The sequence below is a fragment of the Lontra canadensis genome, unplaced genomic scaffold (genome assembly GCF_010015895.1).
Source record: "Lontra canadensis isolate GAN:19392208 unplaced genomic scaffold, GSC_riverotter_1.0 scaffold47, whole genome shotgun sequence".
Classification (NCBI taxonomy): Eukaryota; Metazoa; Chordata; class Mammalia; order Carnivora; family Mustelidae; genus Lontra; species Lontra canadensis.
This window is the reverse complement of record NW_022631041.1, coordinates 13,763,568-13,835,656: the sequence shown is the minus strand read 5'-3', so window position 1 is coordinate 13,835,656 and position 72,089 is coordinate 13,763,568. Positions and strand designations below refer to the sequence as shown.

Sequence of the window (72,089 nt, the reverse complement as noted above, 5' to 3'; positions counted from 1 at the left end):
TAAGCTACTTAAAAAAATACTTAATACTGCTTGTAAACTCAGGGAGGAATAGTCTTAAGTAAAGATAGAGATTAAGAAAATTATTATGGAGTTTATAGAAGACAAACTTTATCTGCAGACTTAGCATAGTGCAATTTTTAACCATAGCATTTAATTTACTCAAGCCAACATTTCAACTTCAAAGCCTTCTCAGATACCAATTTACCCTAGAACCAAGGCCATTATAAAATATCTTACAGAAAATGCACCATCTTTATTTTTATACATTAAATTTTCAATAAGAAACTTGTGCTCTCTTGAACAAAACCATTGTGTACATGTGTAAAATTTTGTTCATTTACCTTAAAGAAGATATAATATAGTTGGAGAAGATCCAGGCAAGGCCAGCTAATCAAAAATATTAGATATTTTTCATATGAAGACAGAACAATAAGGCTGGAATTCTTCAATGAGGTAAGGGGAAGGTGGTAAAGTGTTGAGACTGCAGTCTTTAGCTTTCTGAGGGTTGTAGAAGCTATGAGCATCAGACTGATTATTGGATATTGGAATGATATAAATAAAAGTGTCTTCTTGAATCAAGAAAGAAGTAAGTTTATGATAGTGCATGCAGTTATTAAATAATGGTGCTCATTAATCTGAGAGATGGTAAAGGCAGAAAGAATAAATAAATTCTAGAGGGGTTTTGATCCATTCATTGATGATAATGACAGAATTGATGTGTTAAGGTAATCAAGCTAGAGGAATTTTTCAACTTATGAAGGTAAATAACAGAGAACAACATGTCATCCCACAGAGCATTTAATGAAGTCATTTCTTTATTTACGTAAGAAATATTTTTTTAGAACATACTATGTAGCAGAGTCTATGCTAGGCATTGGTAATGAATAAGGCAGCCAAGTTCTTTATTTAGTATATAAAGGAGACAACAGTAATATAGTAATAAAATGTGACTAGTAAAGAGAAATAAAATATAAGTAAGTAGAAAGAAATAAAGTGTGGTAAGGAAGCACATAAGAAGTTCCCCTTGTCAACACATGTATCCTCAGAGATTTCCTTTGAAGCTACATTTGTATGGCCTGCAGAAGTTTTTACCTGAAATTATGGGAAGTTTAAGAAACTGAAGGAAATTATGAATGTGGCCAAGTGACTCTATGATCACCTCCGATGATCCCTGCCACGTGGTTTATGAGCTTGTGTAATCCCTTTTCCTTAAGTGTGGGGAGGACCCATAGCTTGCTTCTAGCCAGTAGAATATCTCAAAGATAATGGGTTACCACTTTGTGATTCTGTTACATGAGATTCTGGCCTTCATCTTTTATCGGACTCTATCCTTTGTTGGTTCTGTTCCAACAAGCTGCCATGTTGTATGCTGCCTTACAGAGTGAATCCCATGCAAGGTATGGAGAGCAGCCACTGGCTGGCAGCTAGCAAGGATCTAAGGCTCTCCATCCAACAACTCAAAAGAAATCCTGCCAACAACTGCATGAGCTTGGAAATTGATCTTTCCCTCATCGAACTTTTCTGATGAAAAACTTTGATTTTAGTGCCATGAAAGACTCTGAAGCCTACAAGTCAGCTAAATCATACCTGATTTTGACTCATAGACCCTATGAGATAACAAACGTGTGTTGCTTTAAGCTGTGAAATAGGTGAGAATTTGTTATGCATCAATAGATAGCTAATACAATGAAGATGACAAAGTCCTTCCACAAAAAGCACCACAGTCAATCTTGTGCTACCATAGGTTGGAAAACATTTGGAATATTTTAGCTGAGAAATCATTGTAATCAAATAATGGTGGGGTTATCAAGAGAAGTAGATGTATTTGAGAGAAATGTAAGGGTAGAATTGGGGAGATGAATGAGGAAGTTGAGGGAAGGGAAATGTTTAAGGTAAAACTCAAGTTTGGCTTCAGACACTGGGCAAAACAATAGTGCCCCTCACTGCCAGAGAAGCAAGGCAAGGTCAGTAACCCGGTTTTGAATCAATGTATTCTCTCCTCTAGTGTAGTGGTCTCTATTTTAAATTTTCACGTTATGTATCAGGAATCGGATATAGTATGGCATTGCTTATATAAATCATATACAAAGTATTTATCAAATACAAATCACATTTGTGAGAATCAGTGAAAGGACTGTCACTGAGTTGGCAAATTCTGAGAGCTTAAAAAGTGAAACACAAGGTAATTGAAAGTGTCCAGAAACTGTGGAGGGCACAGTGGCCTTATCTGTAGAACACAGATAGTATCTTTGCATGCTTCCAGTCTTTATACCAAAATGTGGGAATGCACATAATGATTAGGGGAAGTACATATCAGAATTACATGTCATAACTTAATCTTTCTGTTGTTATTCTACAAAAATGTGATCTTCAAGGAGCTATGTGTCAACACCAGAAAGATAAGGTCACACAAAGGGAGAGATGACCAAGAAAATCTCAGTTGTTTACATCGTGGTAAATGAATACAGAGTAGTGTCATCTTCTGTTAAAAGATGAAACCCCAGGAATATGCTTTGTACATCAACACTCAGAGAACACTTAGAGCTCATTCTGCCAGTGTGTGAAAAGTATAGGCACTGACAAAGACCCATACTTATGTAGGTCTAAGCATCAGCCACCATCTTCATGTAGTTCAATATGTTATTAAAAGTTTTTTTTGTTGTTGTTGTTGTTTTGTTTGTTGTTTCCTTTTTGGTTTTTGTTTGTTTGTTTTTGCTTGATTGTCTTGCAGTGTGTATGGACAGAGACAACTAAACATCAGTGCTATACAACTGGCACAACACAAGAATAGGGTCAGAGGTTCTGTATTTTATAATTGCACTGTTGAAACTACTTTTAGGTTCTGCATTTATGATAGCAGTAGAGTCGTACCTTCAGGTAAAAAAGGGATATTGTTTTTCAAAACCTTTTCATAATAACCTTAAAATATTAAATCCTGAGTGACAAATCTGTTCATTCAGTAGGTCAATTTCTTTTCTTTAGCACATTCAATTGATAATGAAGCATAATTACTATGATTGGAGTGAAAATTTGGAGATCCTAAAATATAAGTTTTGCTTTTATGAAGCAGAATTATCCAATTTTTATACTTTTTTTTTAATTCAAGCATTCTCAGAACTGTCAGATATATTTATTTTTACAACTTGACACAGCTTCTGACTAAGGTTGACTTTTACTGGAAACTTCAGAGAGAATAAACAGTCTTAGATAAATAACAATCTGTATCACATGGAGTATATTCAAAATGATTTCAAGAGGATGATTATATTCTTTCAAGGGACATCATGTCAATATGTCTGCAAAGCAAAAAGACATCTGAAAATTCCATAGTCAGTTCACTATGTAGTCAACATTTGAACTCTGTAGAACTTTTCAATTTGTTTTTGTAGGGAACGGCTTTTGCCATAGCTTTCTGCCTCTGTTACAAACAAATTGGACTGGAAAATAAGGCTGGAAAATTCCAGCCTTAACTTTTTGTCCTCTAAATCGCAGGCCTATTTCTTCAAGGACTGTATGTTAGAGAATAGAATAGTCCTGTAGATATGTTGCATGCAAGGCAGTGTTTATCTAGCTTAGAAGGAGTGGTTCCAGTGAGCTAGGTATTCCTGAATGTTAAATTTTAGGTCGTCCATTTTAAACAATACAGAAACCAGAGTCTGTTTGCCTGTCTATCTATCTACCTATCTCTCTATCATGACCTACTCTACCTTCTGGTGATTTATCAGGAATGCCCTTCCCACCCTTGTTGGCTTGGCTCACTTCTGCTCACCCTTGAACTTTCAGGAGTCTCTAGTATTCCTTGAGCCCACAGACTCTGCTAAGTACTTTACTCTGTATGTCAGCAGCATCTTGGGCATAAGTTTGTCATGGTGCTTGTCCTATTGTAGGAATAGCAGCTGTTTGTGACTTGTCTCTCCAATTAGGCTACATTCCCTTGAGAATAAGGCAACCTGTCATCTCATTAGCATGTGCTAGGAACTAAGCATAGTTTGACACCCAGTCAGTAACTGTTTATTGATGAGATGAATTGAATAACATGATTTGTATATAACTAAATAGGTTGTAAGAAAAAAAAAAAAGTAACAGGCAGTGAGCAAGGCAAATCACTTGCTAGATATAAGAATCCCAGAGAGCTATTCAAGAATATCTGTCCCTGAGAGCTGCTCCCACTGCTTCCCATCAGCTGCTCTTTTTTATTGATTAATTGAACCTTTGTTGATAAAGCAAATGCTTTTTGCGAAGATTCGCTTATTTGGATACTCTGGTGAATACATGTGAATTTGTTTCTCAGATATCTTGTGCCAAAGGCAAAAACAAAACAAAATAAAATTTGATAGGAACGCCAAATTTTGAGGAAGGACATGGTTTGGCAGAGAGAGAAGTCTTGGGCTGGCCTCTGCAGTGAGCCAGGGGCGGTGTGGGGAAGGGGCTTTACGATGCGTGTTTATTCAAACTTGTCAGCACACAGAAGCTCCGATAAACCACTAGACTGAATTTATTTTTCCAGCCAGAGACTCTGAGCATCTGCCTCTCAGCAACAAAGCAGATCCCCTAGAGCAGTGCCTCTCTGAAATAGCGTGGATATTCACTGGCTCCTACACACAACCCTAATAGTATGGGTTACAGTGAACCATTCCACCTCCAAGCACAGTTGGTAAGAAACACGAAAGCTTGGGATGTAGAGACAAATGATGTTTGGACGTTTACCCTCTTCTTTCTCAGTGTGTCTTCTGCGCACAAGCCTGTCTTATGCGCAGAAGACATTCAGTGTTTTTTCACTCCCCACCAAAATAATCAGTGGCCACAATAAGTCGTGAACTAAAATGTCCACTTTTAGAGAAGAAAAGCGTAAGAGATGGAAATTTGACAGTGCTGTCGTATACCCTCTGAGGGATCTGCTCTCCAGTGTATGCAGTTCCAATCTGATGCAAAAATGCCGTGGTGCTCTGCTTTTCCATCTATTGTACAAGCAGAGTCCCTCCTCCTCTCTAAAGCAAACTTCCATGTGTTCACTGATTCACTTTTCACTGCTTGATGTATCAGTAATTCCTTCCTCTCTCATTATTATATTTTTATTTTTCTGCTAGATCTTTCTCATAAGTGCAAATATATTACTATTTCTTTCCTCTCAAAAATTTGCCTTCCCTTGTGCCCACTTCCTTAAACATTTGTATAACCTAATTTTCTCATCAGCTTCAAGCATTTGCTGGACTATCACCTTCTCAGAGAGGCTTTTCTTCATCACACTGTTTAAAGTTGCCACTTACTCCCATCATTCATCACATTTATTCTGTACCTGTTTTTTCTCATAGCATTTATAGTCCTATAAGGATGTGGCACACTCACTTATTTGGCTGTTTTGTTTTGTTTTGCTTGTATCCTCTTAAAGAAAGCTGCATGAATAAATAAGTAAACAACTTACTTCCTGATATTAGTAGGTGCTCAGTTAATGTAGAATGAACAAATTCATAAATGATGGCACATTCATTTCATATTTATTTGAGATAGAGGGCAGGAGCAGTTGGCTGAGGGAGAGGCAGAGAGAGAGGGAAAAGCAGACTTCCTGGTGAGCGCGAAGCTGGGTTCCTTCCCAGGAACATGAGATTATGATCTGAGCCCAAGTCAGAGACTTAGCCAACTGAACCACCCAGGTGCCCTCATTTCATTTTCTGAGAGACTCAGTCTTAAGGTTTTCACTATAAAAATAAAATTTCTTAACTAAGAATCATCCTATTGCTGTTTAAAAAAAGTTAATTCCATTGCTTATTTGCATTCGCCTTTGCTCCACAGAGCCCGACTCATTCTTGGTTCTAGAATTTCCATGTTTTCTGGATTGTGTGCTCTCCCAGGTATTTCTGGCAGAATATGAAAGGGGCTTCTAGATCCACAAAGTTGTCTACTCTGCATCTGCCTTATAAGGCAGAAGAAACAGTTCTTCGAGCACTTTTAAGAAGGATCTCTTTTGCACCCAGAAGCGCTCCTTCAGAGATTCCTCCTTTCCAGATGCTGTGTTCTCCTTTGGATTAGGCTTTGGTAGAGAACTTACTAAAAATTAACTGTTTGTGAAGCTGTCCGTCATGTTTAAAGGAAACTACCTCGTATGGTTTCTATTTGACCTGAGTCAAATTCTTGGTTAAACTGAATTCAGTGCACTAATGAATTTCATTCATTAGCTAACAGCGCAGAAATGCCGGAGATGGGACTAGAAAGAGTTGGTGAAGGACTTGGGGGAAGGTTATCTTAATGTGATGAAAAGCTCCATCTTTAGTAAATATTTTAAAATGGAATATGGGATTCAAATAGAAATATAAAGGTAATCTAAGTACACAATCACCATGTCCATAAACCTCCTGTTATTAAACCATGGTATTGCTTTTTAAAGACCTGTACTAACTCTCAATTGCATCTTTCCCCCTCTTACGCCAGAAACTGTGCTTTACTTCTGTTCCATGTATGCCTCCACCGGCTGGAGAGTTCTAAAAGTCCTCTTTTAACCCAGTATTACATGTGTGTAGGCCTGTGTGCTCTTGCTTATGCACATACATGAAAACTTGGTATTTTCACATATGGCCCTTTCCTCCTTTTGCCAGATTTAAAAGAGAGTTCTTAGAACTTGGAAAATAGCGAGGGGTTTCTGTTTTACAGATATTATAGAAAAAGAATAAATAATACTTTGTTTTGCCCAGACCCTGTTCTCAACACTGTTTTCACATTAAAACTATCAGAAAAAAATTTTTTTTGAATGCTAACTGACGGGCTTCATCTCAATCCAATTGAATCATAATCTTACAAAGCATAGGCACTAGTGCTTTTTAAATATCACAATTCCTGTTTAATAAATTCCTCTTATTAATGGACTATGTACTTCCCTACTGCTGAGTCTGATTTCTGTATCTCTGTCACTCACAACTTGCTGGAACATCTTGCTATCATATTGCTTCAACCGTAAATTTTAAAAATTTGCACACTTTCTCAAAGATAAAAGAATATCTTGAGGCATTTATTCTAACCATTTTCTTTATTATAATTTTCTTGGAAAAGCATGGTGGCAAACAAATGTTCCTTGAAATGATATTCAGAATCCTTTTGTGGTTATATTAAACTTGTGATGAGAGAGAAGTCCTGAATGCTGTAAGTTATTTATAAAAAGAAAAGAAAAAAAGGTTACATGCTTTCTGTCTTGTTTAAGTGGTTGGCTCATCCACTCTATATACCTACTTGCATTGCCAAGGTCAAATTTGAGAATAGATAATCTCTTAGGGTACCTACTAATTTCCATGCATCCATGCATTCTTTTGTTGTTGTTGGTTTTTTTTTTTTTTTTTTGAGTGAATAATCAAACTCTAAAACAGCATTTAGATTCTAGGAAGATAAGAATGGTAAATCATAAAGCAATGAAGTACTCAGAAGAAAAACTAGGCTTAAAAGTTTTATATTGTCTTTTTTTGAGCACATGATGTGATGAGCACTGGATGTTATACAGAACGGATGAATTATTAAACTCTACCTCTGAAATTAATGATGTAACTATATGTTGGCTAATTGAATTTAAATTAAAAAAATTAAGTTAATGATAAGCTACCAAGGGAGATAATACAAAGGTGTGGAAATGCTGTGAAGTTTAGAGGAAGATAAACAAGTTTGAATCTTGTGTCTTTTACTCACACCCACAGCCTGTGCATTGACAAGTCTGAGTGAGACCACTCTTCACCATCTCTGCAACAACATCAACCACCAAGATTCTTTCAACAGCTCTAGGCCCTCTCTCACCACAGAGTGGAAATCCTTTCATTATTTCGTCCCTTAAACCTTCTTTATGCAGTAGTCAAATCAAATCCTTTTTGTTGTTTTTTCAGCTATATTGAGGTATAACTGACAAATAGTAATTACACATATTTAAGGAGTACAACTTGATGATTTGGTGTATTTTATACATAGTGAAGTGATCATCACAATTAAGCTAGTTAACATATCCATCATTTCACATAGTTCCTCACTTTCTTTCTTTTTCTTTCCTTCTTTTCTTTTTTTCCCCCTTCCTCTCTCTCTCCCTCTCTCTCTCTTTTCTTTTCTTTACTTTTTTTTCTTTCTTTCCTGTGGGAAGAACCCTTAAGATCTACCCACTAAGCAAATTTCAAATATATAAACTACTATTGTTAATTATAGTCACCATGCTGAACATTATTAGATCTCCAGAATTTATTCATCTTGCATAATTGAAAATTTATACCCTTTGATGCTTCTTTTCATTTACCCCTCCCTGCTGTCCCCAGCAACCATCATTCTACACTCTGCTTCTGTGAATTTGACTATGTTAGATTCCACATATAAGTGAGATCATGCAGTATTCATCTTTCTGTGTTTGGCTTATTTCATTTAATATAATATCCTACAGATACATCCATGTGGTCATGAATTAAAGGTTTTCTTTCTTTTTTAAGGCTGAAATCTTTTTAAATCACAAGTCTGACTGCTTAAAAGCTACACTAGCTTCCTGTTATAATTAGAATAAATTCCATACTCTTTATTCTGGCTCTAAAGTTCTGATCCAGGCTTCCATCCTCTTCATACAGTTCAGTCACACAACAATAGGCTAGGCTAATTTTTATGGTCTTACACAGATAATTCTAGAGCAAGGTAGAGATAAGAGCAGGGGTTTATCTCATGCCCTCATCAGACAATGGCATATTTAATATTTTGCAAATCTGTTATTTCTTCTGCAAAACTTTTTTTTTTCTTTCATGAGATCATGGGAAAGTCACTGGAAGTGTCCAGAAATGATTGAGTTATACAAGCTAAGAGAGTGGAGCTATTCATTCTAAGCATTGAAAGACTATTAAATAATTGATAATCAAAGATAAGGTGATTGAATTCTTCATCACAACCAAGATTACAACCACTATCAAGCAAATACAATATGCCAGACACTGTATTGAATATTGTAGATGATAAAAAATGGATGAGGATAAAATAGCCTTTGCTCTTAATTGCTTAACATCTGGAAGAGAGGTTAAGGCAAGCACAATGATAGTGCTACTCTTAAGCAGAATCTGTGTCATGAATCAGATTTTAAGGGGCAGGGGTTTTACAAATGACAGTGTAACGGGTCTTACTCCCACTGTAAGCAACAGTGGCTTAACAGTTTGCACATCTGTTCCCAGTCTGTTAGAATTGCTTATCCTTAATTGAACTGAAATATAAGATTAGTTAGGTTTGGGGATCAAGAAACTAAAGAAAGCTTAATGAAGGGATTGGCATTTGAGCTGGACCTGGAAAGTGGGGAAGATAATAGAATATGTTTTTATTATCTCTTTCTTAATTTGGTCATAGTTTTCACCAAGAAAATACAATGAGCTTTGTGATTTTGCAGAATTATGCTTGCTGAATATTATTGGTCTAGTCTTCCAATATTTTTTAAGCAAAGTAGGACTCCAGTCTTGGGAATGAGAAGTAAACTGACCTCAGCCTTCCTTCCTTAGCCTGTAAAATGTCCAATTTGTATGATTGTTGTAAAGTTTAGAGGGAATAATGTGAAATATCTCACATATAGGTGCTTAATTAATGCTAGCTGTCACTTCTACTTTTTAATAAGTGAAGAAACTGTATATTACAGAAAGCAAGCAGAATTGTGGAATAGTTAAAAGTGTGTACTCTGTATTGATCAGATGGCTTTTGAATTCTGGCTCTGCCACCTCATTTGCTTTGTGGTCTTGAGTTAAGTAACTTAATCTTGCTCTGCCTCACTTCTTTCATCTGTGATTTGGGGGTTGTACTGTATCCTATTTCAGAAGGCTGTTGAGGGGATAGTACATCAGATAATTCATACAAAACGTCTGCTGTGCTCAATAAATATGTAATATTTTATAATAATTACTATTCATATCTTTGATATAGGGTTACTAATCTGATGATGTCTATGACCGGTCAACACATGCCAGGTGAATTATGTTTTGATAAACAGATTATTCTCAAATAAAAAAACTTCAGCTAATCAGATATATAGGCCCAGAATGTTATTTTGAAGCACTTCCATTTGGTATTCTCATTTTACTTGACCATGTTACCAGTGGTTTTTGTTGGTTGGTTGGTTGGTTGTTTTTTGGTTTTTGTTTTTTTTTCTTACTTACACATTTATGATTCACTGTTTATCACTGGTTTAAAAAAAATGGTGAGAGAGGGTAAATTCAGGAAATGATGGAAGGAGTAGTTGCTGATTTTATAACAGCTAAGAAAGATGAATACAAAGGAAAAAGTAATCTTGTTAGAAAAGAATGCCTTCAGGGGTCCTGGAGAATTAAGGCTAGAATTTTTCTGCTTCTAGCCAAGCAGAAATAAAGAAGTGAAGATTGGAAAGTAGAGAGATTGTTGCCCATGAGAGGAAATTCTTGGTTCACTGTTTCCTCTTAAACCTCATTATATAAGTTGATGGATTGCTTTCCCCAAACTCAAATTCAGGTCCTAAGTATAGAAGAACAATTCTCGTGAAACACTTCTATGTAAATCCTTTGGAGTAAAATATTTTATTTCTATGTGTTTATAATTATTATCTGAATACTGAGTACTCATTTCAGTACTGAAACTCATATTCCCTAAGTAACCATGAAAAAATATTTGGTCCACCTCAATAAGAAATGAGGTTTATTAGTTCAGTTTTCCCTCAGCCAGCCTGATGAGCAGAAAGAGTGTCACCAGCAGAATTCTGGAAGAGGAAGATATTGCAACTCTACCTAACTTTTTAGTGCATGTTTCATATGTAAATGCAACATGGCAAACATCTAGGGAAGGAAGAGCAGCATTGCTCACTTCAAAGACTTAGATAGGTTTTTTTGCTTATCTTACATGCCCTAAGTTCCCTCACTGTCCTTTTCATGTATTCTGCACTCCAGTCAAATTGAATAACTATCTTGTTGCCTCCATTATTTCCCAGGAGTTTTGAATTGGTATACACAGTCACCTCCCCCTGCAGCTACCACCCCTGTGTCCACACTCATCATCTAATCTCGGTTGACACGCAACTTGTCCTTTGAAGCCTTTCCTGTTTTCAATAAGAGATGATCCTATACTTTACCCAGGTCTCCTAGCTCTTCCTCAGGACTTCAAATACGGCATTTTAGTAACCATATTTATTGCATACCTACAATATGCCAAACGGTGTTAGGGACATATCAGTGGTTACAGCAGTCAGAAATCCTTGTAAGTTTAATAAACAAGTTAAAAATATGTGTTGGTGATTTATGCTAAAAAGTAGAAGAAGAGGAAAATAGGAACTGGAAAGACAGCAATTTTATGTGGTCAGAAGAGTCCTGAATGCAAAGGAGACACGAGAGTACAAGACTTGAAGCATGATGTGTAGACATACAGAAAGAGCATTCAAGCAGAGGGAAGGGCAAGCCTGAAGACTCTGCGTGGGAGTGGACCTCATGTGGGATGTGGTTGGGCTAGGAGTGGAGTGGCCAGGAGGGAAAGGAGTCAAGGAGTCTTAGAGGTGAGCAGTCGGAGTCCTAGAGGAGCATGAGGAAGAACAGGCAGATTGCAGAGGTCCTTACAAAGAGTGACTTTTTCTCAGGGTTGGATGATCAAACCTTAAAAACAATCTTCTATTTCTTCACCACCAAGGAATGAGGGAACTTGTATCTTAAGAGGAACAGCAATGCAGGAGTGAGAGCATGTGGATTCTGGAAAGATTCTTAAGAGAGAACCTATTGAATGTATTGAAAGCTTGACCATCAGGAGAAAAAGAGGAGCAAGTGAAACTCAAAGGCCTGAGACCTGAATAACTGAAAATAAGGAGCTTCCTTTAGCTGAAATGGAGGAAGCTATAAAAGGAAGAGGAAGGGGTGTCAGACATTCTGCTTTGAACATGTACAGTTTAAGATTACTGGCCTGTCTGTGGTCATTTGGATATATAAGTTGTAAATTTCAGGGAGCAATCAGGGACAATTAATGTCGATGATACCAATTTGGGAGTTACAAGTATTTATTTTGCTTCTTTTCATTTTTTTAGTTCTATGTTTATTCTTTTGAGAACTTTCCATACTGTTCCCACAGTGGTTGCACTGATTTACGTTCCCATCTGCAGTGCACAAGGCTTTTCCTTTCTCCACATTCTCACCTACACTTGTTATTTCTAGCGTTTTTGAGAACAGCCATTCTAACAGGTGTGAGATGGTATCTCATTGTGGTTTTGATTTGCATTTCCCTGGTTTTCAGTGATGTCCAGACCTGTTGACTTTTTATATGTCTATTCAGGAAAAATGTCTATTCAGGATTCTTGTTCATTTTTAAAATTGGTTATTTGGTTTTTTGCTATTGAGTTGTATGGGTCCCTTGTGTGTTATTGACATTAACCCTACTGAATATGTGCATTGCAAATATTTTCTCCCATTCCACAGGTTGCCTTTTCATTTTGTTGATGGTTTGTTTTGCTGTGCAGAAGCTTCTTAGTGTGATGTAGTCTTACTTATTATTTTGCTTTGGCTACATTTGCTTTTGGTGTCAAATCCAAAAATTAATTGCCAAGGTCAAGGTCAAGAAGCTTACTGCCTATCTTTTCTTCTTGGAGTTTTATAGTTTCAGGTCTTAAGTCCATTTGGAATTGATTTTTGTGTATAGGGTAAGATAGGGGCCCCATTTCATTCTTTTGTATGTTAGTGTCCAGTTTTTCCTACACCATCTATTGAAAAGACTATTCTTTCTTTATAGTATGTTACTGGCTCCTATGGTTGGAAATTAATTGACTTTGTATGCATGGGTAAATCTAAGCTCTTTTTTCTGTTCTGTTGATCTATGTGATTTCAGTATTTATGCCAATCCATCCTGTTTGATTACTATGACTTTGTAATGTAGTTTGAAATCAGAAGGCATGGTGCCTCCAGCATTGTTCTTTCTTAAGGTTTCATTGGCTATTCAGGATCTGTTTGGTTTCATACAAATTTTAGGGTTGATTTTTCTATTTCTGTGAAAAAAATGCCAATTTTTTGGCATTTGGTATGGGATTGCATTGATTGCATTGCAATAGCATTGCAATTTGGTAGGGATTGCATTGAATCTGTAGATTGCTTTGAGTTGTATGGATATTTTAATCATATTAATTTTTCAAGTCTATAAATATGGAATAGCTTTCCATTAATTTGTTTCTTCTTCAATTTATCACTGCCTTAAAATTTTCAGTGCAGACTGCTTACCTATTTAAGTTGATTCCTAAATATTTTTTGATGCAGTTGTAAATGGGATTGTTTTCTTAATTCCTCTTTCTGATAGTTCTGTCAAGCTCTGTTAGTGAATAAAAATAAAACTGATTTTTATGTGTTGATTTTATATCTTGCAACTTTTCTGAATTCATTTATTAGTTCTAACAATTTTTGTTGGAGTCTGAGTTTTCTTTATAGATTGTGACATCTGTAAACAGACAATTTTACTTCCTCCTTTCCAGTTTGGATGACTTTTCCCTCTTTTTTTGCCCAGTTTTTCAGGCAAGGACTTCCTTACTATGTTGAATGAAAATGGAGAATGGGCATCTCATCTTAGAGGAAGTACTTTCAGCTTTTTACCATTAAGTATGATTTTAGCTGTGAGCTTGTCCTGTATGGCCTTGGTTATGTTGAGGGCCTCTATGTCCACTGTGTTGAGTTTTTATCATGAATGGATGCTGAATTTTCTTAGATGACTTTTCTGCATCTATTGAGATGATCATATGATTTTTATCCTTCATTTTGTTTATGTGGTGTATCACAATTATAGGTTTGCATATGTTGAACTATCCTTGCATCCCTAGAATAAATCCCACTTGATAATGGTGTATGATGCTTTTAATGTAGTGTTGAATTTGGTTTGCTGATAATTTTTTTAAAGTTTTTATTTATTTGACAAACAGAGAGATCACAAGTAGGCAAAGAGGCAGGCAGTGGGGAGGGGGGAAGCAGGCTCCCGGCTGAGCAGAGAGCCCGATGTGGGGCTCGATCCCAGGTCCCTGATGTCATGACTTGAGCCGAATGCAGAGGCTTAACCCACTGAGCCACCCAGGCGCCACTGGTTTACTAATATTTTTTGAGGGTTTCTCCATCTATGTTTGTGATTAGCTTGTGATTTTCTTCTAGTGTCCTTATCTGGTTTTGGTGTCAGGGTATTGCTGGCCTCCTAAAATGAATTGGGAAGTATTCCCTCATCTTCTATTTTTTAGAAGAGTTTGAAAAGGATTAGTGTTAATTGTTTTTTTTTAACATTTGCTAGAATTTACCAATGAAGCCTTCTGGCCCTAGACTTTTGTTTGTTGGAAAGGTTTTGATAACTGATTCAGTCTTCTAGTAATTTGTTTAGATTTTCTATTTCTCCATGTTTTAGTCCTGGTAGGGTATATGTTTCTTGGAATTTATCCATTTCTTCAAGGTTATCCATATTGTTGGTATATAATTATTCAGAATAGTTTCTCATGTTCCTTAGTATTGCTGTGAAACAGTAATAATGCTCTTCTTTCATTATGATTTTGAGTCTTCTCCCTTTTTTTCTTAATGTAGCTGAAGTTTGTCAATTTATCTTTTCAAAAAACAAGCTCTTAGTTGTTTGTTATTTTTTCAATCTTTTCTATTATCACTTAGTCTCCATTTCATTTATTTCTATTCTGATCTTTCTAATTTCTCTCCTTCTACTGACTCTGGGATTATTTTGTTCTTCTTTTTCTAGTTCCTTGAGGAGTAATAGATTGCTTACTTAAGATCTTTTGTCTTAATGTGGGTATTTATTCCTATAAACTAACTTCTTAGAACTGCTTTTTCTTTACCCGTAAGTTTTGATATGTTGTATTATCATTTAATTTGTCTCAAGATGTTTTGGGATTTTTCTTTTGATTTCTTCTTTGACTCACTGATTCTTCAGGAGCATTTTATTTAAGCTCCACATATTTGTGAATTTTCTATTTTTCTTGTAATTTATTTAATTTATTTTTTTAAAAGATTTTATTTATTTATTTGACAGACAGAGGTCACAAGTAGGCAGAGAAGCAGGCAGAGAGAAAGGAGGAAGCAGACTGCCCACTGAGCTGAGAGCCGGATGCAGGGCTCGATCGCAGGACCCTGAGACCATGAAGACCATGACCTGAGCCAAACGCAGAGGCTTTAACCCACTGAGCCACCCAAATGCCCCTTGTAATTAATTTATGCTTGCATACCATTGTAGTTGAAAAAGATGTGTGATATGGTTTCAATTTCTTAAGTTTTGTTAATACTGTTTTGTTGCCTAACATATGATCTATCCTAGAGAATGTTCCATGTGCTCTTGAAAAGAATATGTATTCTGCTGCTATTTGATGGAATGTTCTGTTTGTGTCTGTTAGGTCTATCTGGTCTAATGTGAAGTGTAAGTCCATCATTTGCTTATTGATTTTTCTGTGGATATCTAGCCATTGATGAAAGTCTAGTATTGAAGTCCCTCACTATTATTGTATTGTGGTTTATTTCTTCCTTTAGATCTGTTTTTATTTGCTTAATATATTTAGGTGCTCTAGTGTTGGGTGCATAAATATTTGTAATTGTTATATCTTTGATGAATTGACCCCCTTATCTTTATATAATAACATTTTTGCCTCATAATTTTTGGCTTATGGTCTGTTTTGTCTCATATGAGTATACCTACCCAGCTTTCTTTTGGTTTACATTTACATGGGATATCTTTTTCCACCCTTCATTTTCACTCTGTGTCCTTAAAGCTGAAGTGAGTTTCTTGTAGGCAGCATATAGTTGGTTCTTGTTTTTATCCATTCAATCAGTCTGTCTTTTGATTGTAGAATTTAGTTCATTTACATTTAAAGTAACTAGTGATACCTGTGGACTTACTGTTGTCATTTTGTTCATTGTTTTCTGGTTGTTTTCTTGTCCCTTTGTTCCTTTCTTCCTTTCTTGCTCTCTTTCTTTGAGATTTGATGATTTTGCCTGGTACTATGCTGATTTCCTGCTCTTCATCTTTTGTGTATCTAGTATAGGTATTTGGTTTGTGATTATCATGAGGTTTATGTAAACAAATCTCAAGATTGTAAACAGGCCATTTTAAACTGAAAACAACTCCAGGATCAGCCCCACACCTGGCTTTCTGCTTAGCAGGGAGCCTGCTTCCCACTCTCTCTCTACCTCTCTGACTACTTGTGATCTCTCTCTCTCTGTCAAATAAATAAAATTAAAAAAAATGATTTAGGGCCACCTGGGTGGCTCAGTGGGTTAAAGCCTCTGCCTTCAGCTCAGGTCATGATCCCAGGGTCCTGGGATCGAGCCCCACATCGGGCTCTCTGCTCGGCGGGGAGCCTGCTTCCTCTTCTGTCTATCTCTCTCTGCCTGCCTCTCTGTCTACTTGTGATCTCTGTCAAATAAATAAATAAAATCTTAGGAAAAAAATGATTTAAACTGAAAATAACTTCAAATGCATATGAAAATTCTACATTTTTACATTTTTACACTTCCTCCCGGGACTCCATAGGAGGAGGGAAATTCAGGGGCCTCCTATGTTTTCATCTTGGTCTGGAGTTAAGATATATGCTAACAAGTTTTTTTTGTTTTAATGACTTAGACCATTTATGTAGAAGTTATTAATAAAAGACAACTGCTACATTGAAATACCAAATCTCGAATTATACTCTGAACATAAAATTATGTCATATCTTTGAACAATTCTTTGTAGTTCTAAAGAGCTCATGACATCATCAGTTCATCTAGCAGTATATACAAAGTGAGTTCATTAAATTTGGCTTAGTGCTGAGAAGGCACATTTAGCTATTTTTCCATATCTATTTTATCTTTTACAAGACTATGAGGGTTATATTGTGCTCCAAATTAATGTACTTAATTTTGTAATATAATACTTCAGTGTCATTAATATATTTTAATACATTTTATATTAATTTTAATATTTAAATCATATTTTCTTTAAAAGGGCAAACTTCTCACAAGGATACATGAAATCATATAATAATTACACAAAATAATTTAGTTTCTTATGCAATACTATATTTAAAAAGAGTGTAAACTATTTGAACATTTAGCATTATATGACTTTTCTCTTTGGTTTAAAATCAGAACATTTACACCAAGTTATTTTTTAGTTTATGATGCTACAAGTGTAAAAAGATAAAAGAAAAAATGAATTTATTTTATGTATTATGGAAATAATGGCTGAAGATGGAGGGATTATGACTTTTCTAGAACATGCATTCTCATAGATTATTTGAAATTAGATTAATAAAATTATACAGCTAAATCTATACACTAACACTATTGAGTACATTTTACCTTCATATTTCTAAAGAAGTAGCTTATTTGATTCAGTCATTGAATTAAAAAACTTTGATTTTTGGATCTAAATGATTCTTCAATTATCTCTTTGTCAGACAATTTGAATTTTATAGTTGGATATAAAACAGCATTCCTGACAGAGAATCTCTTGTGCAAAGCCTTGCGGCAAGAAGTTCTGAGGTACTTTTGGGAAAAACTTTTAAAGAAGTCCTAATGACAAGAGTCTTTAAGTGCTGTGGAAATGTGATCATAATATATGGTTACGTGACAGGCTAAAGTTATGAAACATATGTATAATATTGTTTGTTTGTTTGTTTGTTTTTAACACCCATATCTAAGTGACTTAGTATAACAGTGGGAAGTGTTGACTCTAAAGTCACACTACTTGGGCTTACATCCCTGCTCTGCCATGTATTGGCTCTGTTACCTTGCACAAGTTACTAAACTAGTATGTACCTGCATTTTCTAATCTTTCAAATGGTTATATTAATCATATACCTTTCATAGTGCATTTAGGACAATTATATATGATTATATGATTAAAGTATTCAGAACTGTGCTGCTATAGCACTGAGTATTCAATAAGTGTTAACTATTATCATACTATTTGTAGGATCTTCTAATAGTAAAGACATATAAACATGTTAATGTTATTTTTATGCATTGCAAAATTAAGAAGTGAATCTTAATTTTATACCCTTTACTTACATGTACTTTATAAAATGTCCACCATGAATTGTGTGCTGTAGTGTTCTACCATGAATTCTACCTATGTTTAGAGAATAGATTACTAAAGTAGGTTGTAAGTGTTTAAGTAAATTAGTAGGCATTAACTTTTTATAATTTCAATCTGGGAGAAACATTTGAACTATTCTTTTGTGAGTAGCAATATTGCTCTTAGCAGATTAAAATGCAAGTATGAAAAGGGTACATTTATTGAATAAATATGGTCAAAATATTTATGGGTAGATATAATTGATTTTATAATTGTAGAGAAGAAATAAATGTTTGTTAAAAAACCCATATGAGAAGTTTGTCACTATTTGTTTTTCTAGCAATTTGTTGTTTAATTCTCAGTGGGTCTTTCTGTGTGTTCATGGGTGAGTTGGCAGTGTAGAGCAAGACTTCAGATGGGGGTTATAAAACTGAATATTCTATGTGGTACTTCAAAGTTTTGTTAAGCTGTGTGACCTTGAGCAAGTTACTTAATATCCCTGTATCACCAATTCCTCTTGTAAAAACTGAATAAGTACCTGATCTGCCTTGGTTTGCTGTTGTGAGGATCACAGCAGTGCTACGTATAAGAAGGACCTTGAAAGTTTTAAGTCACTAGACAGATGGGAACGCTCAACCTTACAAGCTTTTAAAGTATAAAACTTTGCTTCTATTATAAATATAATTGGGTATTTCCCAAGGACTTTAATATTAAGATAAAAGAATACAGACTTGAATTCTGCGATAAAAAGTATGCATTCCTTAACTTCAGTGTCGAGCAAAGGCAGATCAGATTTTTCAGGCCCATCATCCTGATTGGGACAAAGAGAAACTCTGAAAAAATATTATATTTAAAACATTCTGCTTGAAAGCATTGGAGAACCAATAATGCAGTGAAGAGTTATATGGCTAAGATCATTTAGAAGAAAGAAAGAGAGAGAAGGAAACTTGGCATTTGGGTCTGCTTTCACCCTTATTGTCTGTTAATTTCATGTGGGGCGGAAAGCCACCTTTTTTTCCCCCATGGAAGCTGAGAAGCTAAACAGAGCTTTTGGTTGTTTTGCAGGTCTAATGGGACCAAAAAAAAAAAAAAAAAAAAAAAAAAAGTAAATGAATATCTATAAAGACAAAAATGTAAAGTTTTCATGCTTTGTTCTGAAATCATAAGAGGGATAGGAAAAAAGAGTAAAGAGGAAATGAGATGACTCTTAGAAGTTGAAAACTTACATCCTCACAAAACCCCTCACACAATTGTTTATAGCTGCTTTATTCATAATTGTTACAGCTTGAAGCAACCAAGATGCCCTTCAGTAGGTGAACAGATAAATGAAGTGCGGAGCATCCAGACCTTGGAATATAATTCAGCATTAAAAAGAAATGAGCTATCAAGCCATGAAAATACATAGAAGAAAATTGAATGTGCATGACTAAGTAAGATATGCCTAATCTGAAGCGTCACTTACTGTATGATTCCAACTATATGATGTTCTGGAAAAGGCAAAACTGTGAAGATGGTAAAAAAAAAGTCAGTGATTGCCAGGAATCAGAGGAAGAGAGAAATGAATAAGAGAAGCACAGACAGTTTTTAGGGCAGTGGAAATATTCTATGTGATATTATAATGATGGATACATGTCATTATACATTTGTCCAAACCCATAGAATGTACCACACCAAGAGGAAATGGTTTCTCAGAGTCCATAGTCTCTCATGGTTCATTTCCCCCTCCAGTTCCACCCACCTTCATTTTTCCCTTCCTTCTCCTATGGACTCAGAAACAAACAGAGAATTTTAGAGGGGAGGGCAGTAGGGGGATGTGTTAGCCCAGTGATAGGTACTAAGGAGGGCATGATCATGGAATGTTACATCAAAAACTAATGATGTACTGTATAGTGACTAACATAACATAATAAAAAAAAAAAAGAGGGAATGGTAATGTTAAAATAGAGACCTTGGGTGATGATGATGTGTCAGTAGATTCATCAGTGGTAACAAATGTATCACTCTGGTGGGGGATGTTGATAATGGAGAAGGCTATGCACACGTCGGCACAGGGACTATTTGGGTAATCTCTGTACTTTCCTCTCATTTTTGTGGCAAACCCAAAACTAATCCAAAAAATAGTCTTTTTAAAGAAATGGGTAGCTGTGGGGCACCTCAGTGGGTTAGTCGGTTAAGGTTAAGCAGTTAAGTGTCTGCCTTGGGCTCAGGTCATGATGCCAGGTTCCTGGAATTGAGTCCTGAATAGGGCTTCTTGCTCAGCAGGGAGACTGCTTCTCCCTCTGCTTCTGTCCCTTCCTCTTTTTCTCCTTCTGCTTGTGCCCTTCCTCTGCTTGCGCTCTCTCTCCAATGAATAAATAAAAAAAAGAAAAATTTCTATCCAAGATTATGAAATCGGGAAAAGTTGTAGTAACTGATGTTTATGCAAAAAATCGTAGAATTTAAGGGTTGAAAGGACATCAGAGGGCTCCTGGGTGGCTCAGTGTGTTAAGCCTCTGCTTTAGGCTCAGAGCATGATCTCAGGGTCCTGGGATGGAAGCCTGCTTCCCCCCTCTCTTTGCCTGCCTCTCTGCCTACTTGTAACCGCTCTCTCTCTGTCAAATAAATAAAATCTTAAAAAAAAAAAAAAAGGACCTTAGATACTATCTTTCTATCTGAATATTTTCCATCAAATGGTAATTATTCTTCCTTTTGAGCCCAGCTTCAGCAATTTTATGGTGAAAAGAACCAGGAATTAAAATTTGGTGTGTTTTATTCTTGACCACAGAGATTATATACTTTGTTTTTATGAATCTTAAGCTCTTTTTCAAAATTGCTCTACAAAGTGTTCATTTATTGAGTCTCTTCAAAATGTTAGTAAACACAATAATCTGTAATGTAAATAAATAAAAAATTTCAACTACACAAAATGGTTAATAAGATCAACATCAACAGGTCTGGGAAATAATTGACCCAGTAAGCCAACATCTCATTTATAGAAACATAAGGGTGTGGTTTTATCACAAATTTGTGGGCTGGTCACAAGCATTGTCACTAAAGCCCACTTGTGGGCTTTAGTGACTATCATCCACATGCAGGATAGGGAGCAGAACTTATCTTGTAGTTTGCTAAAGGAGTCATTTAACATAATTTCTTTTGTACCACTTTCTCTGTGGCACTTGCTGTTTTGCTCTGAATGCCATCTCACCAAACATCCACTCAAAGCAATAATCTAGTAATATTACAGTGATAAAATCATTCACATTTCTCACAGATGCTAGCATTTTTTCAAATGAATATTGCTTGCGTTGGCGAGTCACTTGCTACTTTTTCACTGTTCTATCAAAGATAGTGTTTGCGTATACAAGATAAGATGATTAAGTGGAACCCCAAATTTGCATATGTTTAGTCTTTTTTGAGGACATCAGAATAGATTATACCACACCATTAATAAAGTAACCAGATGAGACCGGGCATGTTCAAGGTGGTATGGCCGTATATATTAATAGAGTAACCAAAACATCATTCTGCATCCCTTCAGTTCCAATCATAGGCTACAGAACCTTGCGCTTCTCATTTCTGACACACTGGATTATAGTCTCTTTCAACTTATTTTCTGTTCGTATTCATCTTTGGAAGTTTTGCTTCAGGATCATCTCGTTGAACTGCACAAATTCTGACAGAAGGCAACACACGCAGAATTTCAAATGCATCTCCATTCTTTAGCTTGAAATGGCCAGTCCACAGCCATTCACTAGAACCTCCTCTTGGAGAGTTGTGTACTGGATACAGGCAGTGGGAAGGAAAGAGTCTCTGACCTCCAGGATCTTACACATTCGTTTGTGAGGATAAAATACACTCTAAGAAGCAACCATTTACCAAGCCTAAATTTTAAACTAAGCCTTGACTCATTGCTTTTTCTCACTTAACATCCAATTAATCGTAAATTCTCGTATTTTGATTTCTCACACCCACAGCTACAAGTTTTATCATCATTCCAGTAGCGTTCTCACTTGTTCTGCTGGCTGGGGTTTGTATATCTCCCTCCAATCCACTCTCACTGAGAGAAGTTCCCTCCACTCTTCACCTTAGTTTGAACACTTAAAGCAAAATGTGTTGGTGAGCGAATTGTCACATATGGGTAAAATTAAACACAGGTAAGGTGATGACTCTGTCCACATGCACATAACCCATCTGTGGATCAGTCAGTACACTATCCTGCCTCCTTTCTCCATGTTCTTATGGAACATACTTATTCTGCCCTCCAAAAGAGACCGAATGCCCAGGGTTGAAATCTGATGATGTCATCCACATTCTCAGCTTAAAAGCTTTCAGTATGCCCTCAATACTCTTAAAGTCGACACCCTCTAATACTGACTCTTGAAATTTGTGATGTGGTGTTGCCTTGCTCTCTGGGTCTATCTCTAATCATTACTCTCCTCATGTGCTGAAGGCTGCCATTTTAAACTATTTGTCGTTACCCACCCTTTACGCCTTCTCTTGCCCGTAGGCTTTTGTACCTGCTGCTTCTTTCCTGGAAATAATATCCCTTTCACTTTTCTTGTAAATTTCTCCTTTTCTTCCATGGCCCCAGTCTAAGAACTAAGGTTATCTCTCTTAAATGCTCCCATAAAAATCTGTACCTCTTTTATCATAACCCTAATAGAATTGGATTGTTATTTCCAATTTATCTGTTCAGACTCCCATGGAAACTCAAAGTCCTTGAACACAGATACTATCTGTTTTTGTCCTTTTCTGTTAGCTGGCTAGTACAGTATTTAACATGTAACAAATATACAATAATTATTTGTTGAATAGAAATTCATAAAGAAACAATGTATAGTATAGATTAAATGTATTTGTGTCAGATTAAGAAAAAAAAATGTTACTCTTTGTTAAATATTTACTCTATGCCAGACATTGGTGATAACATGGTGAACATGATAAAATGCCTGTCATCCTAGAACTCTAGTTTAGTTCCTTTTTCTTTTTTTCTCCATAAATCTTATTTAACTACCACATTTGTTATTATCACCTTTTAAGAAAATACTTGGGAGAACCCCAAATTTCAATACAGTCCTACTCTACAAATAACAAAGTTACAGAAGACTGGAATTTATTATTGAAATAAAATTTCCATGAATCTAGTAGAAGGAAATTGATTGACCTTTCAAAAGAGATACATAGCATAGGAGGGAATGCAGAAAGACTTATTTCAGAAAAAAAATGACCGAGTAGCTTGGCTGGAATAAAGGTAATCTGAGGGGTACGTACAAAATAGGAGGTCTGAGGATTGCAAATGAGATCTGAGTCACGGAAAGGGATTTGGGGAAATGAAGACCTGAATGATTAAGCTTTGCCTAAGTAGGAGTTACATTATCCTAGTAGATTGACGTACAACATGGGTGTCAGAGAAGCTAAATGGGTGAAGGGTATTAAGGAAGGCACTTGTGATGAGCACTGGGTGTTATATACAAGTGATGAATCACTAAATTCTACTCCTGAAACCAATATTACACTATATGTTAACTAACTAGAATTTAAATAAAAACTTCTAAAAAAAGATTGACATACAGCAATAATATAATAGATGATTTACAAGTAAGATATGTAATGAACATTTTTTAAACATCTGGGTTATATAGAAATATAAAATAAGAAGCTTTAAATTATAGTGAAAATTTGGAAATGTATTAAAACATCTTTGACAATCTCTAATGAAGACAACTTTTCAGAGCCTAGAAATTTTAGTCCTTAAAATATTAGATAAATGCCCATGCCGGCATGAATAACTTTGGCCTTTAATAGTTTTGTTTAAAAGCTTCAAAAGTTATCACAGTCTAGAACTTTGTGAGATTGCTATATTTTGAACATGAGAAAATTTTAAGATATACATCAGAAGAGTTCTCTTTAGAGGCACCTGGGTGGCTCAGTCAGTTAAGCATTCAACTCTTGATCTCAGCTCAGGTCTTGATCTCAAGGTCCTGAGTTCAAGCCCTGCATGGGGCTCCATGCTGGGTGTGGAGCATACTTTAAAAAAAAATGTGTTGTCTTTATATATTTGAAAGCTATCTGAAGAGGATGATAACCTCCTAATCTATATCTTCAGTGAAAAGAGAATGAAAAGAAATGTGCTTCTCCTGTGTGAAAATGAAGAAAAGAAACCTCACTTAAAATGCAGTTAGCAGGCTCTGATAGAGGAGCTGTCACACACTTGTTAACAGCTTGCATAGTTCAGCACAAAGAAGGAAGATTTCCTCCCAGCCCAGCAACAGCAAGGTGTCCTTGCCTGTAGCCAGTGAGAAGCTGCCCCACTTGGAAATCTCATTTTTCCTCCACTGGACTTCTGAGAAACCTGTCCCAACTCCCCCTTTTTTCTTTTTCTTTTTTTTTCCCTTTGTTTTCTAAACTTGCTTATAGTTCACCATAGTTTGCTCATGGTTGTTAAGAGTGATAGATAGTCTGCTTTGTGTGAATGGAGGTCTAGAACCTTGGATTCCCCACCAAAAGATTTATATGAGGATCTGGCCTCAGAATAAAGGCAGCCAGAGGGAAAGTAGTAAGCACAAAGCAGTTTATTAAAGCAAAAGTATACTCTCAAAGTGGGAGAGAGGGTAGGTGCCCCTAGGTTGCTTTGGGATTGGATATTCCTGGGTCTTTGTGGGCTGGGAGGATCTGTGATGTACAGTGGGGTAATCTGTAATGGAGGCTGTTTCCAATCATTTGTGGGACTCCTCCCACAGGTGGGTTGGGGAATTTTGACCTTGCAAGGTTTCTGTCAGAACCCTTATGGCAGCCTTTCTCCATCAGGTGGCTGTTCCTGCAATACAAATGCACTACAATGAATGTAGGGATTACCTTGGGGCAGAGGTGGAAAAGAAGAATGCATGCTCTGCACCTGTGGCTCTTGGTCTGTCAGGACCAAGATCTTAGAAGCCCCAAAGTAAGGATGCTGAGCTCCTGGGTTTTCAATATGTAGTTCTGTTTTGTTTTGGTCACTGTCCTTGCCTCCAACTCATGTCTTTTCCATTCCCCTTCAAGGACTTGGGACTCTGCCTTTGGGCGTTCCTCCTGCTGCTCCTGTCTAGCCTCTACCTAACATCCTGAACTGCAGTTACTCTGCCATTCTTGAATAAACTCATTTTGCTAACATAATAACTGGTTATTTTATTTTTTAAGGTTGATAACTGAAACAGGAGCTTTGGGATGGATACAAGAAAAACTCTTACACACATTAGAGATTGATAAATACATTTACTTGGACTCTCAAAGAGGAAGTTTTTAAAAATCAATATAAATGTTCCAATATATAGTTAAAAATGCTACTCCTATTGATACTGGGTCATCGAGCCCAACAGTCAAGAAAGAATTCTTGAGATGCTTTAAGGTGCAAAAAGGTGATTTTATTATAGCAGGGGGACAGGACCTGTGAGCAGAAAGAGCTGCACTGGGATTGTGAGAAGTGACAGGTCATATACTTTTTAGTTAGTGGGGGTTAGGGAAGAGCCTAAGTCTAAGGAACTTGGAGGCAAGGCTTTCAGGACTTTGAGGGGCTAGCTGCTTATGTTAAGGCTCCTTTCAGTCTTTGAATATTTATTCATTTATTTTATTAAGAGAAAGAGTGTGCGTGTGCACAGGAGGAAGCAGGATGGGCAGAGGGAGAGGGAGAGTAAAACTCAAGCAGAGTCTGCACTGAGCATGGAGCCAGATGTGGGTCTTGATCTCACCACCCTGAGATCATGACTTGAACCAAAAGTCAGACACCCAACCAACTGTACTGTCCAGATGCCCCAGGTTACTTTTAATCTTTAATAAAACATAAACACTGGGGCACCTGGGTGACTCAGTCAGTTAAGCGTCTGCCTTTGGCTCAGGTCATGATCCCGGGGTCCTGGGATTGAGCCCTGCATAGAGCTCCCGGCTCAGTGAAGAGCCTGCTTCTCCCTCTCCTTGCCATGCCCCTTCTCCCCGCTGCTTGTGCTTTCCCTGACAAATAAATGAATAAATCTTTAAAAAATAAAATATAAGCATTAAGGCACTAAGGCAGCCATGAGTTCCCTAAGGAACGTAACACTCTGAATGTTTCAGGTATCTGTCAGTGGGCTGCAAGCTGTAAGATTTAATTTAAGCTACATTTCTCTTGCAGTTGTTTTCCTCACCACTACCATTTGCAAGAGAGAATAGTACAAGCAACTATCATTTTTCAGGAAAAATCATTTAATGTTTATTTCATTTGTGAGTTCATGCTAGCTCCCTCCAAGAAAACTGAAAATTCTTGAGGTTTGATTAGTAAAGAAATAGATGATTCACTAAAGAGTCATCTTTGAATGTTAGCTGTATACAGAACAGCACTTTATTTTTTTATTATTTTTTTAAATTTAAATTCCAGTTAGTTAACATACAGTGCAATATTGGTTTCTGGAGTAGAATTCGGTGACTCATCACTCACATATAACACCCAGTGCTCATCACAAGTGCCCTTGTTAGTACCCATCACCCATCTATCCCATCCCCCACCTGCCTCCCTCCATCAACCCTGTTTGTTCTCAATCATTAAGAGTCTAATGGATTCTTTCCCTCTCTCCTTTTTTCTTTTTCTCTTTCCATATGTTTATCTGTTTTCTTTCTTCAATTTCACATATGAATGAGGTAATATGTTATTTGTCTTTCTCTGACTGACTTGTTTAATTTAGCATAATATACTCTAGCTCTATCCACGTTGTTGCAAATGGGAAGATTTCCTTTCTTGATGACTGAGTGATATTGCACTGTGTGTGTATATATACACCGCATCTTCTTTATCCGTTCATCAGTTGCTGGATACTTGGGTTCTCTCCATACTTTGGATATTGTTGATAATGCTGTTGTAACCACTGGGGTACATGGATACCTTCGAATCTATATTTTTGTATCTTTTGGGTAAATACCTAATAGTGCAATTACTGGGTCATAGGGTAGTTCTATTTTTAACTTTTTGAGGAACCTCAATAATGTTGTCCAGAGTGACTGCTCCAGTTTGCATTCCCACCAAGGGACAAAACCGTTCCCCTTTCTCTGCATCCTCACCAACACATGTTGTTTCTTGTGTTGTTAATTTTAGCCATTCTGACAGGTGTGAGGTGGTATCTCATCCTGGTTTTGATTTGCATTTCCCTGATGATGAGTGATTTTGAGCATCTTTTCATGTGCCTGTTAGCCATCTGTATATCTTCTTTGGATGTCTTCTACCCATTTCTTAAATAGATTACTTGGGGGTTTTTTGGGTGTTGAGTTTGATAAATTCTTGACAGATTTTGGATACTAACCTTTTATCAGATATGTCGTTTGCAAATATCTTCTCCCATTCCGTAAGCTGCTTTAGTTTCGTTGGTTGTTTCCTTCACTGTGCAGAAGCTTTTTCTCTTGATGAAGTCCCACTAGTTCATTTTTGCTTTTATTTTCCTTGCTTCTGGCGACATATCTAGTAGGAAATAGAGCACCAAAAAGAGTACATACCAGCTTTAAGTAGCTGGTGATAATTTTCTTTTAAGAAGGGTATTTAAAATAAACTCCCAGATTCTTGGAAATTTTTACTTTGAGACATACATTTTAATTATTCGACTGAGAATCTTTCTAAGGAGGATAGGTCAAAGGAAAAAAGAGTAGAAATTGTTGGGTCCCCAATGTTGGGTCCCCCAATAATGGGTTCATGATTAAAGGAGCGAGACTGATACAAAGAGAAGGTCAAGCAAAGCTTTATTTCGCGCCAAGTATCGAGAATCAAACCAACCCGCTGGGGCCATGCCTCTTACAGAGACCGTGACCCCTCCCTGCCTCACAGACTAACTTTTACAGAGCAAAGGCCATGCGGTTGAGCTTGGCTACACACAGGTGGCCAATGAGATTGCAACACACAGAGAAAGCTACACAGTCATGCTAGGTCACACATGGGTGGCCGGTTGAACTACAATTCACCCCATAGTAGCTATTTGAACTAGCCTATCACCTTAGTCAGAATGGGCACCCAAAAGGCACCCCAAGGGCGGGGCCCATACTCCTTGGTAGCTAGGAGACTGTATGTGCCTCCACTGATTGAATGTCTCCACCTGACCTAACCCACCCTTGTATTTGGGCTTTGTTACCTGGGACTGGTTTCCCGGACTTGCTTTTAAGTAAGTTCCCCTGGGGGGTGGGGGGGTCGGGCAGGCTCAATTTAAGTTTTACTGCATAAACAACAAAATGGCAGTTCAGCTGGGGTGGGGCCGCTCTGGCGGAATAGGCCCTTAAAAAATGAGAAAGTCAGAGAATGAAGAAAGAAAGAAGAGCATCAGGGAGGGGGTCAAAGTAATAGAGGCAAAAATAAGGTAACACAAATGTGAAGAGACAGAGGATTTGAAGGAAGACAAAATGTATGCTGTGTACCTGTTACCCTGAGACGGGCTAGTGTGACTGACAAGCTATTGTGACTGATATGAAATCTCAGATTTCTTTGAGAAACCCACGTCTGCATGAGTAGTTTTCAAAAAGATCTCCATAGGTGAAGCATCAGTAGCACCTGGGAGCTTGTTAGACTTGCAAATTCTTGGGTCCCCGCCCAGAATGCCTGAATCAGAATTCAGGGGGTGCAGCACAGCAGGCTGTATTTTAACAAGCCCCCGGGGGGGGGGGGCGCGACACACCCTCAAATTTAATAGTGCTTCTATTTCTTGCTCTTGTAACTGTTTCTTGAAGATATGCAGCAGGTGACCTTCAAGAGTTCAAGACTCAGACTTAATAGGATCCTTTGGTTCTACCTGCCTCTACATCTGCACAGTCCTTCTAATCAGCTCTGATTAGACCCTGATTCTGCTTTTCTGGGAGGCACTCCCTTATCTGGTGTTCTGAGAGCAACTTTCATGTTCATTCTCCTCCTTGGCCAAATCTCACGTAAGTAATGGGAATTATGCTTTGTCTGTTTCATGGTTTTATAGCTTTAACAGCACAATCTGTTCATGCCATGTGGGGGGTCCTGAATGTTATTTAAATATCCACATAGCCAAATTTTGTTTGATTGTTTTTATCCAGGCTTATGGTTTCATGGGCAATATAATTCCATCAAAAATTCCTTACATAGTCGGATTAGATATTTGTAGACTTCTAAACTCTTCTATGTGCTGTTGTGCCAGTAACTAGAAACTATACTCAACATTCGTTATTAAGCATAGTTCTTAAGACTGGTTACTTTTTTTTTTTTTTTTAACCTTTCACATATGTTTCTCTCTCTCTAGTTAATGGTGGCTACTTCAGGGCTCTATCTGATTCAGTATGTTTAGGTAGAAAAGCATTAGTCTGAATTTTGCTACGTGGCTGATTCTTTATGTGGTTTTGTTGCTAAAACCTTTCTTAGTCTTATTTTATGCTGTCTGAGGTATAAAAACTGTGTGTGTGTTTGTTTGTTTAACTCTGTGAGATCTCAGATTTCTGGATTCTTTCTTTCCTTCTTTTTTTTCTTTTTTAACTTGCAGATTGGCTCCCTGTTTGCCTGGGGTTATCTCTTCCTTCTGTATTGCTAACACTAGCCAGTAGAAAACCTAGCAGTTTGTTTTCCAGCCTCTTTTCTCTAGAGTTCCAGGCCTAAGGTTTTCTATCATGTTAATGCAGTTGGCATTTTTGCCCCATGTTTATCACAGCATAGTGTGGCTCTCCGGGTTTCCCGCGTCCACAGCCACATGATCACTAAGGTGGTACAACCATAGCGTCTCGGTTCAAGGTACCGATTTGTGCACAAATTAAAGTAATGCGAGTTTATGTAAAAGTAATTCCTCTTCTCGGAGGCTTGATATAAAAGATCTCTATTTTGATTACATACAGTTCAATGCTGGTATCACAGAGTGTTGGAGGACTCAGGCACCTCTCGTCTATGGTTTTGAGTTTGCCCTCCTTGTCCTCTGGGTCCTGTCCGTTCAGCCAGTGAGTGGAAAAAGAGAGCAGACGATGTCATCAAGGCATCTGGGGGTCAGATCTGGAAGGAGTGTCTTTTACCTCTGCCTACCTTCCATGTCTGCACCTAACTCCCAGGGGGCCTGAGAGGTGTAGTTGAGTTGTGAGCTCAACGGGAAATGGGAAAGAGTTTTGTTTTGTGGTCGAAGATCTTTCAGGCTCTGCCACATCAAAGAGAAATGACAAGCAATAGTAAAGCAGAGTGTGGAAGAACAATGAGGAGGAAGACAAGATGTTGACAGATGAATAGAAGACATAAAGGGAAAGGGCACTTTGGAATGAGAATTTGTCATTTCATCTTTAGGATTATGAACTATATGTACTCTATGTCTGTATTTCCTTTCTTTATAGATTAAAACAAAACCAAAACAAAAACAAAACTGAGGTTTCAAGAGCCTCATAACTTACCTAATTTCACACTACCAAGAATGCTCATTCTTAAATTCAGATCCAAAGATATCCAAAAAGAATGTCATGCTCTTTCCACTTGAAGGAAGATACACACATACACCCACACCCATTAATATCCAATAGAGGGTTATACCCCCTGGAGCCAAATGAGTTTAACTTTATACTCAGAACTTCATTATTCTTCTGGCAGTTTTTCTTTATGAGAGATGTATCAGGCATAATATGCTTAATAGTTGTTACTAATTTGATTAGTTAAGAAAATCTGGTTAACTAATTTAACCTGAGTATAAATTGGTGACAGTACATCACCCAGAAGACTTTCATTAGAAATGTAAAATAATAAAAAACCTTTAAAATGAAGAGATTTAGTCTTTGAATCTACATGTGTAAATGTTCTTGCATTGCTCATTCAGTAAAACACATAGCAGTTTATTTAATTACTATCATTTGTCTCCAAATGCAAATATTTACAAACTACATGAATTCCTCCAACACTCCATAGCTTTTAATCTGAACTGAGAAAGCAAGCTTCAAACTGATGGTTTTTGTTTAAAAGATCCAAATGTATGAATAAATATAAATGATTAATTTTTATTATTGTACTAGAACAGAAATAAATGAATTCTCTTTATGCAAACAACCATTTTTCTCTAAAACCTTTATCTGAGAGCCATGGGAGATATGTCTGTGAAGCAAGCTATTTTTGTTTGGTCCTTTAAAGAACAAAAATGTTTCTAAGCCACCATGTAAATAAGGCTTTTATATCAGTTGTGTAATTATCCTATTTAAAATTGTAAGTCTCTTAATAGGCCATTTATTTTTCCATATAAGCAAAAATACAGACTTATATTGACATACTCAGGTCTTTGGAGAGAAACTTCACTCTTGGGTGTAGTCCACTCAGACTGCACTCTTTTTGTGTGTGGCGGGGGAGCTTACATCAGTCTTCTCATTCTGGAAAACAGAAGCTTACTGTAGTTCTAAGATAGGTCCCACCTCTTTATGTGCATTGTTCTGAAAATAACCGAAAGGTTCTAGTTTAACTTTGGGAGACATTGAAGCATTAAAAGATAAACCAAGGCATGTTAAAAATTTAAGTTTATTTGAGCGAATATCGATCCGAATTGTGCAATGACAAACCAGAACTGTTTTAGGAGTGTTTGCTCCCAGGAGCTAGAGGGAAAGATGTATGGAGAATGTTCAAAAGCAAGGAAAGGGAATTATTTGATTGGCCTCAACTTAAAGCCCAATTAGCTGTTTGTGATTGGTTGCCCCTACTGTCTTGATTTTGTAAACTTGAGGCATTTATAGGCTTAGATTTTGGTTTGCTTACATAGGCTGTCTGGCATTAGAGCCACCTCAGTCTGATGGCTTCCTTGTTTAAGTGCAATGAAAAATATTTAGTTGAGGGGCGCCTGGGTTAAGCATCTGATTCTTAACTTTGGCTCAGGTCATGATCTCACGGTTGTGAGATTGAGCCCCAGGTCTGGCTCTGTGTGGAGTCTGCTTGTCCCTCTCCCTCTGTTCCTTCCCCTGAATAAATGAATAAAATCTTAAAAAAAAAAAAAAAGTTTAGTTGAGGGACACCTGGGTGGCTTAGTCAGTTAAGAGTCTGCCTTCCACTGAGGTCATGATCCCAGGGTCCTGGAATCGAATCCCACAGCAGGCTCCTTGCTCAGTGGGGAGCTTGCTTCTCCCTCTTCTTCTGCTCTTTCTTTCTGACAAACAAATAAATAAATAAAATCTTTTTTAAAAAGTTCAGTTGAGAAGGTTAATGGTATGATTATTATTTATAGATGAATAAGATTAAATGTATATATATTGTAGACCATGAGTACTGTTTATGTAAATATACACTCTGAGTGTGGTCCTGTCAGTTCCCATGCGCCCGTAAGATTAAATTACCTATGTGTGAATTCATTGTTAGAAGACTAGAATCTACATAGCCCATAGGCTCCCTGCAGAAACCCATCTAGATTGACCACATTGCGCAGAAAGAAACACTAGAATTGTCGCTTGTCTTAGCTTTTGTATCCTAAAAGCAGAGAATTCTTATTTGCTCTTTCTGCATATGACCAACCCCCCTGATACAGAATGAGTCTTCATTATTTTTCTATAGTCTTTTCTGTTTCATTTTCTATTAGCTATGACACAGACTGTGTAATGTGTAAACCTAAAGAAGCAGAAACTTCACTATGATGGTATGTTTTTCAAATTGCTGCAAAAGTTGCTAGTGTATCCGTCTATAGATTCTTCTCCCTTATGATCATGTCAGTGAGAGGATTTATTAAAATTACTTGGTGAATGGAAAGACTTCTAGAACTCTTCTTAGTCTTCACCCACTATTCAACAAAATATTACTTTGTATTCATTTTCTGTTACATTGATGTTCTTCTCTGTTGAGACAAATTTTTGCCATTTAAGACTTTCTCAGATAGCTGGGGGTTGTTTAAAGATAAACTGAGGCATATTAAAAATGTAAGGGTTTCTGCCATTGCACTACTGGGTATTTACCCCAAAGATACAGATGTAGTGAAAAGAAGGGCCGTCTGTACCTCAGTGTTCATAGCAGCAATGATCACAGTCACCAAACTGTGGAAAGAGCCAAGATGCCCTTCAACAGATGAATGGATAAAGAAGATATGGTCCATATATACAATGGAATATTATGCCTCCATCAGAAAGGATGAATACCCAACTTTTGTATCAGCATGGAGGGGACTGGAGGAGATTATGCTGAGTGAAATAAGTCAAGCAAAGAGAGTCAATTATCATATGGTTTTACTTAATTGTGGAGCATAAGGAATAACATGGAAGACACTGGATGAAGGAGAGGAGAAGGGAGTTGGGGGAAATCAGAGGGGGAGATGAACCATGGAGACTGTGGACTCTGAGAAACAGAGGGTTTTGGAGGGGAGGGGTGGGGGTTGGGTGAGCCTGGTGGTGGGTATTATGGAGGGCACGTATTGCATGGAGCACTGGGTGTGGTGCATAAACAATGAATTTTGGAATGCTGAAAAAAATTAATTTCAAAAAAAGGAAATAAAAAATGTAAGGGTTTATCTGAGAAAAAAATTAATTTGAATTGGACAACACCAAACTAGAAGTGATTAGGAGCATTCCTTCACAGAGACATTTATAGAGAGAAGATGGATGCAAAGTAAGGAGATTATTAGTTAGCTCAACTTTAAAGTCTAGTTAGCTGTGTATGATTGGTTGTCCTTACAGCACTTTGGTTTCATAACCCTGAGGCAATTACAGGATTAGATTTTGGTTTGCTTATGTAGGCCACCATGGCGTCAGAGACACATCAGTCTAATGGCCTCCTTATTTAATTAACTTAACAGTGTATTGTTAACCTTAAAAATAAAATAGCCAGTTATTTTATCAGCAAAATGGATTATTTGGAAATAACAAAAAAATTGCAATTCAGGAAATGCAAACTGGCAAAACTGTAGCAAGTCTGGAGAACAGAGGAGAAGAATGTTCTTTTATAGAGGAAAGGGAGGAGTTGGGAGGGGCTGTTACAAATTCATTGGAGTAAATTGAGAATTCAAAATGTGTAGTGGCTTTTCATTGGCTGAGTTGTGACAGTGTGTCATCAGATGGGCTGTTCCTGGGTGAGGAAGAAATCTAACTCCTTGCTGGAGCAAGTTTAGGCTTTTTGTTGGGAATGCAAGGCATCTCTCTTCCTTTAGGGTCTGGGACTGATGATGAATGGTAGTGTGTGAGAGCTCCCACTTCTGGTCTTCTTATTTTAAAAATTTTTATTTTTTATTAACATATAATGTATTATTAGACCTGGGGTACAGGTCTGTGAATCACCAGGTTTACACACTTCACAGCACTCACCATAGCACATACCTTCCCCAGTGTCCATAACCCATGAGTTTTCCTTTATCCAATTTCACAGTATAGTTAAAGATAAATTTAAAGGGACCTCAAAGACTTTCTTGTTCACTATCCTTGTGTGGAAGAAGAAATAAAAATATCAGAATCATGTGGCTTTCCCAAGACTAATTCACTCTTGAAAGTCAAAGGCGGCCCTGGCACAGAGACTTGTGGTTCTAATTTCCTAATCTCCTCCCCCCCGCCCCATAATTCTTACTGACTGTCCTCTCTTAGATGGGTAAATGGAGATATTTGAATGTTTTTTCTCCACATGCTTGATTCTACGTAAGTGAATTCAAGGTACACATAGGATAGTTAAAAGGGCATTTTATAGCTTTCACATTTAAACATAGATACCCAATTCCAAAATTTGGAGGTCCCAAATAGATGGCTAACAATTATTAAATAATCTGTAGAACAGTCACATTTCGTTTCTGGCCGTGCTAATTCTTGCTAGCTATGATACTAAACATCAGGTAATGTAATATAACTGATAATATAATTTTCAAATATCCAGCTTTGTGGATACAGTCAGTAGGGTCAATCTGTGCAATTCATAGGTATATTTGGTAGTTTGTAGGCAGCTTCTGAAAGAAAGATTGGTATTTATGTTATAGGATTCATGACTGAAGAAGGCAGTTGAAACAGATAAACACAAGGCACTAAGTGAATTTACAGCAACACATATTATCAGGTGCTTAGAATTAGGTTCTTATTGCATTAGAACAAAGAAAATTAGTGGAAAGAGTTAAAAACATATTCTAGAAATACTCTGTTTTAAAAATACAGAATATAACATAACTCAAATGAGATAAAATGTTTGTAATATTTTAAAAGAAGGTAGCTATAAAGTTTTCCTACCAAAAGGAAAATAAATACATTTTTCTTAAAGATGTTACTGTGGGGCACCTGGGTGGCTCAGTCGGTTAAACTCAGGTCATGATCCCAGGGTCAAAAAAATCAAATAAAAAAAAATTTTTTTTTAAAGATTTTATTTATTTATTTGACAGAGAGCAATCACAAGTAGGCAGAGAGGCAGGCAGAGAGAGTGAGAGGGAAGCAGGCTCCCCACTGAGCAGAGAGCCCGATGTGGGACTCAATCCCAGGACCCTGAGATCATGACCTGAGCCGAAGGCAGCGGCTTAACCCACTGAGCCACCCAGGCACCCTCAAATAAATATTTTTAAAAAATAAAAATAAAAAAATAAAAGATTTTTATTTGAGACTGCAAGCAAGAGTAAGAGAGAGAGAGAGAGCATGAGTTGGGGGGTGGGCAGAGAGAGAGAGAGAGGGAGAAGCAGGCTCAGGTCAGCTCAGGTCATGATCCCAGGGTCAAAAAATCAAATAAATAAAATATTTTTTAAAATAAATAAAAAGAAAAAAGAAAAAAAATGTTTATTTATTTGAGACTGCAAGCAAGAGCAAGAGGGAGAGAGCATGAGTTGGGGGGGGGTGGGCAGAAAGAGAGAGAGAGAGAGAGAGAGAGGGAGAAGCAGGCTCTCTGTTGGGCAGGGAGCCAGCCTTGGGGGCTCGAGTTCCAAAATGATGATCAGAGCCAAAGGCAGCTCCTTAACTGACTGAGCCACCCAGATGCCCTTAAATACATTTTAAAGTAAGAACAAAAGAATATGATTAGCTTTTCTCCAAGTGTGAGGAAAAATGAGAAGAAAATCTTCACTATAGTGTATTAAATAATAGTTCTCAATTTTTAAAAATGGAATTAGTCAATAGAAAAGATAATTTCCTTGAGGTTTTTAATGTAACTCAGAACTTTATAGACTCTTTATAGAAAAAAAGTGGCTTTTCGTTGACGGTTAATTATTAAAGTACCAATTTATAAAAGTGTTTTTTCTATTGATTTTGAAAGGAACAGGAATATCAGTGTAATGGGTTATTAGTCAATCACTGGTATTAAGAATTAGCTGTTAATTGTGAAGTAGATGGTAAACATATTATTCAAATAGTTCTCACAATAGAATTTTCATTTTGGGTTCCCAAATGAGGTAACTTTATGTGAGTGTCTCAGTACCGACTTAATTGTTTTTTCTCAGGAAATAGTGTCTTATGTCTATATATCTTAGACTGAATAATACACTTTAGGGAATATTCCAGTGAATATTGCTAACTATGTTATAATATCAAATTCAGTTCAGTATTCAGTGATTCTTTTAATTCATAATCAAAAAACACAAAATCTAAGGTAAAAGTAAATTGGAAAGTTAGAAAGGAAACTGGAGGAGAGGTATTTATCACTGTTGAAATATTAGCTAATTATAACCAAATATAGAGTGAGAAAATGAAGTAGTTATGGTATGAATTAGAAAATAGATACTTCTGTGAAAAGACAAAACCACAACTCTTATCAGAAGAGCTGAGTTTCTATGCAAAAAATGGTAAAGGGGAAGGAATTTTTACATGTTGGGTAAGTAAACAAGATTGAAAACTAAATTTTTTGAGTGGTAGAGAAATATATTTAATTATTCAACAACCTGAAGTTACCACTTGTGAGTAAAGCACCAAATAAATGTTATTCCTTATAGTTGTATGTACAAAGGTAGGAAAAAAAGGGGGGGGGATTTCCAAAATATTTCAATGATCTATTCCAGATGTGAATTCACCTACAGCCTAAAGATATCAATTAGAATCAATTATTCAGAAGCTGATTATCCCATTCATCTATTTCCATGTGCTTTTTCCTTAACATTTGTCTTTTCTTTTCCATTGTTAGCAAAAAGGAGAGACAAATGACTGTGGAGGCAAAATTAGTTGATTATGTATAAAAAGCTAACTGGTTCAATGGAATATTACTAGACCAAGAAAGGAATATCATAGTGATACATACTACAACATCAGTAATTCTGGAAAACTTTATGCTAAGTTAAAAAACAAGTTGCATACTGCCCATATTGTATGATTCTCTTTATGTATTTTTAAATATTTTATTTATGAGAGAGAATGAGTTGGGGGAGGGAGAGGTAAAGGGAGAGGGAGAAGCAGGCTCCCCACTGAGCAGGGAGCTGGACATGGGACCTGATCCCACCTGAGCGGAAGGCAGATGCTTAACCAACTGAGCCATGCAGGCACCCCTGATTCTCTATTATATTAAATGTGAAGAATAAACAAATTTATACTAACAAAAAGGAGATTAGTGATTAGTGCTTACCTGGGGCCAGGGGTGGGGTGGTGTATGACTGCTAATAGCTAGGGGATTTCTTTTAGGAACAATAAAAATATTCTTAAATCGACTGTGATAATGGTTATGTAACATTGTGAATATGCTAACATTGTGAATATGCTAACATAATTGAATTGTATATTTTAAATAGTCAGGTTTTTGATATGTATATTATATTTTAATAAAGATTTTTTAAAAGAAAAAAATTGTATCTCATTTCAAGTCTTATAAGAGTTCCATTTAGAAAAAGGCAGTACATTTACCATTACATCTAAAAAGATGAAGGTAATTGGTTACATTAATAAAAACAATTTTATTGGCTGGTAAGGATGAAATATATATTGTGATTTTTATGGAGGCTCAATCACACAGGCATGATCAATTGTTAAATCCACTCCTAGTCCCTCTCCCATCTTTGAAGAATGGGATGTGGAACTGAAAATTGCAAGCTTCCAATCATGGCTTGGTCTTTCTGGTGACCAGCCCCTATCCAAGATCTACCTCTTTAGAACAAAGACATTGCTATTATTACCCAAGAAGTTCCAAAGGATTAAGGATCTCTGTATCAGGAACTGGAGTAAAAGACTGAATTGTAGAAGAAAATATTCTACTAGCACCCCTATTTACAAGGAAACTGTTTGCTGTAACCAAATTCATCATCATATTAGGAAACAAACTTGACAAGGTAGTCAATGAGAGCAATGCCAGCCTCAGCATTGAAAGTGGAAGAGTGAGTGTTTCTGTTAAGGCTCAGGAGACAACTTGGTATTCAGTGTAGCCTGAGATGCCCTTGAAGGAGCCCTCTGGTGCCTGCTTCATCATCTTCTAGATGTCATTGTATTTGGCAAGTTTCTCCAGGTAGCAGGTTAGATCCACGACTGACCTGTAGTGTTTGGACAATAAACAATAATTTTAAAAGAATAATATAAATGGTCTGTGTTTCTAATAAATTAAAATTGGGGGTGAGGACACAGAAGTCCATGCCAGTGAGCTTCCCATTCAGCTGAGGGATGATCTTGCCTACAGCCTTGGTGGTGCCAATAGAAGCAGGGATGATGTTCTGGGCAGCCTCTCAGCCATCACACCATAGCTTCCTAGAAGAATTGTCCATGGTCTTCTGGGTGACAGTGATGGCATGGACTGTATTCATGAATCCCTCTGTGATGCCAGAGTTGTCATGGATGACCTTGGGCCAAGGAGCCAAGCAGTTGGTGATGCAGGAGGCATTGCTGATGATCTTGAGGGAGTTGTCATACATCTCATGGCTCACACCCATCACAGACATGGGTGCATCAACAGAAAGGGCTGAGATGTTGACCCTCTTGGCCCCACCTTTCAAGTGAGCACCAGGCTTCTCCATGCTGGTGAAGACCTCAGTGGACTCCACAATACACTCAGCACCAGTATCACCCCATTTGATGTTGGCAGGATCTCCCTCCTGGAAGATGGAGGTGGGCTTTCTATTGACGACAAGTTCTCCGTTCTCACCCTTGCCTGTGCTGTGGACTTTGCTGTGAGTTGGGTCATCGATGGCGACAGTATCCACTTTGCCAGAGTTCAGATAGCCCTGGTGATCAGACACTCAATATGGCCAAATCCATTGACTCCAGTCCTCACCTCCACGTCTCAGGACACGCACCAGAAGATGCTGCTGTCTGTCAAAAGGACAGGAGCGGAGAATCATATTTTAAAATATTTTTATATTGATGACAAGAGTTTGATAGTCTTCCCTGATTAATGGAAGAATATAGTGAATATCCACTTTAGTAATTATGAAATAAAAATTCAAAGGATTGATATTAAAAGAGAGAACATTTAAATTTTGTCTTTTACTCCATGTAAACTATTTGATGCTTTCATGGTCTATTAATCATTTATTATGCCAGCATATTGGAAGATCAATGGTCTGGGTAAAAAGGTAGAAAAGGTAGATTTCAACTTCTCCATTTCGGTCATTTTTAACCAGTGATGTCCAGAGTGATCTACACAGTCATTTTCAAGTGATTGAGATGAGTTTGTACAAGAAACAGTAATTTTAAAAGAATAAAAATCTTTTACATGGTATGTATGTCTAATAAATTAAAATTTTCATTCAGTTTGACAAGCAATCTGAGATTTTAACACTCCCTTTAATACTTTTGCCCATCTGGGAGGTTACTATTTTTACCCAAATTTTTACTGTAATGTATTTTTTTTCTTCTGTATTTAGTGGGTTAGGCTTCTGCACAAAAAGCTATCCAGGCAATCAACCATAGGCATGATGAGCATTTCAAAGAAGAGAAGAGGTGTGTGCACTTGTGAATTATATGTTCAAATTCATTGCCCATTTTTCAGAAATATTAACATCCTCTCTTACTGGTTTGTAAGATATCTGAACAGACCATCATCCCCTTGATAATATGTCATAACTAGGTACATAGGTCTGAGCCTGATAGTGTACGCTCAGATTCCAACTCCATCATCTATTTGTTGAAAAACATGGATCAATAAGTAAGCTAACACTTCCTCACTTTTCTCATCTATAAAATGAGGACAGTAATACTACCCATATCTTATTATTGCTAGCAAAGTTAAAGGCTTAATACATGTAAAACATTTATAAACTTTGTTCCTAAATTTCCTCTTGCACGCAATGAGGATAATCATACCATTTTGTAGCACTATCATGAGACTAAACACTTTTATATATGTAAAGTGATCTGAATGGTGCTTGGCATTTGGTCACTCCTATGTAACTACAAGTGCTATTAACATTTTTACTTTATTATTCTAATAATGTCCAGTGTACAATAACTCCCTGCTATTACTATACAGTGCAAATAACTGGGTTTATGGTGTGTTTTGTAAAGTTTTGAACTTTTATGCAATGGTACCATTTTATAGGCCAATGGATGCTAGTCGTGCCACTGCATTCTTTATATGGTTGTCTTAATCTGCTTGAGGTGCCATAACAAAATTCCATAGACTTAGTGGCTTAAATAACAGACATTTAGTTCTTATACTTTTGGAGTCTGGGAAGTCCAAGATCAAGGTGCTGGGAGATTCATTTGCTGACAGGACACTTTTTCCTGACCTTAGATGGCTTTTTTTTTTTTTTTTTTTTTTTTTGCATTTTCATCACACGGAAGAGAGAGGAGAGCTCTGGGCTCTTTTTGGCCAGAGGGTCAAAGCTCTTTTGGCCAAAACTCTTTTTGTCTTCTTAAAAGATTACTAGTCCCATCATTGGGGGCCCCACTCTCAGGACCTCATCTAGACCTAATTACCACCCAAAGGTCCATTCCTCCAAAAATACTACATTGGAGATATATGAATATGAATTTGAGGGATTTGGGAATGCAAATATTCAATACATAACAATAATTGTCTCATTTCAATCTCTGTGTATGTTACAGGTTTGATGCTTTTATTATCCCACTTTTCAAATCAGGAAACTACTCTTTTCCAACATATATTTGAAAAGTTGTTTTAACTCTTTATATTGGACTTGAGATTCATCATTGTGTTTTATAGGTATATTTATAAAGCTCCAGTTATACATATAGTTACATATATATATGTATTCTATTTTTATAGTTTGATGGAGAAATGATTAAAATAATAAAACAAAGGATGTCATATTTATGTTTTATTGTTTTAAAAATTTGTAAAATAATAAACAGAAAAACTTAATATAGTTAAGGTTCCTCTTACCATTTTGTCAAAATAAGCACACTTTATTTAGCTGAAACTCTCTAATTTGAGTGCATATGAAATTCCTATGTCAACCTTTGACCATAATTTATTTGATTAATCTTTTCCAGTTACTTTGTTATTGAAATTCAACTTATATAAAATATTGTTAGTCTATTAGCATCCCAACATTTTATTGACATGTTTCATTATAGGAGAATAGTCTCATATATCATGACATTGGTTTTTTTAAAGGTATGTATCAGCAGTATGTTTTGCTTTATCTCTGTTTCTACTGCAAAAAAAGAGGGAGGGATGTTTGTATCTAGCTGGCCATGATTGTGGAACTAAGCAGATATAAACACTTCCATGGTACCCTCTGGAATTCTTACTCTGTTATTTAAAAGGTTTTGAGGACTGAGCTGTGTGTTATTTAAAAGGTTTGTCAGTTGAGCTGTGTCTGCAGAATGAAGACTTGTTCTGCTTTGTTTTGGTTTCACTCTCCAGGTACCTGTGAGCTTTCTTTTTTTTTTTTTCTTCACATTGCTAATTCTTATAATTTTTGTAATTTCTTCTACTCTTATCTTGCCAAAACTGTGCTCTTCTTTTGATATTCATGATATTTGACGATTAAATCGGCTCCCTTTTTCTGACTTTTCCTTCATTCAGTAAGGTCTTTAGTTTTTGACTCAAAATCCCTTTCTCCATTCCATTCTTACTGTCAGTGAGTCCCTCCAATGGTATTTTATCCCAATTCTCTTCTGCTACTTGCTGAAATAACCTCTCAGCCACTGCTTTTCCTAAAAACTCTGAAAGTGTGATTTCAGACATCTCGCCTTCCATCTCAACACCCCTGTATCATCCAGTTCCACTGATAGGATTCCTCGATATTGAAGCTGCTAGTCCACTAACCCCATCATTTTCTTACTAACATCATTCCTCCTCGCACCTTGTTCTACTCTTTGCTCAGTTGATATCCCATGGTCTATTTGGTCTTTGCAAAAGCGCTGCCATCTTTGAGCTCTGATGTTCTCCACCAGCGGTAGTCCAAGTCCTATGGAATCCAGTCATCCAGCTTTTTCTTGTCTGTACCCTAAACAGCTGAATTTTGCACAGAAAAATAACATAATTCAGGATAGCTAGTTTAGATACTTGGGTAACACTGGCAGGAGATTTTACAATGCATTCCTAGCAAGCTTTGAAGCCTCTCTCTTCCAGATCTGTGCTTCTTAAAGTATTTTTCAGAAATTGGTGCTCTTTTATAAGCTATTTATTAGTGGTCCATGAAGAGTGAATTTGCAAACTTTTAGAGCAATTTCAAGGAGTAAGTTTAATGCTCCTGAATCTAATGTTAGACAAGTCTTGTTTCGGTTTTATCTGACTTTTTAAAAATTTAATATTCCAGTATTTCATTTTTATTTTGTAAGAGTATTTGTTCATGGTGGATTGCAAATAAAAATAAATGGTCTATTACCTTGGATTATTTGAAAAACACTATCTTGGATGATTATTTCATACCTTCTCCTCTCTTCTGGAACCTCTCTTTACCTTCCTTATCTTGCAGAAGATAGAGCTGGCTTCTACTTCAGTGTAAAAGAACATAGAAGCTATTGGAAGGGAGTTCCAAAGAGACTTCCAAAAGGAGTCTCCCTCTCGTTACCACATTGGGGATCATACCAGCACCTGCCCTGCCACTACCCTCTCCTGCTCTGGTGGAAGAGGCTCCTCCCTGCTCTGCACCCTCACCTTTCACCTGTGCTTCGGGGCCCCTTGTCCTTTCTACCTTGTCAGAGATTTATTCTGCAGTTTTCCCTTTCTTCACCAGCACGATCTCTTTCTCTGGATAATTCCCACCAATCCTGCAAACATACTGCAGTATCTCTCCTCTGAAAAAGAAAAGAAAAAAAAAGGCAAATATGTGACTCTAAATTCAATATTCCCACAATATTGGGAATCCTCCATTTCTCTGTTTGTCCTTCACATCAAAAGTTCTCAAAAAGAATATGGGAAAGCTGAGGACTCTCGTCTAGAGGAACTCCCAAGCTCCGGCAAAATTGAGGTGGGGGCACCCCAGATTGTAGTTTCTCGTTATAATTGGTTTCCCTGTCCTGGGGTAATATGTAAGTTCTGCACCACGCATAGGAGAAATTTGTAATTGTTTATTTGATTGGGCAGACAGATACGCCTCATCGTCCACATTTTTTATTAAGCATATCACTGAGCTATTCATAGACTTCTCAAGGCAGTAGACTAGAGCAACCATAGCAGGGCCTTTGCTGGCTGCTCTCTGGTGGCCCCGACTAAGTATGAGTCACAGCAAGGGCTTACTGCTAAGGAGGGAGTTCCTCGATTTTTAGGCAGAGTAAATTTAGTAAGCCTATTTCTCTGAACACTGCTTGTCTTTATTGATTATTTCATATTCATCCCTCTACCTCCGGTTGGGACAAGCCTTCAGGGATTAAGAACTCAGCAATATTTCTTGATGAGTAAAGAAGATGTTCATTAAGTATCTACTATATTCTAAAATTAAATGCTTGCAAATATGCATAATCAGCAATAGTGAATAATGTAGTGTTTGGTGAGAGGACAACCTGGGAAATGCTGATGAAAATTCTCATGGGGAAATAAATCTCTTTCTGGTTAGGTGAAGGAGAAAAATATTATAGTGTTGTGTAGATAAATACTCTCTTATAATAGTGATCATTATTAGATATTGTTCAGTGATTCATTATATTAATATTTTAAGATAATCATTTCTAATTGTCCAGAATGAAAGGATATATTGACCTTAACAGAAAAATAATTTTGAGGTAAATTAAGCATCAATGAAAATTATAATATGAATATTGGTTTTTTGCTGGCTTTTTACTTACACTGGATCATTGTTTTATTGATCTCCTAAATAGCTATCTATATGAGAGCCCATTTTAATTTAACATTACCTTTCCATCAAAGGATATGAATTCTTTATTAAGCTCAATAGCTTTTTTTTTTTTTAAGATTTTATTTATTTATTTGACAGAGATCACAAGTAGGCAGAGAGGCAGACAGAGAGAGATAGGGGAAAGCAGGCTCCCTGCCGAGCAGAGAGCCTGATGTGGGGCTCAATCCCAGGACCCTGGGATCATGACCTGATCCTAAGGCAGAGGCTTTAACCCACTGGGCCACCTAGGCGCCCCTCAACAGTTTTTTTAATAGACAAAATTATAAATGATTTTTGTTTTATTCATCAGTGACTTTACAACATGAAGACAGAATGGTTAAGAAATGTAGCCATCACACTGTATAGAGTTGAGGTGATCTTTCATTTGTGGTTCCTTGAATTACCTAGTTATAAAACTGTGCTACTCAATAATTAAGTGATACATTTTTAGAGTACAAAACCAAAGCAAAACTACCATTTTATCATTTATGTCAATATATAAATTACATTTATTGCTGGTTGCAAGTTTTTGTAAGTTCTAACAGTGACCCTCTATTACTTAATCATGTCAAATAAAGCTCATGCACCCCTATTCCAAGTCTAATGTGTTTGTGTGGGGTGCTGCCATTAACCTACTACCACCATCCCAGTCATCCTTTGATCAGCAACAAGTGAGTATTTAATCTATGGAGTGTCCGTAAGAGGACTTCATTAGAATTTTTCACCTTGGTACCAAAGTGCGCTTCAGCCATATTCTTGTGATAGCAGAGAGAATGAAGGCAACATAATAGCAAGGAGCAGAGAGGAGAATTCAATTCAATTCAATTCAATTCAATTAAAACCAGTAAATTCTTCCACCTAAGGAGTTTGAAATGAGTTTTGATATAACCGACTGGTCCCTAACTCTGCTAGGATTCTAATTATATTCCCTAACAATGTATATCTCAGTGAAGAGAAGAGTGTTTACACGGATTGGTTAAGTCTTTTAAATCAATACCTTGATGGCTGAGTTGGTGCCAAGCTACCTGTCCTTGAAGAGGGGCTATTACTTTGAAGTAACCACTGGCAGAAATTTGTTGGAAAGCAATGATGATGAACATAGGAGCTGGCTGATAAAATATCTGTGAGAAACAGTAAGTCTTAGTGACATTTACTGTGAAATTTGGAACTCAGTACAAACCAAAGAGAAGATGTCCCCCTTTACAAGAGGCGTGATCAACTGTACAAGTGCTACGAAGTTACTGTCAATGGCCTAAATGTAAAAACAAAGTTGTGGCTGAAAATATCCTTTGTACGATAAGGAACTATGAAATTTCAAGTTCTACTCACTGCAGAGAGGGAATAAAGGCATGGTACTGCATTGATCTGTTTTTTACACTAGACTTACTAGAAAGTGAAAAATCATAAAATTTGAGACCATACTTTTTTCTTATCAAAGAAGGCATTTAATTAGATATTAAAGACTATTTCATTTCATGGTTAGCAGGACCATTTTTCTGCACAGAAGCTTGAAATGTCATAATTGTATTGATGAGTTTTATGTTCCTGTTTTAGAGATCCGTCCTTATTCCTCAAAAAGAGCCACAGTAACATACTGACATAGTCACACTCAGTTTCACTTTTTTGTGTGACTTGATTAGTCTGCCAGATGATATAAACTTAGCACTATACCAACTGTTTTGAAGATTTAAAAAAGACATGTAAAATGCTTTCCCCTTCAAGGATATTTAGTAAGGATTTATAATTAATTCCCAGAGAAATGATAATGTCTGTTAAATGGTGTTTCTTACAAATATATTTTCTGTACAAGACAGGTCAGTTTGAGAATGAAACCTATCACTGGGGATAGGAAGGGTCAATGTTGAGGAAAGTGAGGATCAGAAGGGATAATAAAGATCACTGTGGTCAGAGAAAAGACCCGAAGTTTTCAAGGTATACAAATGGAATGGGCTATTGTGTGAGGGAAGCTGTGTGGATATTAACTTGAGTGAATCTATTGAAGAATAACTCTCTATCTCTCTTGCCACCATGAGAAAATGTCCAAACGTATTTCCACTAACTTTGTAGGGTCTATATATGAGGGTCTGATTTAAAATAAAACCTCTTTAAAGTACACACTTTGGAAGTGCTGTGGGAATATGGCAGAAACAACTGTTTGGAGCCAACTCCAAAACAAAAATAGAGAAAGGCAACATCCTGGACAGATTCAAAGGTTCTCCATGTGGAGGTAAAAAGGGAGAGGCAAGCTGTTTCAAAAGCAACTGAGAACACCTCAAGACCCATAGATGTCTTTGAGAGCCACTGACACTGCCGTTGAGTGAGAGGCCCACATGGTTACCAGCCATGAGAGAAATGCTCTTTCATAATCAGCTAAAAGGATTGTCAAGTGGGAAGAATACTTGGCTCCTAATTCGAAGAAAAACACCAAATGTAGTGAGATGTTATCGAAGAGGGGAAAAAAAAAAAGTGATCTCAAATATGTAAGCCTCAACTTGATCATGATACAGAATCTAGTATTGGTTTAATGATTAAAATATCTTACTAAATAAAATTCTGAAAGGAAAGATGACTTTAAAACCGTATACTTTTCTAATTGTCACGCATCTCTGGAGAAAATTATTAAAATCCCAGAGATTTTGAGATGGTTACTAATGCTGCAGTGTTCAGTATTTAGATGTATGAGACATGTATTTTGAACCACCAAACTTCTGTGCAGTCAAATGACATTATTTTTCTGTACCTTTATTTAACTGGGCTATTTTCTCAGAAAAAGAAAACCTAACTCTACCAATGCAACCATTCCTTTGGTTGTCAGCATCCAGCCCTGCTGAAACCTGCTGCCAAGGTCTGCTGGACCCCATTCTCCAGTCATTAGACCCCTGCTGTTTATTCTGTGTTATTCTTTTCATAATTGAAAGGCATCTTTAGTGGTGACTGGGTGGCTCAGTGGGTTGGAGCCTCTGCCTTCCGCTCAGGTCATGACCCCGGGGTCCTGGAACGAGCCCTGCATTGGGCTCTCTGCTCAGCAGGGAGCCTGCTTCCTCCTCTCTCTCTGCCTGCCTCTCTGCCTACTTGTGATCTCTGTCTGTCAAATAAATAAATAAAATCTTTAAAAAAAAAAAAAAAGGCATCTTTAGTCTACCTTACATCAATGTGGAGTAGGGTAAGCTACCTTAGATGCTCTCCTACACCTTTATAGACCTTTGGTAGTTTGGAGATGAGTGTTATTTCAAACTGTGTATCTGATTAGAAGTATTTTACCACAATTTCAGCTCCACTGATGCTACCCATTTTAGTACTGAGTGTTCAATAAGGTTATATTACTTCTGAGTTCCATACAGGAAGCTGGGCACAAACACTCTCTGCTCTCTGAACCCTAAATCTATCAGTTTCTGTTGGTCATTCCTATCGAAGTTTCAATATTAAGAATTAACAGGGGATGGGCACCTGAGTGGTCCAGTAGGTTAAACATTTGCCTTCAGCTCAGGTCATGGTCCCAGATCCTGGGATCAGACTCTTTGCTCAGTGGAGAGTCTGTTCTCCCTTTCTCTCTGCCCCTACCCCCCCCCCCACTCATGCCCTCTCTCTCATGCTCTCTCTCTCAAACAAAATCCTAAAAATATAAAAATAAAATAATTAACAGGGTCAAGTGTTTTGCTTTTCTAGGAAACAATCACCACTGACTCATTTTATGGACCTCTTATTTCAAAATTCTTCTAGGGAATAGAACTGTCCCCTGGGAAATGGTCATTCACTAGCACCCCTTTTGTCTAACTAGGGCCATGTGACTAATTCTTGCAGAAAAGAAAATGGAAGACATTAATTTTTTTCCCAGACCCTTAAGGCAGTTAAGGAACAAGTGTACAATCTTAACACTTTCTTCTCCCTCCTACTGGTCAGACATCAACACCTATGATGATATTAAAAGACCTATGCCTAAAAAGACAAATCCTGTATCAGCCCAGTATCCATGAGTGACTACAGGGAGCATAGTTCCACCTTGTGTCACCTTCGGCTACCAGTCAGAAACACCCTCATTGTTCTTTTGTACATTTAAGAAATAAACTTCTGTGGCCTTAAGCCATATAAACTTGGAGTTTGTTTGTTATAGCAGCTAGTATTACTGAAACTAATACATTTATTTTTAGAGAGTTCTACCTAAGTTATACTGTTTTTGGTATTTTTCTCTTCATATTTAAAATCAAGTTTCAGAAATGTAGCAAACAAAATTACTTTTCTGTCTTAGGCATCTGGCTTGTACAGACTAAACATAGTTTGTCATTCAAAACTATTTTCTTTGCTGTAACTCTAAAAAGCATATTTTAGAACATTAATCCAATGTATTTTTTCTGTAACTCTATCAGTCTTCCTAAGGAACAGATGTATGGAAAGGCACAATTCTTCCTAAATGGTAAAGGAGAAAAATAGTAGGGGAAGAGATATATGGGGGTAGAGTTTGAGAAAGAAGCTTCAGTGAACTTTCTTGTCCTCAGGTATCATAAAATAACATTGAGTTAGGCCAATACATTTTCTGTTGGGGACTCATGAGCGAGTAGTCTTTCAATCCCTAACATAGCTGCAGAAGAGTGGCCTTGGGCCTGGAACATTTCCTTGAAGATAAAAAGCCCTTATAGCATAAGCTGTTAATTTGTCTTTTGTTGGAATTATCTTTCCCTCTTCAGGTCTGTTGTGTAGTTTTCTGTTCAGCTTAAGTGTGTGTTGATATGGTTGTTCTTTCGGTTTTGTAGGGGAGGGAAAAGGCCCTTCACCTGTAGGACAAGAAAGATGCGTGCAGACCTTCTCCCCATATCAGCTGTGGGATGAGATCTGCTGACCATGGGGTACTGATGCTTACTATTAAAGTTGATCTTGCTCTGCCTCTCTTCTGTGTGAGAAAAGTGGTGTTCCACCCATTGCCTGTGTGAGTCATGTCTTCTTGGTGACCCTAACACTAGCAAACCATGCAGTGGATTGACATCCTGGGACTGTTGTTCCTGGTGGTAAGCACCAGATGTCATTCCCTCAATGTTTTCAAGTGAGAACACTAAAGCACACTCTGTTTTCTCCCTGTGATACAACTAATTCTTTAGACCTACCCCCCCCCGCCCGCAATGTTTGCATTTCTTAGCAAGCAGCTGTGTCACCATGATTAATAATAAGTCTCAAGGGCAGATAATGGGATTTCCAGATGCTAATATTCACTGGGTTGTTTCTGAGATGATCAACTCTATAAAGTATGCTCTAGGAATGTGTGAAGAACACTAATAATTTTTTTGAAATGTGTTCTAGTTAGAAAAAAAATTGTAAGACATGTAAAAACACTTATTTATAGTTCAGAATTGTTTCAGTCATTGGAAAGCATTGCCAAGCCGAAATTAATTTGTTCAATGTTTTTACTTTAATTTTCACCTTGTGTTTGGAACTGAAGATAGGATAGTTATAAATGTTGTCATAATTTTTTACAAATATCATTAAATAACTACTTTTTATAAACCTTAATTCCAGCATATGCCAGTTGACAAAGTCAGGGAGGTCAATAGATTCTGCTGTGGGTTGAGGAGGAGGGAATAATAAAATCAAAGCAGTGTTTTAGAAATAAAGATATATCTTCTTCTAATTTAGCCTGTACTCCTGGACTATCTTATGTATCAGTAACTTAGCTCTTGATTATAGTTCCTGGATATTGCACTGGGATGGGTGTCATTTCAGTGGAGATGGCCACATTTCTAGAAAAAGCATAGTAGCACAATATTGTTAGCACTTCAGAAATCTGACTTCATTAAAGAGTTCTCTATACTCTCTATAGATGTCAATGTGCTCATTTGCAAAATCAAGTAAATACAGTTTCCTAGTATCTGTTGTCTCACAGTTTAATTAAGGCTGTAAATTCTATAAAAAGTCAATTCTGTGTGCAAACAGACATAAAGATCTTTCAGATGCTTTGATTTATGACCCTATGCAACTCAACTAGATCTGATTCACTACAAAAACAAGGATCATAGAGTTTGTGGCCCCTTAACAATTTGCCTATTCAGTGAGTTCATTTATTCATTTAAAAAATAATAATGTTGAGTCCCCATAAACATAAACACTATTCCCAAAGCTGGACAAACAACCATAATAAGACAAGTCAGATGAAGTACTTGTCCCCCTGGAACTCACATTCTAGTAGAGTCACAGAGACAGACAATAAACAATAACAATAGCAATAGCACTAATTAAGATCATTTCAGATCATTAAGAAAACAAAGGTTATGCAAAAAAAGAATGACTGTGCTTCTGGGTAGGGTGGGTGATGGAGGAGACCTCTCTAAGGAGATTACATTTGAAATCAGAGTTTAATAACAAAGGAACAGCTGTGAGAAAATCTTCAGAGCATTTTTGGTAGAAGGAAGAATAAGAATTAAGAAACTAAAACAGGATTGAGGTTGGGCATGTCTAAGGAAATAAGAGACAATAAAGATAACTATCCCGTGACTAGGAAGTATGGTGGCAAGGAGGGACATCCACGGAAGAGTCAGGATTTAAATGATAAAAGGCCTTGTGAGACGTATTAAAGGATTTGGATCTTTTACTATATACAAAAGGAAACTGTTGGGAGGTTTAAGCATGATATGGTTTATGTTTTATGAAATCATTTAGGTTATTCTGTGGGTAACGGATTATAGAGAGGGAGATAGGAAGAAGTTCCGAGATGATCACAGTAATTCAATAAAGAGATTCTGATGGCACAACTGGGGTATTGGCACTGAAAATGAAAAAAAGTAGATGGATTCAAGAGATTTTAGATGTAGAATTATAGAATTTTGTAGATTGGATGAATGATATGAGGAAAACTTAAAAATCAAGGACTTTTTTTTTTTTTTTGAGAAAGAGTCAGCACATGAATGGGGGGGAGCAGGGGGGAGGGATAAGCAGACTGTGTACAGAGTGTGTAGTCCTATGTGGGGCTCGATCCCATGACCTGGAGATCATGACCTGAGCTGAAATCAAGAGTTAGATGCTTAACCAACTGAGCCACTTAGGCACCCCAGGGAGAACCTTTTAGTTCTTGGTTTAAGCCGCCAATGATTTTCCATTTACTGAGATACAGCTGACTGGACAGGAATGAATCTAGGAGATCAATAATTCTAATGTGACCATGTTTTCCATGACTATTGAATATCTGTGTGGAGAGGTCAAGTATGCAACTGGTTTTAGTAGTCTGGAGCTCAACAAGGGGTCACGATACACATGTAGAATAGCAGGAATAAAAATGAAATGTAAGGCTATGGGACCAGATGAGAGGAAAGTTAGAGGTGAATGGAGATATACTCTAACATTTGAAGCTCAAACAAAGGAGACACAGTGAGCAAAGCGACTACAGCAAGCAGTGAGTAGGACAAAGAAGCAAAAATGGGAGTGTTTCAATAAAGAGGGCATGAGAAACTGGTCAACTATGTTGCAAGCTGTTAAGAGATGGGGTAAGAAAAGGGTAGAATTAGATGCCCTGGGACTGGTGTTACCTTTTTAGATAATATGCCAAAAAGCAAGATCATGAAAGAAAGAACTGATAAGCTGGATTTAATTAAAATAAACTTTTGCTCTTTGAGAAATGGTCAAGAGAATAAAATGGCAAGCTGCAGCCTGGGAGAAAATATTTGCAAAAGCCATCTGATAAAGGACTACTATTCAAAATATACCACATCTTCAAACATGTATATATAATGGAGTATTACTTAGCCATCACTAATCTGTGAGGAGGCTTCAAAACAGATGAACAGAGGGGAAGAGAAGGAAAAAATAAGGTAAAAACAGAGAGGGAGGCAAACCATAAGAGACTCTTAACAACAGAGAACAAACAGGGTTGCTGGAGAGGAGGTAAGTGGAAGGATGGGGTAAAGAGGGAGGCATTAAGGAGGGCACTTACTGGGATGAGCATGGGGTGTTATATGCAAGGGATGAATCACTAAATTCTACCTCTGAAACTAATACTACCCTATATGGTAATCAACTAGAATTTTTTATAAGATTTATTTATTTGAGAGAGATAGAGTATGTATGAATGGGAGGTAGTGGTGCAGAGAGGAAGCAGACTCCCTGGGACTCCATCTCAGGACCCTGAGATTATACCTGAGCTGAAATAAAGAGTCAGAGTCAACTGACTGAGTCATCCAGGTGCCCCACTAACTAGAATTTAAATAAATCTTGAAAAGGAAAAAAAAAAAATCATACAAAATGCATACAAAGCTTTTAAAACCCAGTAATAAGAAAACAATCTGATTTTAAAAAATGGTCCAAAGACCTTAACAGACATCTCACCAAAGAAGAGATAAAGATGGCAAATAAGCACATGAAAAGATGTTCAATGTCATATCTCATGAAGGAAATGGAAGTTAAACAACAATGAGATGCCACTCAAACATATTAGAATAGCCAGAACCTGGAACGAGGACAACAGGGAAATGCTGGTGCTAAAAAGAAAAGAACTATCAAGCCATGAATACACATTGAGAATCTTAAATGCATATTATTAGTGAAAGGAGCCAATCTGAAAAGTCTATATACTGTATGATTTCAACATACAGTTTGTGATATTCTGGAAAAGGCAAAACTGTGGAGACAATAAAGAGATTAGTGATTGCCAGGGGTTGGGAGGAAAGGGATGACTAGAGATACCTCAGAAGATTTTTAGCCTAGTGAAAATGCACTCTGTGTTACTCTAAGGATAGATGCATCATTATACATTTGTCCAGACCCATAGAATATACAACACCAAGAGTGAATCATAATGTAAACTATGGCCTTTTCAGTGATTATGATGTGTCAGTGTAGGTTCACCAATCATAAATATACCATTCTGGTGGGAACATGTTGATAATAGAGGAGGTTATACACTTGAGGGAATAGGATATATACGGGAAATGTCTGCATGTTCCCCTCAATTTTGCTGTGAACCTAACATTGTCAAAACAAGTAAAGCCTAGGGATGCCTGGGTGGCTCAGTTGGTTAAGCATCTGTCTTTGGCTCAGGTCATGATCCCAGGGTCATGGGATCAAGTCCCACTTTGGGTTCCTTGCTCAGTGGGGAGCCTGCTTCTCCCTCTGCCTGCCTCTCACCCTGCTTGTGCTCTGTCTCTTCTCTTTCTATCTGATAAACAAGTAAATTCACTTGCATCTGTGGAATGGTGGGGATAAAAGGTTGATTAAAGGGACTGGGTGCATGACAGGTGAGAAAGAGGAGCTAGTGAATATGAACACCTATTGCAGGATGTTATCCTGAATGGGGTATAAAGAATGCAGCAGGAACACAAAAGCTCATAGTGTTCAATGAGGTTCATTTCCATTTATAAATCATGAATGGGATAAATTTATAAAACTAGAATTAAAATTACAAATCAGAATGGGGGGAGAATGAGAACATGGAAGAAAAAGGAGAAATTAGTTTACATTTGAAATCTTTTTGTTAAATAAGATTAATTTTTAGTTCGTTAAGCCTTTTTTATATAAAGCCCAAACAATTTGCTGTATAGAACTTAAAAAATCTTAATATTTCTGAAATTTTCAAAAGCTCTGTTTTTTTAAATCTTTATTTTAGTTTCTTTAGCTGAAAGTTATGTCACCTTACTCACTCAAAAAGATCTGTACAAAAACCTTTTTATGTATTTTCACCATATTTTGTCCATCCCTAATCTACCATTTAATAGCAGAGTAACAAAAGTAGTAGAGTATGGGAGAAATACGAAGGCAAGAAAAAAATAAACAATTTTAGCCGTGATTTATGACTACACATGGAACTAATGGAGTTGAAAGATACAGAAATCTGTTAAGTGAAAGATATAGCAGAGAAAAGGCACACTCATGTTTATTGAGAGTTTGTGATGGGTGTAAACGAACCTGAGATATGTTGTGGCCTGGTATGACACCTCATGGTGTCATTACATGGGAGGTGAGAGATCATTGAAATTATTAGAAATTAATGATGGAGTCAGGACTGGCCAGAATAGAACAGAAAACACTAAATCTGACTTTCTTAACACTTGCTTATCCAGGATGATAGAATTTATCCTATTGTGTTACTGGAAAGCCACTTAATAGATTAATCAGTCTCATATTCATATTTGGACAAAGTTTATAATTTATCTACTTGCTTTTACTGAATTATTCTTGCTAGAGTAACAACGTTTCCAATTTGTATTCAGAAAATGTTATATTCAGGGAATTTAAGTTGTGGCTCCCTCCCCCCCCAGTTAGTTTTTGAATAATCAATGACTCATTGACCCCTGTAAATAACTTTGGACATAATGGTAATTGAAGATCAAAGTCCTCTTTATGATGCAAATACCCCGAAGGAACACACCTGGGAGCTTTCAATCTGAAACCTAGCACAGTATAAATGGATGGATGGATGGATAGATGAATGGACAGATGGATGGAAGAAGATAGAGTTCCATAATTGTGTACTATACAACTCAAGACCTCATCCAGGAGGCTTACTGTAAACACTGGTCCCAAGTTTTAGTGCCATTCTACTCATTTGCTTGTGAGGTCTCAGTGAAGTCATTTCGTGTCCCTGTTTTTCTTTTATCTATAAATTTGGGATGATGCTACTTATGGAATAAAACAGAAAAGGCTTTGAGAATTGCAGAATGCTAAATATTTATGTTTATCTGCCTGGTTGTGTAACATAGCCTTCCATTCTTCTGCTTCTGTATCACTTAAGTGAGAGGACTAGGCTAGTTTTTGTTCTTCCCTCTCCCTCAACTCTTAGAACAGTTTCTCCTTCTAATGACAACCATTGCTCTTTTCCGAACTTCTGAATGGGAGACAAGATTATTTGACCTTGTTTCTCTCCTCTGTGCTGTTTCTTAGCAGTGACTGCCGAAGCACACATCCATTTTGTTCTGTTTATTTATACTCTCTAGAACAAAATGACATTTCCTCAACTCTGCACTGGTTTTTCAGCTGTGGCAGGTAAGCAAAATCTACCAGATTTTCATTTCCCTATGAGAGATCGCTTCTAAAGTCTGGTTTTATTTATAGATATTACTTATTGAAGAGTCATTAATATTTAAAGGAAAGGCCATATGTGGCAGTTAAGTGAAATTTATAATTTTAAGAGAATTTTAAAAGCCAATTAATACCTCAGTAGTTTCCAAAGAGTTTAGAACTCAGTCCCAGGGAGATTATTATGAAGACTTAGTAAAAATGGAAAAAACTCCTCTAAATATTTTATATGCTATGTAAGAAAAAATATTTTACCAATAAATGAAAAAGAGAGGTGTTACAGTTTAATGTCACTATTACTGTTAGAAGATTTTTTAATTTTTTTACTTTTCTCAGTAATGAAAACATATTTTTTGGTTTGAAAAACATGTATTGATTTGTCTTTCTTTTGACTTACCAAAAAATGCAGAAAATGCCTTATTCTTATGTGTTTGAAATGAGTTTTAAAACACAAAGTTGACAACTCTTAAGATGAGTGAATTCGTGGGCTTCTTTTCTGTGAATAGTACATTCTGAGAATCATCAGTCCTGTCTCCTTTAGTGATAAAATAGAAGTTAAGTGTTCTGACAGTATGATCATTTGATGTTTTTGTGTGAATTTTGAAGCTTTCTTTTCACTGAAATTTACTGATAATATTGTGTGTTGTGTTTTGATCTTTATGAGACTCTTTCCTCTTTAATAGTCCTTTTTTCCCCCTTTCCTTTCTTCTCTCTCTCTCTCTCTTTCTCTCTTTCCTCTCCAAACATAAAAACAACTTTGGACTTTAAGAGAACTGTCTTGTACAATATGGCTATTGGAAGCACTGATATAACATGACTCAAGAGAGAGCTAGATGTCTCCTGTATGACATGTATTTTGAGAAGGATCACCTTCAACTTCACCTTGGAAAAATGTCCTTTATGTTGGAAATGAAGTACATTGCACTTTGAGTAGACAGACACCATATGAGAGAACAGAGAGAAGAGAAGAGTTGGACTCTGTAGTAAATCTCGGTTATCTGTAACAGGCTGCCCAGTGGTGCCTCCTGGTACTGATTCTTTAAGAATCTCCAAGCATTTTTCTCTAAACAGGCAAATAGACTCTGGGAATGTGTTTTTGAGGATATAGATAGATTACAAATAGGCAGACAGGAGCATTCCTCTCTTCATTCTTCTTCCTCAGGATATTTTCTGCTGGAGCTGAGTATGACTTTGTTTCTGTTTCCCTCTAACAAATCTGCACAGATGTTGTGGAAAGAGTTTAGGGTGTGTGTCAGGGAGACCTGTATTTAAATTTCTGGCTTTAAATTTATATTTAGTATAAACTCTTTGATCTTTCATTTTGTCCTGTGTAAAATGGAAAGAATGATAGCACTTTCCTCATAGGGCTACTGCTTGGAGGAAATAAGGTATCAAACAGGAAGGGCTTAGCATTTCGGAGGCCCATACTTACCTGGTTCTGGATGGAAAAAGGTAAATATTTTAAAGCATAAATTCAGCGTTGTGACTGAGCCATCAGAGTTATGCTTTTTCCCCTGTCTAAAATCTCCTCATCAGCTTCTTCCCATCATCCCCCCATAGAAAAGTTGAAGCTTACCCATTCTTGAGGCCTCGGCTTAAATGCTTCTTATGTTTTGTTTGACTAAGGTTAGGTTTCCTATTATGGGTTCCCAAAAAGATATATACTTCTTTGTATGCTCATTACAGTGATAATTAATTGGCAACTATTACCCTCTACTCCATCAGCTCCTTGGGGACAGGAAACACTCTTTCTAGTTGACCAGTGTATGAGCCATGCCTAGCATATTATGAGTTCGCAATAGGTATTTATTGAGCCAAAGTCTTGAAAAGGACACTGTCAAGGCCTCTGTTTTTTCATTTGTCCATGCAGGGGTTATAGATGGTATCCTGGTAGTATAAGGGTATGTATTCCACTAACATCTCTACCCCCTGCATCATTTCTTCCACCAACTAGAGAGATTCCTCTTTTTATCACCTGGGATAAGTAGATGGGTCTCCAACCCAATCATACTTCTATTCTCACTATGGAGAGGGCTTCCTAAAGCCTGTTCACCAGCAATTTATCAAAGTCTGCCTATCCTGGCATCTTTCATCTTACCATTTCTCCCTAAAGTTCATGCCAAGGCCTCATTCCTCTGGGGAAGAATTGCTGCTGTCTGCCTATTTATAACCCATCCATACCCTCAAAAACACATTGCCAGAGTCTGTTTGCCTGCTTAGAGAAAAATTTGTAAGGATTCTTAAAAAATCATATTGCCAGTATAGTAGAAAATGTTGGGGAATACAAAATACTGGGGAAAACAACATGGAGCTAGTGGCCAAAATTCTCTCCATTTCCTCCATTTCTGACTCTTAAAAGTGGAAAGGAGCTGACTATGTCTCCATGATCAGTTCTTCCCAACCGTAAAGCACATGTGGGCCACACACCCTCTCTGGGTGGGCAAAGCCTGGGTTGTTGGACAAGTCTGTTCAACTCACGTATACAAATACATTCAGAGTCACCATGGTTTGTAATCATGTGCACATCACTGATCCAGAAAATTATTTTCTAGATTCTAGATACTTTCTTAGGAACTACTTTTTTTTTTAAACTCTCAGAATACGCAACTCTTTTCCTCTAGAAGCAGAAAAATTTAGAAGTGGCGAAGAGGGTGGTAACTTTTAACCACATGTTAAAATTGGTTGATAAGATTGGTTAATGCTTTTAACTTACAAGATTGGCTAATGTTTTCATAAGGTATCATCCTTTTTGCAGATTACACACTCACTTCTTTATCTTTGCTCTGTTCAAAACCCTCAGCTCTCTCATACCCATGAAAACCTCAGTACCATAGACAATCTCAGGCTTTTCACTGAGGTTGAAGGAGGAACTAAGGTTCAGTCACTTCCTGAACTTGGTCACTTTCAATAGAACTGTCCATTTATAATGTGTTACCACCAGGCAGTGAGGAGACTACATTTTAGAAAATATATATGTATTTCCTTTATATATTCTTTATTTATATTTCTCAGCGGAATTCTGCCACTCTGGGGCAAGGGAAGAATGGAGGACTGGCTAAACTGGGAAGTGCTCAGGACAAGACCATTTCTTCTATCTCAGCTTTACCAGTTTTTAGCTGTGTGAACTTGCAGAAACTACTTTTCTGCACCTGTTCTGTAAAATGGGCATAACAGTGGTACCTATTCTATAGGGTTATTCTGGCAATTAGAATTAATAATTAATATTTAAAATAGTGCCTAGTAAATGCCAGTAAATATTAGCTATCATAATTAATGTCACTGAATAATGAATATGTTTTCTTCCACAAGGATTTGAGTAGCTGTGTGCTTATTTGGTATTTTCAGGCAAGTGATCACACAACTGCAAGGGGATTTCATGGCAGTGTTCTAATATACTCCAGTCCCAGACTAACTATTCTTTTATTTAACTACAATTTGCACTAGCAATTTTAAAGCTACCTTATCAAAATGTTAAGTGATATCAGTAAATAACTCAAGGGTGGTTTTCAGAGTAACAGAATTTATTTTAGCCAGCACATTTATGGTGCTTACAGTGTGTCAAGCACTGTTGTACGTGCTTTGAAATAGCAACTCATTTAATTCTCGCAATGACACTGTGAGAGAGCCACTATTATTAGCCCCGTTTTCCATGTGAGGAAGCTATGTATTGGAGAAATTAAGTGGCTTTCCAAGGTCATCCAATTAGTGGCAGAGTTAGTCTACCTGGAGAATATCGAGAAGGCAGCATGGCAGAATTGTCTAGACTCAAGTCCCATGACCTGGGTTTGCAATCCTACCTTTGCCATTGATGCGGGGAGGTCACTTACTGTCTTTAAATGAGGGCAATGAACTGTATGATATCAGCAGTTCTGGGTTTAGCCTTCTTGAAATAATTATTCTTTCAAAAAGTAATCCTAATTTAAAGAGGAGACCAGAGTAAAGTAGCTAGGGAAAATTGAGTATATGCGCATAACTTTAATTTTGATAAATCATCTTTGAAAGAACCACAGCAACCATGAAGGTGCCATATATTAGAAATACTCAGCATCTCTGCTGTTACCAATAGCTGGTGAATGACATCACACAATACATGCTGCCTGCTTATAAAAGCGAGAATCTGGGGTTAGCGCAAATGGACACATTCTGTTGTTTGAATCCTATATATTTTACTAATTGAAGACTATATTCAAGGCATACTACCTATCAAGAGAACTCAAGCAGTATAAAAATAAAAGAGAGCTATAAATTCTGAAAATATTGGTGAAAGAAAGTTGATTCTGTAATTTGGGGATTCTGCCTGTTGAATAACAGTCTTGAATTTTTAAGCACAATATTCATCCTTGCAAGTGGGTATCTCTGATTAGTGTATGAAAACAGACTTTTAATTGAAATTCACTTGTAAAAGCAATATAGATTTCAAGGGAAAGATTCAAAGTGTATTGCAAATAATATTTTAAATTGGTATGTGATGCTATCTAGCCTATTTGGTTTTATGGTAGGGACAAATAGAAATAAGATAAAAAGTGGAAAATTGAATTTTGAGTTCTATGATGAAAACACAGATATAGACTACAGTGGGGTTTCTGACTTTTTTGTGAGGGAAAGCCTTCTCAATGTTTCTGAGTAGAGAAGTGGGAGAGTTACCAATAGCTGCAATTTGATCTCCCCTTCCTGATGAAAAACCTTTAGCAAAAGCAGCAAGAGGGTGGTGGTCATCAGCTTGGAGTGGAAAAGGTAAGGCTTATACATATTCTTAGGAATCTTTGGAACAAACCTAACAAACTTTTAATTAAGTGTCTAAGGTAGTATTGATGACAACTACTCTCTTTTGACTAAATCGTTGCTTTATGTTGGGAAGTTTGTTAAATATGCACCTAATACCATTATCTCCTTAAATCTGCACAAAAACCCTATGAATCCTACACATCTCTGCAGGAAGAGACCTATGGCCTTTGTCACCAAATCTGACAATTCATAGGAGCATAGGATGTCAGATTTGCAGGCTGGAGAATCTGCTCTTATACCACCTTCTCAATTTTTGCCAGAAGCATAAGCCCTCTATGCTGCTCTTTAAAGTCCTGTTTTCTTTAAATGACTCAATTTTTCCTTTAAGAAATATATTTTTAAAGGACATTTTTTTAAATCACCCTCTATGGCAAAAACTGCTAATGCTCACCCTTTTCAGTCTTCCTCGGTTTCCAGACACATGGGAAGATGATAGTCCTGACACCTCCTGGCCCCTCCACACACACCACCTTCAGTTGAGGGGAGGAGCCTCGTGATGGTCTAACCAATGGATTATAGAGGTAGTGGTATGTGTTCATTAAAAAAACACAAAACGGAAAACAAAAACAAAAACAAAAATAAAGTCTCCATTTTGAAGATGAGGAAACTACACTTAGAATTTAAAAACTATTAATCATAGCTGTTCTAAGTTCATTGCCTGATAATTCCAACGTTGGGGTCTTTCTGAGTTAGATTTGATTTGATTGCTTTACCTTAGTGAATTCTTATTTTTCTGTGTGCCTTGAAATTTTATTTTTATTGATTCTGGACATCAAGGCAGCACAATACAGATTGAGATAAATAGCCATTTTTTCATAGAAGTGTGTGTATCTCTTCTGTCAGACTGTTAATGTGGAGACTTGTGTCAATCTTATCATGGGTTTACGTGGGATTATGTTGTTGCTATGGTTATCATCAGTGTATCACCACTTCCACATGCTTCTAGAAATACTTTAGGGTAGCCTGGATGTCATAATGTTTTTCCTTAAATTTTTTTTAAATTTGAGTGTATTTAACACACAATGCTATGTTAGTTTTAGGTGTACAACTTAGTGATTTGACAAGTTTGTACATTATGCTGTGTTTACTGCAAGCGGAGCTACCATCTTGTCCTGTTACATTGCTATTACAATATTATTGACTATATTCTTTATGCAGTGGCTTTTATTCCCATGACTTACTCATCCCGTAAGTGGAAACCTGTATCTTCCACACTGCTTCATCCATTTTGCCCAATGTCCATAATGTGTGTGTGTATATGTGTATGTATATATATACATATATGTACGTGTGTGTGTGTGTGTGTGTGTATGTAAACTGTTTTAGTTTTCTTTGGGTAAATACCCAGTAGCAGAGTTATTGAATCATATGGTATTTCTATTTTTAATTTTTTGAGGAACCTCCATATTATTTTCCACAGTGGCTGTACCAATTTGTATTCCCACCAACAGTGCGCAAGGGTTCCTTTTGCTCAGATCCTTGCCAACACTTATTAGCATTTTGATTTTAGCTATTCTAGTGGGTGTAAATTGATCTTATTGTGGTTTTGATTTGCATTTTCCTTATAGTTAGTGATGTTGAGCTCTTTTCATGTGTCTTTCGGCTATCTACATGTCATTTTGGAAAAAATGTTTGTTCAGTTCCTCTGCCCATTTTAATTGGATTATTTGTGGGGTTTTTGATGTTGAATTGAGTAAGTTATTTATATATTTTGAATATCAACCTCTAACTGGGTATATTATTTACAAATATTTTCTCCCATTTGGTAGATTGCCTTTTTGTTTTGTTGATGGTTTCTTTGGTGTGCAGAAGCTTTTTGTTTTGATGTAGCTCCAATAGTTTAAGTTTGCTTTTTTTCCTTTTCCTTAGGAGACATATCTAGAAAAATGCTGCAACAGCCAATTTCAGAGAAATCACTCCTTGTCTCCCCTTTTAGGATTTTCATGGTTCCTGGTCTCACAGTTAGGTCTTTAATCCATTTTGAGTTTATTTTTGTGTATAGTGTTAGAAATTGGCTCAATTTTGTTCTTTTGCATGTAGTTGTCCAGTTTTCCCAGCACCATTTATTGAAGAGACTGTCTTTTCTCCATTGTATATTCTTGCCTCTTTTGTCACAGATTAATTGGCCATATAATTGTGGGTTTTTTTCTGGGCTCTCTATTTTATTCCATTGATCTATGTCTCTCTTTTTGCGCCAGCACCATACTGTTCTGTTTACTACAGCTTTGTAGTCTATCTTGAAATCTGGGATTGTGATATCTCCAGCTTTGTTCTTTCTCAGAACTACTTTGGCTGTTCGGAATTTTCTGTGATTCCATAAAAATTTTAGTAGATAAGGAGAATTAAGAAAAAAAAAAACACTCTGGTGAACCAAAGTGTTTTTATTAATTCTCCTTATCCATCCTCAGGTTTTAGCCTTCCCTTTTGCTCTTGCACCTCATATGGGGTCTTCCTATGTCCTTGTTCTCTCCAGTGGTAGATTGCCAGTCTTTATTACTTTGTGTTGTTAATCCTGATTTATGGGGCAGGGGAATTTTCTCTTGTTTTGGCCCAGTCTAAAACTTCGGTGAGCTTGGTCTCGAGTTTGGGATTTCCTTAGTAAACCTGCTTTGCTACCCATGTAAGCCAAACTCTGCTATGGATCATTAGTGGTTCTCGTATTAGAGTTTCCTGCCCCTCCCCTAGTGGTAGGAGACCTTTAATGGTCTGGTCTCAAGACAATTTCCTATTCCTACTCCAGAACATTTCCCCAGCATCATCTTTTTTTTTTTTAAGATTTTATTTATTTGACAGACAGAGATCACAAGTAGGCAGAGAGACAGGTAGAAAGAGAGGGGGAAACAGACTCCCCGTCAAGCAGAGAGCCGATGCGGGGCTTGATCCTAGGACCCTGGGATCATGACCTGAACCGAAAGCAGAGGCTTAACCCACTGAGCCACCCAGGTGACACGCAGCTTCATCTTTAAGAGTGCCTGAAGTGGTGATTTGTACTACAACTTCCCAGCAACTTAAGTCTTCTCTTCTGTAGAGAAGGTTTTAAATGGGAATTTATGCCTTTCCTCTAGTGTTGGATACTCTACTTACCTAAACTGCACAATCATGAGAGTTTCTCTTATTCCCAATATGCCCCATTTCTTCTTTGAACCCTAGCAGAGGTCTGTGGAGGATAGCCTGTAAGTAGTATGAATGCCCCTGTGTCTGTGGCTCCCAGGGGTCTATACTCTTATGCTAGCCCATACTCAGATTTTATAAATTCATTTAAAAAATAGATGTTATTTTTAGCCACTTGTATGGCACTGGTGTCTTTTTCTCATGTCTCTCTGCCATGTGTGTTTCAGTCCCTATGCCCTGTCTGCATGGAGACATCTTTCCTGGGATTCCAAGATAATTGGTTGCCCTGAGATCTCTGACAGGTTCAAGAAAAGTCATGATTTTATAGTTTATCTGGCATTTTCATCTTATTAGTGTGGGAACAATACTTTTTCCACCCTTCCACATCATAGGCACAAGTGAATCTCCAGTTACTTCTTAAACTAATATTATATAGTTGTCCTAGGTTAGGTTCCTACAGATGTGGAAAATGAGCCAAAGATTCAAATACAGGTGATTTACTAAGTACCCCCAGACAGAACAAGTAGGAATATGGAGGAAACAGGAAAAGGAAGAAGCTCAGAAAGGATACAATTTCGGTGACATCTCAGCTTGATCATTTGGTGAACTCTGTAGCATAAATTGTAATTCAGTGGGCATACTAACTTATGGCAAAGGAGCTGAGTTTTTAATAGTCCAGTAATAGTTGAGCACTAGCTGAAGGCATCCTTGGGGCAGAACATATACCACCAAACACTTCTGATTCGCTGTAAAAGTTAATTGCTACAGTGCTCAAAGGCAAGCCACTAAGGAAGGTAGATGTGACTGATTTGCAGCAAAGCACAAAGAGGTTGAAAATGAATGGCTGCTACATATTCTACTGCTTTACTGATACTAATGATTTTTTAAATGCTATTTTATTAATTTTTGTTTTGGTTACCTATTGATGTCATACTTTCTATGTTTTTTTATTTTCAACTTTCATATACACTTGTTTTAGTTATTTTTCTTGTAACAAACATCAGACTGTTGTTCATTTCCTCTAATTTTATAATCTTGATCATATAGTAGATGAGTTTCAAGTATTTTCATTAATTATGATAATTGATATATTTTTAATTCTACTGCCTGAATTTAATGTTTCTCTTTACTATCATTTTTTTTCCATTTCCCCTTCCTTTTCTGCCTTTTATTGAACTCTGTAGGTTTTATTTCTATTTTTAGTAGAATTTTTAATTATTTAAATGCATAGCTAACTGTTTTCTCTGTTAAGTCTAGATTTTCAAGAGTTTTATCCTCTTCAAGGATATCCTCTTTTCTATTGAAGTTTAGTTAACACATATGTTATATTAGTTTCAAACGTACAACATAGTGATTTGGTAAGTTCATACATTTTGCACACCACAGATATAGCCACCATCACCATACAATGCTATTATAATACCATTGACTATATTCCCTATGCTGTACCTTTTATTGCCATGACTAAGGACCTATAGTCCTTATTTAATAAATACTTGTTGAACCTTACTATGTTACAAACACTAAAGTTTACATCCCAGAGATAAACGAAATCATCATAGGACTTGCATTCTCATAGAAATGACAAAGTTCAGCTATCTTATTTTTACTTAGTAGTTATTTAAATTATCTATTTCTGTATACCATGATATTCTTATATTTTATGTCTTTCTGCCACATTAACTTTACATAAAAATTAAATACATGCTTTACTTGTTTGGTGATATTCTATGAGTTGTAAACTCTTAACATTTGTGTTTCTGAAGTATTTCTTGATTTTGCTTTAATTCTTAAAAGATAATTTAGGTGGATATAAAATCCTACACTGAAATTATTTTTCTTGAGTATTTTGATGATACTACTTCATTATTTTTTGGTACCTATTGTGGTAGTTAAAAGAGGTTTTTGTTGTTTTGATGTTCTTCTATAGGTAATGTGTCTTTTCTTTCTGACATTTAAAAGTGCATTCTCTTTAAAACTTATGTGCCATAGTCTCACTGTATTGTGTTCAAAGTTTGGGTTTGTTTATATATTCCCCTGGTACACCGAGTGTAGTCTCCTAACTTGGTTCTCAAAAGTTATCTCTTTGTATATTTCTGCTGTGCCATTCCCTTCATTATCTTCTTCTGGAACCCCTATTAGTCAATAGGATGCCTCTCTCCAACTGATTTACATGTCTTACACTTCTCTCACATTAAAAACAATTACTTCTCTCTTTGTGATTTGTACTGAGTGAATGTCCTGCGTTGTGTTTCCATTCACTAATTCTCCTTGGGTGTTGGCTAGATTTTACTTTATCTAATAATTTTAGGAAGGATTTATCCATTGCTTTGTCCCCCAAATAAACTTCATGATGAAAACCATCACTTCTTCATGATCCTTCAGTTTGGCCTGTATTTCACTGGGTGATTCTTCCACTAATCTTACCTGGATTCATTCTTGCAGGTTCAGTTGGCCCAGCTGGGAAGTGGGCTTCAGTGGTCTCATTGATCTTTCTGGTAGTTGAGGACTGTGGTTGTGTGCCCTGTTCTTCAGTTATGTAGCCTCTCATCCTCTAGTAGGTTATGTTTGGCTTGTCCTTTTATGTAGGAATCAGTCGAAAGGTTGAAACCAGAAGTTGCAAGGTTTCTTAAGGCCTAGACTTCAAATTTATACAATTTCCCCCACAGTTTATTAGTTCAGAAAGAATAGGGCCAGCCCAGAATCTGGGTGGTGGAAAACTAGATTCCACCTGTAAATGGGAGAAGTTACAAAGATATTTCAGAAGAGTGTGGAGAGACAAGTGTCATTTGGAAATAGTCTCTTGTCGTACCTATCAATTAGACCAAATAGCTCATATTTTCCCACATGCAAAATATGCTTAGTCTCTCCCTATTATCTCACAATATTACCTGATCATGACATTATTATCTGCAACAAGTTAGGTGATAACTGAGATTCCTCTTCAGGTAGAGCCACTTATGATCCAGAGACTTATAAAGAAGAAAGACTAGTTCCTCATACATTATACACTGAACATAAAATATTAAGACAAGGACAGAAGAATTACAATAGCCATATGGAATCAAAAAAGGGAAAAATGGGATGGGGCATAGAGCAATCACTAGTCAACAACAATTCTGAAATCCAGCCAAACACATGTTGTCAGAGTCTCCTTTTCCAAAGTAAGGACATGAACCCTAGTAAGGGTCCAGTTATTCTCTGAAAAGCATTCTTGGCCTATTTCCTGACTATAGAAATTTGAGATCCCAGAGGCTTCTTTTTATTTTGAACTTTATTCCCCATAGTTGGGCCTGTTATAACCTCCTTAAAAATATTTTGGACTGTTTATAAATCTAATTGAGATGTCCTCAGTGTGCCAAAAGCCACATCCATAATTCTTTAGAAACAGGCCTCTATTTACTTTGAGCTATATGGGAGGTTGTTTTTAGACAGTACTCTTAAGATTCTTAGAAAGTCCTTGTCTTCCTATAAAGGTTTACTGGGCACTCCCGTAAATCTCTCTGTGCTCTTAACTAAAGATCTTACAGCCACACACTTGATTTGATCTTTACTCTAAGACCAGAGCTGGAAAGTATAGAAATATGAAATGGTTTTATTTGTAATCCAGAATGTCTAAATTCTTTATATTTCCTTTAAATTCTGCTTGCCAGATGAATTGTTCTCTCTTTAGCTCACTCTCATCCCATATTTATCATAGACAGACACAGAAAGCCAGTTGTCAATTTCAACATTATGCCTGCATATTTCTTTGGCCAGACCTGTTAGTTCATTGGGGACACTTTCTATCTTCCCAGTTATTGAAGATGGTTGTGCATCATTGATTCCCCTTCTTTCCAGACACAATGGATAGTTCCTCATTGTTTTTCTATTTAATACTTATAGTTCCTTCACTGTATTAGAGCCTCCAATCAACCCCTATAATTTGACTTCATGTACATTGAATTTATGTTCCAGCTGTGGATTTTCAGTTGCTTTTTTACTGATGTGTGCATCTTTCTTCCAACAATTTAAAATTTTGGTCTGTAGGTTCATTTTGTTTGTTTGTTTTAAAGATTTTATTTATTTGACAGATTCACAGTGGGAGAGAGGGAACACAAGTGAGGGGAGTGGGAGAGGGAGAAAAGGCTTCTCATGGAGCAGGGACCCGGATGTGGGGCTCCATCCCAGGACCCTGGGATCATGACCTAAGCTGAAGACAGACATTTAACTGGCTGAGCCACCCAGGTGCCCCTGTAGGTTCATTTTGATTGGAAAGGATTCTCTCTCTCTCTCTCTCTCTCTCTCCTTCCCTCCCTCCCTTCGTCCTACTCTGTGATTTTTCTCTAATGCCATGTTTCGTAAGAATCAGCATCTAGAATCAGGTTTATCATTTTTTTTTTTTACCTTGTTGATATTGTGAATCCCGCTTGTTACAGAGCCAGACCGGATTTATTTCTTATTTATGAAATGGAATTTATATCCTCCTATTGCTTCAGCCCACATGTTTCTTTGAGCCCTAGCCACGGGTGGCCATCAGCAGCAGTTGATCTTAGCTTCTTTCTCAAGTGAGACCTCAGGAATAGGAAAGGCTCTTCTGGTCCCTGTTAACCCCCTTTAAGTACATTTCAGTCTACTACTACTTTCACCTCAACCCGAGATTCAGCAAGACTTTGGCTTCATTCTCCTCACTGCTTTGTACTTATAATTCATTTCCAATTTACAAAAAAGTTTATCTTACTAGAGATTGGTTTGTTCTTTTGCTTTTCCCTTTCATGTTTTATTCATTGCTACTATGCATATATAATTAAAGGGGTACAAAAAAGTGTGGATATACTACACCAATTTTGCTCCATCATTTGTTCTTAATACGACCCCAAATTTAGAAAAAAGAAAATACATGTTGCACAAATGTAAACTGTTATTTAAATCCTAAGCTGGGCACCTGGGTTGCTCAGTCAGTTGAGTGCCTGACTCTTGATTTTTGGCTTAGGTCATGATCTCAGGACTGTGAGGTCAAGACCTGTATAGGGCTTTGCACTGAGCATGGAGCTTGCTTGAGATTCTTTCTCCCTCTGCTCCTTTCTGCCCCTGCACCCACCCTACTCCCCGGACTGCTTGTGCACTCATGCACACCATGTGCATACACACTCTCTTTCCCAAAACAAGACAAAACAAAAAACTGAACTGATATTTTAATGTAGAATCAAATTTTCTCTTCAGTGATATATCAAAATAGCATGCAACCAGTGCCTAATGGACAAAACTTATGGTCATATAGGAGTCTTCTAAAAATGTTTCAAATTGGATTGAATAATACTGGATTTATCCTTCTCAGGGATAATTTCATTTTACATGAAATGTTCTATAGTACCTATTTTAACACTGTACCTAGTGAGGGAAGTCCTTAGAGGCACACATAACCACAGTGTCTAAGGCTTGAGAAATAGAACTGTGGCTATTAAGACTATTAAAGAAAATCCATTCTTTCCAAACACATTCTCCTCTCAAACACTTAAGGTTTGGAATCAATCCAGGCTAGAGACTGTATTGTATTTATGAAAAAGGATTGTTAAGTGTCAATATGATTATATGGTTGAAATCCTCTATCTGCCTTTTTATAATGAAAACAACTCTATGACATCACTAGCAGCTGACGGGGGAGATCACAAAATGGAACTGAACAGAGAAGATTATGCACCCAGACACACAATAGCAGAGCAATAAGCTATGTAATAGTTGCTTATCTTAGGGGTCTAGTTACCGTTTGCAGTTTACCATTAGTATTATGTACTTGTAAGTAAATTGACCTTTGGTAGTATCATTAGAGTAAGAGAGAAAGTAGGTGTTTTTCATTTTCTTTCTTTTTTTTTTTTTTCCATGTTGCCAGAATGGACTATAGAGGAAAGGCTAGTTTTCCCTAAAATGTGTCCAGAAAAGTCTGATTTCTATCTTACTGAAATTAATGAGGTGGCAAAGAAGTTGGAGGAATATAAATTTCCTATTCTCCTATCCACATTTTAAGAAAGACTGAGTTAGGAATATTTAGCAACATGATAATACTAACAAATTTGTTGATTTGTGGTTATACACATGTTACTGAAAAGTTTTATTAAAAAGTTGTGAAGATATTTGGAAGCTTTCACAAAAATTCCAGGAAATTAGTGCCTTCTGAACAATCTGACATTTTCTATCCACCTGTATCTCAGATCTTCTTTTTTTGGTAATGTAACATAATACTTTATTGCAATCATGCCAAACTCTAATGAACCAAAAAGGACTGCTTGGGAGAACAAATGGTCAGTCCTTGCATTGAGATTTGGAAATATACAGTAATCACCTGTCCTTGATCTTCCCATAGGAACATTTTCAGTACAAACTTTGGTAAGAGAACATTCTCTACATTGGCTTCCTGAAATTTCTCAAACTACTAGTAACTCCTTGTTATGTATATGCAGGATTTCTTCCTTTCCTCAGACTTGCTCTTGCTTGAGACATTGATACATTTGCTGTTTGATTTCCTCATTATGTATTTCTCTAGGGGAGGGATACAATAGGTTTATAGATCTAACATTCAGGGTGCTAAATTCTATTCCTTTAACACTATAGTTTTTTAAAAATGTATTCTCTAGGGTTATATATCTAATTGTGCAATGGAATTTATTCTATTTTCTGTTTGTAATTTTAGAAGTGTGATGCTATATCTTCCTTCTGGCTATCTGATAAATTTCCGAGTGTATTGGAGACACTCTTGGAGTTAGAAATCTTATTCTTACATATTCTTACATTAAAAAACTTAAGTCTTGATTCTCTGGTGTCTCCTTATAATGCAAACTCAATTTGTAATATGATGAGTTTGTACCAGAAGTAAGACAATGAAATAAATGATTCTAGATCAAGTAAAAATAGTTTTAAAACTTATTTTTTCTATCTTTTAAAAGGACTTTTAATATAATCATTGAGAGGTATAACATAAAGAATTATAAATTTCAAGTATAAGATATAACCTATATTAAATAGATTTATGGAATTTATCCATAAAAACTACCTTTTTTTCCTACTTCTACATTTAACTATCTCAGTATACCAGGTACTCATACTGTATTTGGAAACTCCTCAAAAGATCTTCAATAGGAATTTGTACTTCTACTTGGGATGTAAAAATCTACAAGCAATGTTGCTCCCACCTTAATAAGAAGAAAAGGCTAATCTTCAAAATTAAAACAGTTTTTAAAAATGATCAGATCTGGGGCGCCTGGGTGGCTCAGTGGGTTGGGCCTCTGCCTTCGGCTCAGGTCGTGATCCCAGGGTCCTGGGATCAAGCCCCACATCAGGCTCTCTGCTCAGCAGGGAACCTGCTTCCCCCCACCCCCCACCCCTGCCTACCTCTCTGCCTACTTGTGATCTCTCTCTCTGTCAAGTAAATAAACAGAATCTTAAAAAAAAAAAAAAAATTATCAGAGCTGAGGTCTCAAGGTAAGCTGGTAGACTAAATTCCAGAGTGGTAGGCCCTTCTGAGGAATGATGACACAAATGAATTATTTCCTCTTTGGCAGGACATGAAGAGACAGCCACTGTAAAATCAAGTGAAGAGAAAACAGTCACAGTTTAATATACTATTAAAGGCTAGGTTGGGGCTAACATGAAAGTTTAGAACCTCTGGGAACTCCAGACCCAATGGGGGTGTACATTCACTTTCCATTGCTTTTTCATAGGCTTCCACTGGATACTTGAGAAAGATTAGGGGCAGGGCAGGAAAGAGCTACCCTCAGTAATACGTGGGCACAAAATCTTGCCCATGTCTTGAGCCTTTCCATTATATGAAGCTAAAGCTTCAAGCAACTTGAGACCTGAACCCAGGAAAGATCTGTTATTCATAGGGGAAAGTTAGAAGCAAGTCATCTGTTTTGCAGGAAGAATAGAAACAAAACCTGTCTCCTCTTGAGAGATGTAAAGAAAGCCCTATGGCCCACCACAAGCCATGCAGTGAATAGGAAGAAACAGTAATCAACAGTTGTGGAAAAACTAAGAAATCCTTCTGAGCAGGGTCTCAGGCAAAGGTTCATTGCCACCAAGGAATAGCAAAAGCTATCTCACCTAGAGGACAGAGTTTGGACCAAGAATGTTGCATTGATAATAACCAGTTCTTCTAAGACTGAGAAAGAGAAAATTTTATCTCAAAACTCTACAAGGAAGCATTTGGATGAAGTAAGGAAAACAACAAGGTTTTTATGACCCAGTACACAGCATGTGACCAAGACCAAAACTGGGCCAGGAGAACAAAGAACTGTCATCCTCTGCTCCCACCAGAAGTTTACCAGATGAGATGTCACAGTAGTCAAGGAAGCAAAGAAGTTGTGGAGAGAATCTCTGTGTTTCAGGTATGCAGATCCCACTGAAAACTGAGGGTGGAACAAGAACTCTGAGAGACATCTTTGGCAATAGGTGTAGCACTAAGCACAGGACACCAGCAGCCAGGTGCTGGAAAAACTGGGAGCTTATGGTGTTCCGAAGGAAGTTCTAGCAACATTAAGTCTTGAAACCAATTCAACTAATGATTATGTTGGCTCCATCCCCATACTAATGGCTGACATAATTAGATACACAAAAGAGCAAGAATAAGTACCCCATTGTTAGGAGATAAAGAGGCAACAGAACTAGATTCAGAGATCTGTGAATTTAAAATAACTAGGACTAATAAGCAGAAAGATAATAGTAGAAAGGATGTAAAATATGCATATAGATTTCAGCAAATAGAACTATAAGAAAAAGTACAATAGAAATGCTACAAATTAAAAAAAAATGGTATCAGAGGTGAACAGTTCTTTTTATAGACTTATCAGCATACTAGCTATAAAATAAAGAACTACTAAACTTGAAAGAAAGATTAATAGAAATAATTCAAACAGAAACCAGAAAAACAAAAAGTGCTAAAAACCAGGGGTGCCTGGATGGTTCAGTTGGTTAAATGTCTGTCTTTGGCTTGGGTCATGATCTCAGGGTCCTGAAAATCAAGCCCCATTTTGTGCTACCTGCTTGGCTGGGAGTCTGCTTCTCCCTTTGACTTTCCCTCTTCTTGAGCTCTTTCTCTCTCACTCTCTTTCAAGTAAATAAATAAAATCTTCAAAAAAAAAGTGCTAAAAAACAGATCAAAACAAACACCAGAATTTCCACAACATGGGGGACAATATTATACGGTTTAATATAAGTGTCAATGGAATCTCAGATGGAGAAATA

General features: G+C 36.9%; 1 pseudogene; it reads right to left on the bottom strand.

Annotated features, from left to right (window-relative positions):
- Positions 1-38,224: 38,224 nt before the first annotated feature.
- LOC116876712 lies at positions 38,225-65,424 on the bottom strand (annotated as a pseudogene).
- Between the last annotated feature and the right edge of the window lie 6,665 nt (positions 65,425-72,089).